Source organism: Hordeum vulgare, chromosome 4H, assembly GCF_904849725.1.
Source record: "Hordeum vulgare subsp. vulgare chromosome 4H, MorexV3_pseudomolecules_assembly, whole genome shotgun sequence".
Lineage (NCBI taxonomy): Eukaryota > Viridiplantae > Streptophyta > Magnoliopsida > Poales > Poaceae > Hordeum > Hordeum vulgare.
The window spans coordinates 3,261,572-3,316,086 of record NC_058521.1 but is presented as its reverse complement, the minus strand read 5'-3'; the positions used below and the strand labels follow the sequence as shown (position 1 = coordinate 3,316,086).

At 44.0% G+C, this 54,515-nt stretch overlaps 2 protein-coding genes and 1 pseudogene across 2 annotated transcripts; all 3 read left to right on the top strand.

Moving 5' to 3' along the window:
• The first annotated feature begins 4,058 nt into the window (after positions 1 to 4,058).
• Positions 4,059 to 6,729, top strand: LOC123450958 (histidine-containing phosphotransfer protein 2-like). Its single transcript, XM_045127973.1, has 6 exons — positions 4,059 to 4,204; positions 4,303 to 4,439; positions 4,537 to 4,605; positions 5,553 to 5,624; positions 6,002 to 6,074; positions 6,468 to 6,729. The coding sequence occupies exons 1-6, from the start codon at positions 4,145 to 4,147 to the stop codon at positions 6,504 to 6,506; spliced, it is 450 nt and encodes a 149-aa protein (XP_044983908.1). The 5' UTR covers positions 4,059 to 4,144; the 3' UTR covers positions 6,507 to 6,729.
• A 12,478-nt stretch (positions 6,730 to 19,207) lies between these two features.
• On the top strand, positions 19,208 to 41,920 carry LOC123448305 (annotated as a pseudogene).
• Positions 41,921 to 47,420: 5,500 nt separating this feature from the next.
• On the top strand, positions 47,421 to 47,916 carry LOC123448304 (histidine-containing phosphotransfer protein 2-like). The gene is made up of 3 exons (XM_045125149.1): positions 47,421 to 47,480; positions 47,604 to 47,740; positions 47,838 to 47,916. The coding sequence occupies exons 1-3, from the start codon at positions 47,421 to 47,423 to the stop codon at positions 47,914 to 47,916; spliced, it is 276 nt and encodes a 91-aa protein (XP_044981084.1).
• The last annotated feature ends 6,599 nt before the right edge of the window (positions 47,917 to 54,515 follow it).

Below are 54,515 nucleotides of genomic sequence, written 5' to 3'. Positions count from 1 at the left end.
AGATACCAACCACCTTGTAACATGGCTGATTTGTGAATCCTTGTGACTTGATAAACATTATGCGCTTTAGGCATGTCGTAATCATTATTCTATTCTTCTCTTGATGCAGCTGGAGGAATAGATCGCGGCCTATGGTCCTAAATAGTAGTAGTCAAAGCAAAAAAAAACATAGCCCCAATGTGATCCCTCCCATGATGGGGTGTATCTATCTCCGAAGATGCAAACAATGTTCAACCTGTGTCTGGCTTTGAGGCGGTTATAAAATAATATGGGTTATATTGCGTAGGAACTACAGTCTAGCAACTTTTTGAAAAGTTCGTTGTCATGTTTCTATGTCTCTGCCAAGTCTATATCAGGTTGAGCCCGTTGGGCTTTCCCGCCTCATGCAATTTGTAAACTCTTTACCTGGTTGGTTGGTTAATGGTGTCTTCGGTTTGTCATACACGTCTCTTTACCTTTTTTGAAATGTTGGTGCCTCTCTGTGAGCAAGGGGAAAGGTTGTTTGGTTCTCTGAAACTACACCTGAGTGAGTGCCAATCCATGTTGGCCAGCATAATAGGAGTGTCGCTGGTTGGTCTCCGCTACGACCAGAACCTCTGGAAAACCATCACCGGAGAATGAACCAGCTATGTGGGCGGAGAAGAGGACGAGATTTTTCTGGGAGGGGGAGAGAAGGATGAAGGGTGTGTGAAATGTTGCCGTGGTAGAACATCGAGGGGGTCATGAATCCAATGACCTAGTGGTTGGCGCGGCAGAGTGCTGTGAAGCATAGGAGAACTTGGGTTTCTTAAGTGTTGTCCGCTACGGACGCCGTTACCTACACCGAGCATGCCTGTGTAAAGATCGTCACTTCCATAAAAATCTTTGCATTATATAATTTTATTAGCGCACCATGGGATATTAAAGATCCATGAACTGATCCATTCACAAATTCGATTTAACATTCTGGGTAGCACTAGATGATACTTAATCTAGTGATAAATCAACATAGTACTATATTAGAACATATATACACGTACCAACTTGTGGTTGAATGGTTAGGAGGACAGTGCTATCCTAGCCCATCGGTGTTTGAATCCTATATTTGACACTGATGCTCGCATTTTTTAGAACTTATTTCAGGCCTTCCAACATTGTGTGTTCCGTGGAGGAGACGTTTCTGTCGACTAGGAACGCATCCGTGGCGATGTCAATCTCAGGATGATGTGTCGGCTTAGTCTTTTGAAGGTGCTCACAGGTTTAGGGTATACGTGTGTGCATTTATAAGGATGAGTGTGTGCGCGTATGTTTGAGATTCTTTGTCTATACTGTGTTAAAAATAACAAGTATCCAAAATTTGTGTCAAATTTGTATTTATATCTGCAGCCCTATAAGAAAACACAAGGAATATTGTATAACAAACTACTAATTTAAAATACAACTCAAATTCGTTTTTTCCGGCACATTAGCTAATGATGTAAATTTACCACAAGGAAAGGGGAGCAAATAAAACAATGTTACTTTCAATTCAAGAATATATCAAGATATAAATACGCGCTTGGAAATAATGGTACGACAGAGCGAGTTAACAAGTGCTTGGAACTCTACTTTGGTTGCTTTGCTCACAATTATCCTCAAATCTACACCCTTAGAAGCCATCTATGGACAAAACCCTCTCTTCTTTGGACTTAACAACGTCTCTAACAAGGCGGTGACAGATCTAACGGCTTGAATCAGGGAGATGGCTACAATGGTGGCTCTCCTGCCACAATATCTTAACCAAAGCTCAACAACACATGAAGGACAAGGCTGACCGTCGTCTCTTGGATAGAGTAGAGACTGGGTTTATTTGAAGTTGCAGTTGTATGCCCAGTCATCCATCGCGGCACGCGCTAACCATAAATTAGCTTTTCACAAATTTTGTTCCTTTTAGGTATTGCAGTGCATGGCTGTGGTGGCATATAAATGGACTTGCCAGAGTAAGATCATATCCACCTGTCAAACATGTCTCTGCAACTGCAAGCTAGTATGCCGCCATACACCACCGTGCAGGCTGAGCTGCCGATTCTCGATGTCGTACACCTTCAATTCCAGGTATCAACAGCCATCCCTGATCGACACACTTTGGAGAGGGGTCATCAGTAAGTTGAGCAAGCCCTTATCCACTGGAGGCATCATCGATATCCTAGGAAGACGGGATTCCTCTCAAGGCATGGTACCATTGAGCATTGGCTTGGGGTCACACCAAATCTGAACGGTGAAGGAATGTCACACGACGTACTTTGTTATGCATTTCAAGAGAAACCTAAGGCTGGCCGAGTCGGCCCAAGCGACAAGCAAAGCCCAACTCATGTGTTGGCTCTAATTTCCTAGGATACCTAATTCATGCCGCTACGCAATCCTGTTGATTGCTGATGATGTTGCATGAGCCACCAGTATGAGTACTTTTCCCCGCCCTTCCATATAGTTTCCGTGACCGATTGGGAGGGAACCCTAGCCGACAGAACTGGTTGGAAAAGCTCAGTTATAGTCCGCGGCGACGGGACCTGCCCTCTCGCTCTCCCGTTGGTGGTCAGTGCAGGACGACTCTTTGCGGTAGAGAGACTGAGTTCATTTGGGGTTCAGTGGTGAGGCGGCACGCGTACGTGGTGGTGGGACGATGGTGGTGTGGTTGCCTCTGTGCGACGGGAGGCTACGTGATTTACGTGGGTCAGACGGTAGCGAGTGACACCTGGTGTCAGGTCGCGTGTGATGGTGGTAGTGACTGCTCGACGGCGGCTACGACAGAGCTACGCCATCTAAAATTCGGGGTTTCTCGACCAAGTCAGGACCACGTCTCTTTACTGACGGTTGGCGCATGCTATTCAACGGTTGCCATCTCATGTGGACCATTGAATTGTAAAAGTCCTCTGAATATTAGTGTAACTACTGGTAACTGAATGCATTAGAAGCATTCATGCATCATGTCAAATTCAATTAATTATGAATTGAGGAAAATTCAAGGTTCAAAAGTTTAAGTAAAGAGAAAGACCTTCGGAAATCTTATTCAATGTTTCCAAGATGGCCTTAAGCAACATTTACAACCAGAATTAAGAAACATTTTAAAATAATGTTTTGGGACTTTGAATTTCAATCGTATGTTTCATTTTGACCATGGACATGGCATCGTGTGAGCTCGCCTGGATTGTGCGACAGGGATGCCGTGGTGGCAGCTCAGGATAGTACTCCGCACGGTTGCTCTTTGGCGACCATCATTCCATCGGTGATGGCTCTCCTCCCGGATTGTGTAGGTAACGCGAGGTGTTGTGGTGGGTAGCTCGGACTTTCCCGCTCTCTCGGAGGGGCGGTGTCCTGATCCAGATCTGGAGATCTTACATGTGTGCTAGGTCTTAGAGTGGGGTGCATAGTCGCGTGAGTCCTGCGTTCTCACTCTTGAAGCGTTGTCGTGGAACTTAAGCGTGCTAGGTCTTAGCGTGGGGTGTGTTTAGGTCTTCCGGTGATCTTTGCTGGTAGCATAGTTGCTTGAGTTCTGTGTGTGTCAGTTATCTTAGGATCGGCTTTGTAAGAGAACTACATCATCATTTTATATCATTCAACCGTGTAGTCTTTTGAATGTTGCTTCATATATAAAACGGAGCGAAACTCGAAACACGTGGCTACAGATCACGAGGTTTTTAAAGAGATGCCGCCATGCCCGGTCAGTGGAGCACCGAACGAGTGGCCTGGTGGCACCTTCTTTCGGCAAGGCAGCAGACAGGAACTTGAACCCAACAATACCCACGCAGGGGCCAGGCACACGAGAACCAGACATCAGTTCACACACAAACGAACGACATGGCGCAGGCTCGGGACAGCAGAAGGATCCAAAGAAGATGAACTACTCCACCTCCACATCAATCATCTGGATGCAGCTGGAGTTCTCAACCTGTAGCTGCATGCGTTCATGCGCTGCACGCACGCATGCCGTCTCCAAGGCTCCAAGCTCGTTAATGGCCAAGAGGGTAGAGGTAACGTAGCACTCGCCGCCAAACTCTTCTGCGGGAGAGTCTCGTGCGTCCAGCCACATAAAGGTTTCCATCCCCTGCCTTGCGACTCCGCCACCACCACCACATATTCCGATCAGCAAGTGATCCGCCCCAAGATCCACTCCCGCACATCCTCAACAATGGCAGATGCAGCGCTCAGGGACCGTCTGAACACCCTTGTCACATCGATGTTCGCCACGGTGAGTCCATCCACTCGTCGTCCCTCCCATCTAGACGCCGGCCGGCCGTGTGGTTGTTCCGGCGGCTGGCTAGATGTGATGCGATGTGATTCATCTAGGGCATGCTGGACGAAAATTTCCACCAACTCAAGTCGATGGAGGAGGATGGCACCGCAGCCCCGGGCTACGTCGCCGACATCATCAACCTCTTCATCAGCAACACCAAAAGGATCCTCAACGACATCGCCGCCCTGCTGTCCGCCCCCAAGCCATCCTCTTTCCCTCTCCTCTTGTTATCTCGCCTCGCTCGGGTACTCATCGATCTTGTCTCTGCTCTGCTTTGAGGTCCGCAGGAACCAGCCCGTGGTTGACTTCGACATGGTGGACGTCCTAGTGCGTCAGCTCAAGGGGTGCAGCTACAGGTATAATTGATGATGATAAACCCTTTCTGTCCATTTTTAGCTGTATGATTGTTTCTTTGTTGCTTTCATATCGTGTGACGATTGAGATGCGTATGGTCACTTGAATTGACGAATTTAGTTTGCTTCGTGTAATGGAAGTACCGGTATATATTCATGCCAACGGAAAAGCCGTTACGGCTTGGCAGGAGGTATACTTTGTCGTGTTGTAAAGATTTCTGGTATTAATCATCTGCTATTATGTAACGCCGATGGTAGTTTTTCTCGTTTCTCCAGGTTTTTGATCGGGTGTGTCGGCGCCGTGTCGTTTGCGGCTCTTGTATCCACTGACGTATATGAGTTGAGATTAATCGTGTTACGCACGTGTCGTTATTCCTGGCAATGTCAATGCAATATCTCTGCGAGGAGAACACTTTGTCGGCTTGCGTGCATTTCTAGTACCGATGAATCTATTATTTAGCTAACGGGTTATTCTAGGCAGGCAATAAAAAACGTGGTTCTGCAAACATTTCTGTTATCAATGATATGCTATATTCTACATAACACCTATGGTCATTTTTCTGCTTTGTCCATTGTATTGATGTTGTTCTATTCCAATATGTTGGCATGTGGCTCGTGTCGATCGCGCTGTCATATGGCAATAGTTAGAAGAGCCGAATTTACTTGTGTTTGCTATAATGGAATTGTCAATATTCGTGCCAACGTTATGGCTCGGCAACTGAAACTTTATCGTGTTGTAAATATCTCTAGTATACTACTGATCTACCATCACATTTAAGGCTAATGCTATTTATTTTTCAGGTTTAGTAACGATGATAGGAAATTGCTCCTTGAGAAAATATTATTATAAAATCCCTAGTACAGTTATGGGGATCAACATGCAGCACTAGCGTTTGATAGGCTTGAGAAAATCCCGGTGTCCTGATCTTGCTCTTCTTGGTATGTATCAGTGTTGGTGCTAAGAAAGTGAATCACTCCTGCATGCAATTCCGTCGGTTCTATGAGGCAAGAAGCAAAGAAAGGTCAGTACTTAGTACCTTATTATATATGTTGCACAATGATTATTATCTGCACCCTATATTGTTTACATTCTATTGTAAACCTGCCGACTGATTTCCTTTTCTGTTGGCACTATATTTAGCTCATAGCACTAACCTCCTCGTTCACTTCATTTGCAACCATGTGGTGGTATTACTCGGTTTATTATATGAATACACCTCTTCAATTATTCTTCTGTGACTTGTTAGTTCTAGACTTATGTTTATAGCATGACTAAGTCTGATATGGCTAGAGTTCATTTTTCCAAGCAAAGGGTTATGCTTTCCGAACCACTGCCAGTTCAGTCCACTTGATTACTGTGTCCAGAATTTGACTGTGTGGTATGATTGCATTCTTACAGGTGCCTCATGGCGTTGAACCTTGCTTGGAATGAGTTCTCTGATGTGCGCAGCAAGTTCGAGACTATGATGCAGGTATCCACTTATGTGCATATGTTGGCTGATGACTTCCAACTTCTTACTAGTATCATAATCTAACGATCGGACATGCATGGATCATTTAAGATAGTAAAAAAGAACTTGATCTCATTCTTGTTGTTGTTGATATTTGTCTAGATAGATTGTTTGGTTTCTGAGGTATCTAAAATATGTCTGTCTTTATTTTTGTCATCACGATTCAATAGTTATATGGGGTACTTCTAAGCAGTATAATTTCTTTGCTTTTAAGCGTAAATTAAGCTTAGGAAAATACCGGAATAAGATACCGACCACCTTGTAACATGGAAGATTTGTGAAACCTTTTGACTTGACCACCAATATGCTCTTTACACATGTTGTAATAATTAATCTGTTGCTATTTGGATGAAGCTGGAGGAGCAGATCGCCGCTTATGGTCCAAAGTGGTAGCAATGGAAGGAAAAATAGCATGGCTACATATGATTCCTTACATGATGGGGTCTATGTATCTCTGCAGATGTAGACAATGTTCAATATGTGTCTGGCTTTTGTGCGCGATTATGAAAGAACATGAGGAATCTTGCGTAGGAATTCCATCCTCGCAAGTCTTCAAACAAAACTTGTTCTCATGTGTCAACATCTCTGCCAATTCAATACCAGGTTGTGTCCGCTAGGATGACATCCCGTAATTTTTTTACACTCTTTACCTTGTTGGTTGTTTACTCGTAACTTGGTTTTGTTGCATGTTGTTGGCTTTCCCGACTCTTTACCATCTTTCGGAATGCCGATGTCTCTCCTTGAGCATGAAAAAATGTTTGTTGGTTATAGGAAACTACAGTAAAGTTTGTGCTTGCTTGATCTTTAATGCCTTGTGCTGGCTGGTAGGTTGTGAGTGTTGCTTGCCGACCTCCATCACTACTAGAACCTCTGGAAAACCGTTGCCGGAGAATGAACCAGCTTTGCGGGCGAAGGATCGGAGGAGATATTTCTAGGAGAGCGGGGAGGTGGGGGAGGGTAAAGGATGTGTGAAACGGTGTTGTGATAGAACATCAGGGGGTCACAAATCAGGTGATCTAGTGGTTGGCGTGGCAGAGTGGCGTTATATGCCGGAGAATATGCGTGTCTTCAAGGACTTTGTCGGTAGTGTAATCATCCAAAGATGGGTCACCTACACCAAGCATGCCTGCCCCAAGACCATCAATACCATGCATAAAACTACGAATGCAAAATACAACTCTAAATTTGTTTTTTCCACCACATCCGACCAATAGCTTAAATATCATAGTTTTAAATAGTCGGCTATAGCCCCATTATAGCCTTGCTATGGCCTTCTCAGCAGTGTGCCGCTAAATGATCTCATGTACAAATGACCCGCTATAGCCTGCTATAGCCCTCTATAGCTGATCTGTAGGTCCGTCGCTATTAGGCATAGTCCACTACTAAGAACACTGAAATATATAAGGAAAGGAGAGGCAATAAAACCATGTTATTTTCAGTTCAAGAAATTGGTCGTGTTTCTTATGATTGGGACAATCAACCATGCAATGCATGACAGACAAAGCGAAGGGTAAACATTAGGCACTAAACAATGGATGGCTATGGGATCAGGAAACCACCATTTCCATCAAGGACTGACTCAACCAACAAAAATCGAGTACTATGGCTATATCATTTAGTTTAGCATTAAAAATATTTTTCATGAGCTTGGTTGTTCGAAAAAATAATACAAAGTCCATGTTGGCTATGTCATACAAAGTCTTTATTTTGCCAGGAAGAAATTAACTCGAGCACATATGTCAAACAAAACCTCTAAACTCAAGTGGTACATATGTATTTCTCGCACATAACAAAGAACGGTAGAAAATTATACCATGTCAACTCAGCACTTCCTTTCTAAATAAGGTTCAGAACAATTAGGTTGCCCCATAGTATGCTCCAAGTCTCTGTCTTTGTGTTGGCATGCATGCTTTTCCTATACAAGATCTATTGCTGGAGCATCATATGCGCTAGTCCTTGTTTCCCCCTTAAGGAGAAGTCAGAAATTGTACGGTGTCACTCCCAGGAGGGGCGACTCGGGTGGAACCCTAGAGCAGCCGCCACCCCCTTCGCCCATGGTCCCCTCAGCGTCACCGAAGGACGCCTCCGGTCAAAGTCCGTGAGGGTTATTGTGGTGTCGAGCCCTCATCCCTCATGCGATTGGTGCCGACGGCAGCAGGAGGGGGGGGGGGGGGTTACCTCCATGCGTGGCACATCTTAGGGCATAGCTTCGCGATGGCGCAGATTGCTCGGCGGATATGGACATTGGGGCGGTGGCCCGAACTTCTTCGAGGACTTCGTCTGTCGCTATGGCTGCAAGGGCGACACAACACCTGGTTCGGGGTACTCGGTGCGTCTCAGCTCCTCATCTCTGCGTGGTGCGGGTGACGGCGGTGCCCGCTGAGATCGCCAACCTGCTATTGGGAGAAGGCGGGTGATGGCGTGGGGCCCTGCCAATTTGCGTGAGCCGTCCTCCTCGATCTGGCCGTCGACGTGTTCTGGCACTACAAGGAATATGCTAGTACACGACGCTATTTTTTCGTCGCTGCATCGTCACAGTTTTTCATTTACGACGATCGCACGACGAAAAACCAAGCGTCGGAAACGGAGCGTCAGAAATGAACAGCAACGACGTATTGATCGTCGTAACTTTACGACGATTCCTGGATTGTCGTAACCTTTACGACGATCCTAAATCATCGCTGACAATCAAACCCAGTCCTACGTGGCAAAATTACGACGAAATCAAAACGTCATGGCTGAAATCAGCCCAACCCATTTCAAATGATCACATGTGCTCGTTTTTTTTTGGGTTTTTCTTATTAGGCTTCTTTTGGGCCTTGGCCTATTTTCAGCCACTTTAGTTTTTTTTTCGAATTTTTTTTATCATTCTAATTTGGGCTTCTTTTGGGCCTTGGCCTTTTCATGCCCAAATACATTTGATCCATTTGCAGTTTTGGGCTTTTCATGCTAAAATACATTTGATCCATTTTCAGTTTTGGCCTTTTTTCATTTTTGAATTCAGCAACTTTTTTTCTTTTATGTCCAAATAAATCTAAGCCCATACACATAAATCTGAGCCCATGAACTTTGAAGCCAATACAAAGATTCTAAAACATCTCAGCCCACATCACAAAATCAGCCCACATCACAAAGTATGAAGCACAACCAAAATCTCATATTATATAGCCCACATCACAAAGTATGTAGCACAACCAAAAATTTCAGCCCACATCAAAAATACCATAGCACATACAGATCCTAAATCTGAGTCCATACAGATCCTAAATCTGTAGCACAAGAACTGCTACCAAAATCTGAGCACAACCAAAATAAATTTCAGCCCACACCATAGTTATCAAGTGCACAAGAACTGCTATGAAAATCTAGTTCTAAAACCAAAATAAATTTCAGCCCACAACCAAGCAACGCCATCAGCTGAGCATACTTCGCATCATTTTCTTCCGCCTTCTTGAGCAGTAGCTCATAGGACTTGTCACGTTCAGCTTGTGCAGCTTCAGCTTCTGCTGCCTTCCTCTTCATAGCATCCATCTCTTCACGCATAACTTCACTTCTTTGACGCGACATCTCGAGCTTCTCTTGTAGATCCAGCACAAGAGCATTGACAACAGCATTTGACTTGCTGGACTTGCCAGTAGAGTTTGGTTGCAGACCAACATTCTTCAAGAATTTGCTTGATGGGCGATGCTTGGTCAGAACTTCCGCAACAACTAAAACAGAAGACTTCCGCTCTTCGCCTTCTTGTACAGGAGCAGTCATCTTCTCTTCCATCTCAGACTGAAAGATAATGAATGCATTGAGAAACAGTTTAAATCCATGAGAAAGAAAGCAAAATAAGCGCCCAATAATGAGGAAAACAGACATAATGAAACCAGATTTCTGTTTCATGTTAATAGAACCTGTAGAGTTTGGCAATACCATCTTCCAATAAGATAGGAATAAGTTTCTGGTTTCATGTTAATAGAACCAGGGAGAGGAAACTACTTATCCAGAAATTACATACAGAAACTAATGAAACCAGAAACTACATAAAACCAGAAACTAATGAAATAATGAAACTACATACAGAAACTACTTATACAGAAATTAATGAAAAATAATAAAGAATACGGAAACTACTTATACAGAAACTACATACAGAAACTACTTCTACAGAAATTAATACAGAAACTACTTATACAGAAACTACATACAGAAACTACCATTTTACTGGTTGTTATTTTAGACTCAGCAAACTACATGTATAAGCATGTATCAGCACACAGCAGGATAATAATACAAAGTCAAACAGGCATTTTACTGGTTGTTACAATAAAATGCTGGACACAAAAGGAGCTGATGCAAATACTACTTATAGTGGCTCATCCAGAAACAAATCCATGTTTTTCACTCCTAGAGCATACAACGGTATAGCACATGACGCCAGAAACAAATCCAAGGAAGATTACTTACTATAGCAACTTGAACATCCTCTGAGAATCCATGTTTGGTGCTGTTGTGTGTCGCCTTGAAAATGTCCAATGCAGATAACACTTCACCCTTTCTTTGCTCTTGCTGAAATGTTTTTCAACAACAACCCAACCATTAGCTTTTGCAACAAATTGATGCTTATGTCTAAAGGAAAACAACTAAAGGAACAACAGTGTTGGATCTTACAGTTGCATGCACATGAGCAACATAGCATCTTGAACCAGTTTTCTGCGCAAACTTGACTTTTGTTCGATTAACCTTGTTATTGGCACATGTCTCCTACATATGTGCACATCAGATCACCACTTCCATACAATAAAGCAAATCATACAGTTTGCATGGGCAAGGTAAAGCAACAGTCACACATTTACATACCTTGTGTCTTGGAGTTGACCACAGCTCGACCAGCCTTTGCCATTCAGTATCCGTTATGTCAGAAACACGGGACTTGATGCTAACCTTGCTTGCTTCGACATTGTCAAAGTACTGCTTCTTGACATAATGGCGTCTGTTCCTCAACGAATTCTTTAAGATATCAATGCATGCATACCCAATGACACTTGATTCCGTGTCCATCTCAAAATTTGCCTACAAAGGCAGCAAACAAGATGAGTACCAAGATTAACCATCATATGAGATGTATAATAACAGGGAATAAAGACCACATTCAGCAACAAGATAGTTAGCTTACAGATACTTTTCCTATATAATTCTGCACAAGACTTGGGTTCTTTTTATACTCCTTGAAGTGAGGAAGCAGCGGCATATGAGCTCTCGCAATGAGGCCACCCTCAGATGCTAGCTTTGCAGCCTGCACGGGCTTCTCCGGACGCCTCATCCCTTCAGCGATTTCAATTCTCACCTTTGCTCCCATTAAACGTGTCAACTTTTCTAGCCCTTTGCCATTCCTAGAACTCTTGACCACATCAACAGCGCCTGAAAAGGATACATCAAACATTAGTCAAGACTAGTAGTCACCCATACATGCATTGCTTACATTTAGAAAATGAACTAGTAAGAAAAGAAAACTAGATGAACATGCCTTCATCACCCATTGGCTGCTCGGGTTCTGTAGAAAGGACTGTCAAGTTCAACTCATGGCCATGATTGCTGACCACAGAAGGTGCAACAGGGCTGAGGTCCATGTACATCCTGCTTCCTTCTTCCATGGAGGCCAACTCATCATCAGTTCGCAGTGGTCCTTGACCCTTGTGCAGCAGGCTCTTGTCAACATCCTCCCTTACTTTCTGCCTAGTGAGTCTAGCCACAACTGTTTCATCATCAGGTGTCAGAAGCCTCTTTGATCCTTCTGTGAGTCTAGCCGCATCTGGTTCATCATCAAGTGTCAGAAGCCTCTTTGATCCTTCTGGAGATAGAGCTAACACCCTTCCTGGAGCCATTAGAGTAGATGTTTCTGAAACTTTCCTCCTGTTTCTGTTAGCACACTTCTTCTTCCTAGAAACCTGCAGGGTGTCGTATAGAAGGCAAGGACGACATAATTAGATCACAAGAAAATTCTACAATATACGAAAAAAGAAAGCACACAACATACAACTCCCACCCCAAACAAGATAGAGTTTGCACCTTTCCTTTCTTCTTCACTAATTTGTCATCAACTTCCTCTCCATCAATAACTTCATCATCTTTAGGGTTGTAGTCTGAGCTTCCATCTTGTGTTATGGCAGATGCCGATTCATTACAAGTAGCTGCACTACCGTCTTCACGTGCATTTGACTTCCTACTCATTGATACTATCGCACCAAGACCTAGCAATTGAAACATGCGGTTGTTCCTCATCATAGTTCTAGCCCTAATCTTCTCGATCTCAGTCAGGGGTTCTTCTTTACATGAATAATAAAACATAGCCATTAGATGAATGGTTGAAATGCATAGGGAAGCAAGACAACTCAAACAACTAAGGTATCCTATAAGATCTTAGTTTTTTTAATCCTAGTACATTAATGGCACAAGCAAAACATAAACCAATTGTTTGGACTAAAACAATATATTTCAATTACCAGATTACAAGCATGAGCTAGGCACATTTCTATAGTTAGCACATAGACACACCCAGGTGCCACATAATATATTTTGTGTGAAACTTACAAACAAACAGTATTGCACCCAATGTCCCATGCATCCTGGTAGCTTAACATGGCTGATAAAACAAGCGGTACAATAAGTAGCAAGTTGTATACCAGGCGACGGCTGCTTCGTCCTTGTCATGGCTGATCTCGAGGGGCTGTAGGCTGATCTCAAGGGGCTGTATATGTGCTGATTGTGTTGATGGTATCAAGTTGTCCTAATAGCTTGCAAAACAGAATGAACACGAATGAGATACAATGGGGATAAAGTAGAATGATCCTCCAATGAACTAATATTTTATCAAGCAATTTGAGGAACAAAACCACCATAAACAGGGCCAAGAACTCAATAGATTCAATTAATATCTAAGAACAAGCACTTGTATAACAAGCTTATACAACAGGGCCAATCAAGCTTGATGTAATAACAGGATAGTGATGCCGTACAAAATATAGATTAAAGTAAAAGATGAGTTACTAACAATAGACTATTTACATTAATAGTTAATAACAAACCAACAACCATATACACTTTCTTTAGATTAACTAAAACTACCAGCCTACCAGCCACATGACCACTTGCTTCAGATCCACAATTGTGTTCAGATCGACAAGAATTAGTAGATGCACAAATCAAAACCTTCAACAAACAAATTACTCCCAGGATTTTATTTACAAGGTGATGCTACATGTCTGCTTAAATACTGATGATGGTACTGTCCACATTTTGTTCAGCTAGACTGACTAGATACTTTTGTTGCAAATGCTAGTTTCATTTGTCTTGCTGCTTGAACATGAACCAGGCCCTGTTTGAAACTGATGTGTGCACTTTTACATGTATTCACAATCTAATATTGGCTCTAATATTCAAAACCAGGCCCTTTCTGAATCATCATCTAATAAGTGTGCAAGTTAGTGGTTTTGTGACAAGGTTTATATCAAATTTTACTGTGGTCCAATTTAGTGTACTGAACAAATAGATAACATAACAGGCTTTGTTTGCATTCGTAGGCTGACGGAGGTCATTGTACTTAGCTCTGATGATGAGGCTGCTGTCAAGATGATAACAAGAGGTCCCAACAAAACAGGGAATGCTTATTTTGATAAGCATTGCGTGTATGCTAACAAAGTCGCCTTTAAGCCCTCACAGGTTGAAAAATTAAAGCGCCGAATTCGTGTTCGAAAGCCAACCATACCTTATTACATATGCAGCATTCAAGAAGCTCATGTGATACCCAAAAAGGCAAAAATGGTAAGAAGTTGCCCATCTTTTTATAAGTTGTTCATGTTGCCCATGTTTTTTACAAGTTGTCCATGTTGAACATGTTTTTTTATGTGTAGTACTTCAACAAGACTTACACCACTCAACACATCAAAAAGCGTCTTGCCTTGGAAGAAGAACATTCCCTCGAGGTCTATTACAAGGCGAAGTACATTGCTCAAGTTAGGCTGATCTTCGACAAGGCAAAGAAGAAGGGTGCTACCATAACAACCAACTGGAAGGATGTTGTGGACAAGACCAAGATGAAGAGGGGAGATATCTTCGTGTTTTGGTTGCGCCGTCACTTTGGTGGACTCAAATTAATAGTTACTAAACTAGTGTAGGACTATCTAGGTGTTATGGCTATGTAAACTGATGGTACCCTGGTTATGTAGGTGTTATGGCTATGTAAACTGATGGCACTTGTTATGTTATGGTACCCAATTTGATCAGAATCAAGTTTGACAAGTACCCTGTTCTTAAATCAGTTTCTGGTTATTTTGTGCTGCTGCTGTTTCAGTTTCTGGTTATTTTGTGCTGCTGCTATTCTAGTAATTAAATCAGTTTCTGGCAGTTGCACTTGCTGGTAAATGCATGAATATTTTGTGCTGCTGCTGTTATTTTGTGCTACTGCTGTTATTTTGTGCTCGTGCTGCTGCTGTTATTTTGTGCTGGTGCTGGTGCTGTTATTTTGTGCTGCTGCTATTATTTTGTGGTGCTGCTGCTGTTATTTTGGCTATTCTGGTTATTAAATCAGTACCCTTTTATTTCTCTAAATGCATGAATACTTTGTGAAAATATTCTGGTTATTAAATCAGTACACTGTTATCCTGTTATTAAATCAGTTTTTGGCAGTTGCACTTGTTGCTGCTATTAAATTCTTTCTGCCCACCTCAGAAGGTTCCTGGGAACTAGAGCAAGATTTAGAGACCATCAACACCGAGCAAACAATAATTTTAGCATGTCAGATTTGTCTGATTCAGCATATAGGCACATTACATGACGAAACAAAAGCGAAACAGACAGACTACAATCTCTCTAGAGAATTCAATATATGCATAATACTGGCAAGAGAGTCACTACATGTCTAAGGAACTGAACTGATTGTGGCAAAAGATGCATGAGCGGAACTGCTACTCGTCATCGTCCATATCATTCTCGTCGTCGCTACAATATTGGAGGATTGTATCGTCATTCCAAATCTCTTCATCATCCTCGCTTTCATGACCATCCACTACCTCCTTCCTCCTTTTCTTCATTCTTTCTACCACTGCAGCCTCAACAAACACGCCTTCCCTGTCCCTTCGCAATCTGGTTTGCACATTGGCTTCTTGAGCTTGCACTGGAACTTCTGGGGTGTCATCATCTTGGTATGATAGCCCGATACCACCGGGACCATCTCCTATTTCATTTTCAGTCACACTCCACAAATGCCTATGCTGGAACTTTTGCACAACTCGCCAATTTCCATGCAAACGAGTGTCTGGCACATAGAATACCATTGTTGCTTGTGTTGTTAGAATAAAAGGATCATTCTTGTACCAACACTTACCAGTGTTAATGCTTATGAAGTGTCCATCATCATTGAATCCTGTGTAGGTTTTCTTGCAACTAAGATCAAACCAGTCACAACGGAATAAGACGACCGAACGACGGACACCTCTGATAGTGTTGTACTGCAGCTTTATGATGCTTTTGAGCTGACCATAGAAGTCGATGTCAGCGCCTTCATGTTCTCCCTCGGTAAAAATTCCACTATTCTGTGACTTTCGATCTTTCTCGCGGTCAACAGTGTGGTACCGGACACCATCAACAATACACGCAGAATACAATCTCACTCGCTTATCCGGTTCACATGCCAAGGCAAAGAGATCATCACTAACATTGTTCTTCTCATGTAATTTTCCAACCTGCACAAATAAAACCAGGGTGAATAACACACATGGAAAATTACGTGTCAATTGATCAAATGCTAAATATCTCACATGAGTCTTAAACCATTGAGAAAATCCCTTCGCAAGCCATTTATCAACATTGATGATACCTGGCTGGTTCAGCTCTTCCTTGCACAAGCTGTAATGCCAACAAAATAATAAATTAAAGCATCAGGCCTAAATAATAAATTAAAGCATCAGGCCAACAAAATGATACAATTAAGTGCACAAGAGATGCCATACTCGATATAGGGTTGAACCTCAGGGCAACTTCTGAGGACATACCAAACCATCTTGTCATAGTCATCACCATCAGGCACGTAATCTGAAGCTCCAAGAAAGCTCACACCATGCTTGAAAACCGAGAGATCACCACCTTGCGAATCATCCCGCTCTCTGTTTCTACCCGGTCGATTAAATCTCGTTTCCACATCGTCAAAGTACCTTGAGCAAAATGTCAAGCACTCATCGACAATATATGCTTCGGCAATGGATCCCTCCGGTCTGGCCGTGTTTCGCACATACCGCTTCAGTGTAAGCAGCCTTCTTTCGATCGGGTACATCCAGCCGTATTGTACAGGTCCTCTAAGCATTGCCTCTTCAGGTAAATGGATGGCCAAATGAACCACAACAGTGAAGAAAGATGGAGGGAAAATCTTCTCTAGCTTGCAAAGGATAATTGGGATTTCTTTTTCAAGTCTTTTCAGAACATCTAGCTTCAGTGTTTTGCAGCACAACTCTTTAAAGAAATTCCCTAGCTCAGCAACCGCTTCATATATTTCCTTATCCATCAAACCTCGGAGTCCCGCCGATAAAATCCTTTGGAGCAGGATGTGACAATCATGTGTTTTCAGGCCTTGAAGCTTGCATCCATCAGGAGAAACAAATTTTGCTAGGTTCGCGGCGTACCCATCTGGAAATCTCACATTCATTATATATTCATAGAATGCAAGCTTTTCTTCTTTAGTCATCGTATACCATGCTTCTGGCATTTCGAATGACTCTCCGCCTTCAGAAGGCTGTAGGTGCAAATCTTCTCTTATGCCCATGTCTTCCAAATCTAGCCTGGAGTTAACCGTGTCCTTTGTCTTTCCTTCAATATTCAGAAATGTCCCTAGCATATTCTCACATATGTTTTTCTCGATGTGCATAACATCGAGATTATGCCTGAGCTTCAGGTGTTTCTAGTACGGGAGGTCCCACAGAATAGACCTCCGGTCCCAACATTGACCCTGCTGACGCTTTCTTTTCTTTCCATGCTTTCCTGGTCTCACATCTTTGACCTTGTCAAGTTGCTGCTCAAACTCTTCTTGAGTGAATTGTGCTGGCTTGTCGCGAGTTTCAGTCTCGCCGTTAAAATCCTTGTTTTTCCGCCAAGGATGGCTGCGACTAAGAAAACGGCGGTGCCCAGTAAAGCATATCTTGCTCCTTATTCTCTTTGAGCAAGGGTCCTTGTCACAATGAACGCATGCTTGATACCCCCCTGTGGTCCTCCCCGATAAAGTGTGCAGTGCCGGGTAATCATGGATGCACCATAAGATCGCAGCACGTAGATTGAACTTTTCGGGACTTCCGGCATCATATGTAAGTACACCCTTCCATAGCAGGAGCAGTTCATCTACGAGGGGCTCCATAAAGACATCAAAATCCTTGCCGGGAGAATTTGGACCCGGAATCAGCAACACCATCATGACGTTGGACTGATCCATACATGCCCATGGCGGAAGGTTGTATGGAATCACAAATACAGGCCACATACTATAGAATGTGCTCATCTTTCCAAATGGATTAAAACCATCACCGCCAATGCCGAGTCTAAAGTTCCTTGGATCAGCGGCAAATTCTTTATCTAATTTGTCCAACTCTTTCCATGCCTCCCCGTCAGCTGCATGGCTGAGTTCACCCTCCACGGCTTTCCGATTTAGCTTGTGCCATTGTACCTCCTCCGATTGTTTCTTCGAAATAAACATCCTCTACAACCTTGGAATCAAAGGAAAGTGCCTCAATACCTTCACCGGTATCCGCTTCTTCCCATCAGCATTTTTCCACCTGGAGGCATTACATTTTGGACACTCGTCGTAGTCGGCAAACTGCTTCCGAAACAAGACACAGTTATTCGGGCAGACATGGATTGAAACATAGCCAAGTCCCAATGTGCTGATTATACTCAATGCTTCATCATAAGATTTGGGAATTTCGCTATCTGGATATTGCAAGGTCATGACACGGAGAAATCCGTTGAACTAAACATTGGTCATCCGGTAGAAAGACTTGGCGTGAAGTAACTTCACGGTGAAGGAAAATTTGGACAATTTACCACCATCACTAGCTGGGCGCTTCGCCTCCTCTAACAGCTCGGCAAAGATTGTCTTCTGTCGATCACCTTGCGGTTCTGAATTGTAGAAATCCTTTAACAACTCAGGAATTCTGTCATCTTCATTTCCACCCTCCTCAAAACCGGCACCCGCTGGCCGATCATCTTGTACAAAATCATTGCCTTCATCAACATGGTGTGGGTCTGCATCAGGTTCAGGTTCAGGTTCAGCATGTAAAGGTTCTCCATGATAGACCCACCGATCATATGTGCTTGCCATCCCATAAATCAACAGATGAGCCTCTACAGTTCCTAGAGGTTGTTGTGCACGGTTGAGACAGCTCCGACATGGGCAAAGAACATGAGCATCCTCGGCAGCACTTCTACGAACAAATTGCATAAATTCTTCGACTCCTTTTGTATGTTCAGCGGAAAGCCTTCTAACTCCTTTAATCCAGCTCCTGTCCATCTGCCAAAGACCAAGAAATGTTGCAACTTAGCATCAATCAAAGCTCAGAGACCAACAGTAGCTAGCAAAAAGCAAACCAAACCTAGATAAATCATCAGTGCATGCATTTCCCCTACACAGCCTATACCAATAATATTAAACATCCTGCATGCATGCATTTCCCCTACACAACCTAATAAAGTGATATATCATATACTCCAGCATCCTCCATGCATTTACCCTACACAACCTATACCAATAATATTAAACATTCATCCATAAAATGATTAGAAGTAGATCCCCTATAATATACCAGCTCCCTCCAGCATGCATTTCCCCTATACCAATAATATTTTTGCATCATCATGCAAAAAAGATAGATTTCCCCTATAATATACCATCTCCCTCCAGCCTATACCAATAATATACCAATAATATTTCCCCTATACCAATAATACTGGCAGGAGAAGCTAAATCAGCGAAAATAATATGGACCGGAGGGACTATGAATTTACTGGCAACAGAACCAACTTAAACCTGATTGCAAAAAACAGAGCGAAGCCCTGGAATAGCAAGAGCAGAAATGGGGCTAAATCTGCTGACATTTCATAATGCTTTCTTTCACTTGATTATATGATACAAGATGAAAGCAACTAAAGTACAAGCAACTACAAAGCCCTGATATAGAAGCTTCCTGGAGCTGGAATATCCATCTACAAATACGTGGAGGCTCTGATCAAAATCCAAAGAGGCCCTGTCCATCTACAAATCCAAAGCTGCAGGGGAATAATCACCTTGTGTAGGGGAAGAAGCTCCCTCCAGCTCCCAGCTCCCTCCAGGGGAGTAATCCAGCCGCTCCCTCCAGCTCCCAGCTCCCTCCAGGGGAGTAATCCAGCCGCTCCCAGCTGCCTCCCAGCTCCCAGCTCCCTCCAGCCGCTCCCTCCAGGGCTACAGCCGTCGAACACCACACCAACTCCCCTCGCAGCTCCCTCCAGGGCTACAGCCGTCGAACACCACACCAACTCCCCTCGCAGCTCCCTCCGCCGCTCCCTCCGCCCCACACCAGCTCCCTCTGCAGCTCCCTCCGCCGCTGCCCGCACCCTCGCCGCTGCCCGCCCCCGCACCAGCTCCCTCCGCCGCTGCCCGCCCCCGCACCAGCCACCGCCGCCGGTCACCTCCGGATTAGCCTCCGCCGCCGGTCACCTCCGCATCAGCTCCCGCCGCCGGTCACCAGATCCGCCGCGCAGTGGGAAAACTGAAAACTGCAGTGGGTTAGATTAGGGAAGGGCAGGAAAGAGCAGTTGTATCTATATAAAGTTACTATGTATACAGTTAGTTCTATCAACTAACACAAGTAGAGTCGCTAGTGCAGTGGTGCGGACCTACCAATATGTGCACCATGTGGACAGACCACAAACAAGCCCATTAGCAAGCCCAATATAAAAGTAAGATGGAAACAAAATAGCCAACAGAAAAGTAATATGAAAAAAAATTCAATACATTTTATGATGTTTTTATAATCGTCGTAAAAATTATGTTACATCGTGTTACGATGTTTTTATAATTGTCGTAAAAGTTATGACGATCTCATCTTATGCGGTTACGACGTTTTTGACTCACATCGTCGTAATTTATGTGTAGATTTGATCCCTTCAAACGGTTTACGATGATCTCGGATGAAATCGTCGTAGATTTATGACGAATTCATCAACGACGTTTTAAAAAACGTCAAGTATGAGCATATTTCTTGTAGTGTGGAACTACTGTCGGAGGTCTTCACGGATTGGCGCAATGCCCCTGGATATCCGGACCGATAGAACTCAGTGGTGCGCGCCCATATTAGCCTACACGGTTTCATGAGGGCGCGACCCTAAGCTCCGTAGTTTGTTGACATTATGTTACCCATGGTGTAGACAATGGTGGAGAAGGTCATGGTGCCTAAGATTGGAGGTTCAGTAATGGAGGAGCCGAACTTCAAGGGATGGAGGCTTTGTCTCATAGGCCGGTGCTCGTATTTGGCTGGTGGGATTTTCCCATCCACTGTGGACACGGTACCCGTAAGTTTGGTGTTTGATAACTTTCATGAGCATTGGGGGCAAGTGGGGGTAGCAACACTGAAGGATTTATTTTTGGTGGTGCTCCTTGATAAGGACATAAACATCATTGTTACACCCACAACCCCAGTTGCTATACATACTGTACCAGTTACTAGAGCTCGTGCACGCCAATTGAATTACTAGGTACTTCCGTTTCTTGGGAATACTTCTAATGTTCATGAACATATGATGCTGTCTAAGTTAGATACTTTTGTTGCGGTCATGGATGAAGGACCTAGCATGGACAAGAAGGGTATCCGTTGGAGCCGGATCAAGCATGGAGAAGAAGGTGCACGCACGGGAGAGAACAATGGAGCTTTCACTGGTGATTTTCGCACTTTAAAGCCACCATAAGGACAGCATGAAGGCTTTGGATGAAATATTCAAGACGTCACTTTATAAATTTCGTCCATAGGCTATTATAGGTGTTGCGCCACCTTATTTTTGGGCCACGCACATGTAATTTCGAAATACCATAATATAGGCTATTTTTAGAGTCTGTATGTGTGGGGAAACCGAGTTTAGGGCTGTTTTCGGACCCCTCCTCCAAGGGTCACGAAATTGCCTCTCCATTCCCTCATATATACAGCCCTTAGGACACCGTTTAGACTTGGATTTTGTTTAGATTATAAGTTCGCCATAGCTGCAACTTCGCATTCTTCATTTGTGTTCTACGACAAGACAAATGCGCCATAGAACCCCACCTTCATCAATAAAGCTTTCCTCTTATATTCGCAATATCTTGATTGCATCTTAGTTTCTTGCTTGTTCTTCGTATGCGTGCAGGAAACAGACCTTCGTGGTCAGGTTGATCGTGCTCTGGCGTGGTCAATAACCTCTCGGAGTTGGTTTGGTGATTGCTAAGGCGCGACGTCCTCACACGTTCGTAGTCGGATCATCAAAGTCGACTCTACAAAAATGATACCCACGATCTCATCGAAAGACAGGGAAACTTCACCTCTATCAAGTGGTATCAGATTTCCAGGTTGCTCGGTGAGATTTTACCAGTTTTTCGTAGTTAGGTTGCATCTATTCTTCATACCTATTGTCCACGAAAAAGCCATAAAAAATTAGGGTTAGATCATCATATCCGAACCAATGTGAGCCTTTGCATAGTCTTTTCAGTAGTTTGCTTAGTTGAATTTGCGGTTATATCGTCGTGTCGAGTTGCTGGTCTTAGTGTCTAGTCCTTTAGAGTTTCGAGTTCTGTTCACAGGTTGTCACGCCGCCGCCGCACCGTCTTTCATCGTAGCCATATATCACCTCCACGCTACCATCATCGCTGCTGCCATATACCACCTCCACGCTACCATCATCGCTGGTGCCATATACCACCACCACGCCACCATTATCCTTGCTGCCATATACCACCACCATATGCCCACCACAATCCTAGTCTGCATCCTTTTCGTCTTAGGTTAATTTCGAGATCTGTTTGATTTCAGTTTCGCGTTTCCTTACCTGAGTAGGTTTCAGAAGAAAAAAAAAGAGTGGCACGCTTTCCAGAGCACTTTTTAGGCCAAAATTTCGAGGGGTGAATTTTTTCCCCTATCGTTTTGTTAGGATTTTTAGAGACTTTTGAGACACTCACCATCATAGTGATTTTTTTCGCAATTTTTGGTCGTCGCAACCCCGAATTGCTCCAGAAATTTTTTAAAAAATGTCAATTTTTTCGTGCCTATCCTGTTTTTTGTGCTTGGGAAGAGTTTCGAGACACTCGCCATTATAGTGATTTTCTGAAGAAAAAAAAGCGCATAGGAAAAAACAGAGCGCAAAAAAAAGAGGAAAAAAATCAGAGTGGCTCTTCCCTTGATTAGTACGTGTCGTTGTGGCTTTGTTGGTGTTCTAGGCTCGCGTCGGTCTAGCCTAGGACCAGCACGGTACCGTCGTTGAACGTTTTTTCAATTTTGCATCTCTGAACTGATTATTGCTGACCCTTCTTGCTACCATATTATAAGCCTTCCTAGCTTCACATACATCTACATCGTGTGTTTGACACCACCTGGCAATCGCTCTATCCAACCTTTGAGAGTTTGACTACACCGGTTGCCGATCGCCACCTCCTACTGGGTAAGAATTGCTAAGAAATTAAGATTTGCTTGACGGATTTGTGACACACCACCACCACCACCACCACCACCACCACTTCCTAGTAGTCTGTAGGTTCATATTCTTCTGTGTTCCTATTGCTGCTAACTGCTACTTCTCAAACAACAGCGCAAAAATTGACACGTTGACGGAGACTTGCTTGCGTTGGTTTTTTCCTTGAAGAGGAAAGGGTGATGCAGCACAGGAGCAGTAAGTATTTCCCTCAGTTTGAGAACCAAGGTATCAATCCAGTAGGAGAATCTCGTCAAGTCAAGAGTACCTGCACAAACACAAACGAGCTTGCATCCAACGCTATAAAGGGGTTGTCAATCCCTTCAAGATTGATTGCAAAGTGAGATCTGAAGGCAGAAAATGCAACAAAGTAAAAGAGTAAGGATGAAAATATGGTGTGAAGTAGACCCGGGGGCCATAGTGTTCACTAGAGGCTTCTCTCAAAATAGCAAATATTACGGTGGGTGAACAAATTACTGTCGAGCAATTGATAGAACCGCGCAAAGTCATGATGATATCTAAGGCAATGATCATACATATAGGCATCACGTCCGCGACAAGTAGATCGATACTTTCTGCATCCACTACTATTACTCCACACATCGATCACTATCCAGCATGCATCTAGTGTATTGAGTTCATGACGAACAGAGTAACGCCTTAAGCAAGATGAGATGATGTAGAGGGATAAACTCAAACCAATGATGAAAACCCCATCTTTTTACCCTTGATGGCAACAACACGATGCGTGCCTCGCTACCCCTTCTGTCACTGGGTGAGGTCACCGCACGGTATGAACCCAAAACCAAGCACTTCTCCCATTGCAAGAATCATAGATCAAGTTGGCCGAACAAAACCCACAACTCGAAGAGAATTACAAGGATATGAAATCATGCATATAAGAGATCATAAGAAACTCAAATAAGATTCATAGATAATCTGATCATAAATCCACAATTCATCGGATCTCGACAAACACACTGCAAGGAAGATTACATCGGATAGATCTCCATGAAGATCATGGAGAACTTTGTATTGAAGATCCAAGAGAGAGAAGAAGCCATCTAGCTACTAGCTATGGACCCGTAGGTCTATGGTGAACTACTCACGAATCATCGGAGAGGTCATGGTGTTGATGAAGAAGCCCTCCGTATCCGAATCCCCCCTCCGGCAGGGCACCATAACGTGCCCCAGATGGGATCTTGCGGAGACAGAAGCTTGCGGTGGTGGAAAAGTACTTTCGATGATCTCCTGATTTTTTTCTAGGATTTTAGGGAATATATAGGTGAAAGACCTAGGGCAGAGGAGGCCCAGGGAGCCCACAAGCCTGGGAGGCGCGGGCCCCCTGGCTACGGCTAGGGGACTTGTGGGGTCCCTGGTGACCCTCTGCCTTGGTTCTCAAGTCCCTCGATCGTCTTCTGTTTCGGAAAAAATCTTTTTGAAAGTTTCGTTCCGTTTGGACTCTGTTTTAAATCCTCCTCTGAAAAGGGTCAAAAACACGGAAAAAACAGGAACTGGCACTTGGCACTGAGTTAATAAGTTAGTCCCAAAAAAGATATAAAAGGCATACAAAACATCCAAAGTTTTACAAGATAATAACATGAAACCATCAAAAATTATAGATACATTGGAGACGTATCACTAACCATGCCAGGATCACACGACGAGGAGATCGACTGGGAGAACCTGACCAACCGGGAGCTCCATGATAAATTTCAGCAAATGATGTCTGACCAGGTACATGATTTTGTGACCATCTTTGGAGAGGCCATGGACAAGCTCAAAGGTATGGAGAAGAAATTCGACACCAAGATGAACGCCAAGTTCAATGAGGTGCTGGCCCGATTACCACCACCAGTTGCAGCTGTTGTCCCTCTTCAACCACCACAACAACGACTACGAGCGCGATGCGTGCCTGTCAGCCAAGTGCAGAATTTTGGTGTTGTTGCTCCTCCTGCTGCGGCTGGTCCTGTTGCTGGTACCACCGAGGTTTCTGCGGCTGAGAAGATTGAGGAGTATGATGATGATTATGATGGTGATTACGATGATGAGGGAGAGGTTACTCCAGTTTAGCACCAGGAACAACAACCACCACGACAAGCCGCCGGACGTCCACATGGATACAATCGCAACGGTAGGGAAGCACCACACCCTCAGGTACGGAATCATGACCATCTCCCTAAACTTAAATTGAATATTCCTACTTTTGATGGTCGCTATGTTCCTGATATATATCTTACTTGAGAGTTAGAAACAGAGCAACGTTTTACATGCTTGCAATTTCCCGAAGATAGATGTGTTGCTACTGCTGTTTGTTCTTTCACTAGTTTTGCTTGTGTTTGGTGGTCTAAATATTGTAGAATAAATCATGCTAATATTCCAACTACTTGTCCTTCTTTGAAAACTGCTATGCGTACTCGTTGGGTTCCACCATATTATCAACGTGAATTACTTCAAAACTTGGAGCGTTTAAGACAAGGGAAAACGTATGTAGAAGAATATTATGATGAATTACAAACTGACATGATTAGATGTGGTATTGTTGAGGACAATGAAGCTATGCTTGCACGTTTTATGAGTGCATTAAATAGAGATATTCAGACTATTCTAGAATATAAGGATTATAACAATATCACTCGTTTATTCCATCTTGCTTGCAAAGATGAATGTGAAGTACAGGATCGACAGGCATTGACGAGAAATAATTTTTTTGCAAGTCGCACTTCCTCATGGACGCGACGAACCACATCTACTTCCACACGTCCTCCTGCATCAGCACCGCCTCCTTCAGCCGCCAATTCAACCAGAGATACCAGGAATCAAGTCCCTGCACCACACTTCTCCAAGAGCACATCTTCCTGGCCCGCACAGAGCTCTTCTTCATCCATGTCATCCACAGGTCAAACACATAAAGTTATTTGTCGTCGTTGCATGGGTGGAGGTCATTATGCGAGAGAGTGCCCATCCAAGCGCATGATGATTATTACCGAGGATGGTGGATATGACTCCGCCAGTGATTATGACGAGGAGACCCTAGCTCTTATTGCAAGTGAAGAACGGGGTGTTGGTGATACTAAACAAGAGACACAATACATGGCTGCTGACTACGCTGACAGATATGAAAGCTTAGTTGCTCAACGTGTTTTAAGTGTGTAGGTAACACAGGCTGAGCAAAATCATAGGCACAACTTGTTCCATACTAAGGGAGTGGTAAAGTAATGTTCTGTTCGCGTAATCATCGATGGAGGGAGTTGCAACAACTTAGCTAGCATGGGATGGTGGAGAAGCTGTCTCTCACCACCAGACCACATCATCATCCTTATTATATCTAGTGGTTCAACAACAGTGGCAAGGTTAAGGTAACACGTACTGTTCGTGTGCATTTTAGCATTGCTACATATTCTGATTTTGTTGATTGTGATGTGGTACCCATGCAAGCTTGCTCCGTTTTACTTGGTAGACCATGGCAATTTGATAAAAATTCTGTACACCATGGTAGAACAAATCAGTATACTCTTGTTCATAAGGATCAAAATATTACTTTGCTTCCTATGTCTCCTGAACATATTATGAAAGATGACATTGCTAGAGCTAGTAAAGCAAAACAAGACCTACATAAGAGTGAAAATCAGATTGTAGCAAAGGAATTTGAGCAATACTATAAGCCTACTAAATCATCATCTAGTGTTGCCTCTGAAATAAAACTGAAGAGTGGTTGTTTACTCGCCACTAAATCTGATATTACTGATTTGAATATTACTACATCTGTTTGCTATGCTTTCGTATGCAAAGAGGTATTGTTTTCACTCGAGGACATGCCATCCTCTTTGCCTCCTGCTGTCATTAACATTTTGCAGGAGTTCGCTCACGTCTTTCTACAAGACGTGCCACTAGGATTACCACCTATTAGAGGGATTGAGCATCAGATTGACTTAATTCCCGGTGCATCGCTATCCAACTGTGCACCATACCGTACCAATCCAGAGGAGATGAAGGAGATTATGCGTCAAGTACAAGAGCTGCTCGACAAAGGTTATATACGTGAATCTCTTAGTCCTTGTGTTGTTCCTATTATTCTAGTGCCGAAAAAGGATGATACATCGCGTATGTGTGTTAATTGTAGAGGCATTAATAATATTAGTATTCGTTATCATCATCCTATTCCTAGGCTAGATGCTATGCTTGATGAATTAAGTGGCTCTATAATTTTCTCCAAAGTTGATTTGCGTAGTGGATACCATCAAATTCACATGAAATTAGGAGATGAGTGGAAAACGACATTTAAAACTAAGTTTGTCTTATATGAGTGGTTAGTTATGCCTTTTGGATTGACTAATGCTCCTAGCACTTTCATGAGATTAATGAATGAGGTTTTACGTGCTTTCATTGGACGGTTTGTGGTAGTCTACTTTGATGATATACTGATTTATAGTAGATCTTTGGAGGAACACTTGGATCATTTGCGTGTTTTTTTACTGCTCTACGTGATGCATGTTTGTTTGGTAACCTTGGGAAGTGCACCTTTTGCACAAACCGAGTATCTTTTCTTGGCTATGTTGTTACTCCACAGGGAATTGAAGTTGATAAAGCCAAGATTGAAGCTATTGAGAGTTGGCCATAACCCAAAATGGTCACACAAGTGAGGAGTTTCCTTGGACTCGCCGGGTTTTATAGGCATTTTGTGAGAGATTTCAGCACCATTGCTGCACCTCTCAATGAGCTTACAAAGTAGGATGCGCCTTATTCCTGGGGTACCGCATAGGAAGAAGCCTTCACGGTTTTGAAAGATAAGTTAATACATGCTGCTTTACACCAACTTCCTGATTTTAATAAGACTTTCAAGCTTGAATGTGATGCTAGTGGAATTGGATTAGGAGGTGTGTTATTACAAGATGGTAAACCTGTTGCATACTTTTCAGAAAAATTAAGTGGGCCTAGTCTGAATTATTCTACTTATGATAAGGAATTATATGCTCTTGTCCGGACTTTGGAAACATGTCCACATTATTTATGGCCCAAAGAATTTGTCATACATTCTGATCATGAATCTTTGAAACATATTAAAAGTCAAGCAAAACTGAACCGTAGACATGCTAAATGGGTTGAATTCATTGAGACTTTCTCGTACGTCATTAAACACAAGAAGAGTAAAGAAAATGTTATTGCTGATGCTTTGTCTCGTCATTATACTATGCTTTCACAACTTGACTTTAAAATATTTGGTTTGGAGACCATCAAAGATCAATATATGCATGATGCTGATTTCAAAGATGTGTTGGAAAATTGTAAAGAAGGGGGAACATAGAACAACTTCATCATTAATAATGGATTTATGCACTGGTGGAAAAAAGGCCTTTGGTCGCGGTTCGCAACTGCCATTAGTCGCGGTTGCGCAACCGCGACCAACTAAGCGCGACTAAAGCCCCCCACCTTTAGTCGCGGTTGCTTAAGAACCGCGACTAAAGGCCCGTCCACGTGGGCGCCAGGCGGCCGTCGGGGCGGAGGACCTTTAGTCGCGGTTCTTCTGTCCAACCGCGACTAAAGGCCGCCACAGGTTTAGGGTTTTAGCGCGCGCGCCCCCCCCCCTAAACCTGTTTTCTGTTTAATTTGTATTGTTTTATTTCTTTTGTGCTTTATTTTAATTTTGAAGGAATTTCATATATTCTACGGTACTACATACATGCATATGAATGTACAATTTCAAACAAATTTGAAATTAGAACCAAAAAGAATTCAAGAGGAATATACAATATATATTCAATATCATCGGATGACCATATACAATTTTGAACAAGTTTCCATACATAATTTAATGCATATAAAGTTCTACGTCCTCGTAATGGTGTTCTCCTTTAGGATGGAGGACTTCCCTGCTGAACCATCCAGCTAGTTCCTCTTGAAGTGGTCGGAAGCGAGCTTCTGGACTAAGCATCATCCGGAGGTTATTCCTCTTAGCATTGGTATCACTCGGAACCCGCTCAGAGGTGTATCTCCGGATCATCTCACAGACATAGTATCCACATAGATTGGTCCCCGCTGGCTGAATATCCCCAGCATTCTTCGGCTTTGACCTTTTGAATTCTAGCTCTTTTTTGAATTCACCGACCTTTGTATCTACGAACCGTCTCCAAACCCTACGAGGCAAAGAAAATTAAATGAACAAGAGAGTTATTAGTTACTTGATATTAGGAAATGAACGAAATAGGCCGATCGATATAGAGCGCAAATGAATGAAAATAATTACTTCTGCAGCATTCTTCTCATGCCGCCCCAAAGCTTTGGATCCATATTCAGAGAGTCGTGGACGAGACATTCTGAGGTGTTAACTTTAATTACTAGCAGAATCCAGTGGAACCTGCGGACACGATACATGCACAGTACGTCATGCATAACTCATCGATTAGCCGGCCACATACCATGCATGGAGTAAACAAAAGAGAATGTGCTCAAGACAGAAACACTCACCCAAAATGGTAAGGAAATAGAATATCACTTTTGAGTTCCTGCTTTGTAAGAAACTGCCACAGGTCTGCCTCCATGTCGGCGGGGTGATGCTCCAACACATGTCCATTAACGATGTGTGGGTCAATGAACCCAACATCATGGATGTTCCTTACTCTGCATTCCTTAATCTTCATTCTGCATGTATAATAGCGGACACAACAATATAATTAGGACATATATATAGTGCAGGCAATATGAACGAGATGGGGTAGAAATAAATCACTTACAGAACGTAGCAACTGATGATAGATTTGTCGAGATCGCGCAGATTGAAAAGCTGGAACAATTCACTCAGTTCAATTTGTACATAGTAATGTTTGAAGTGATGCTCATGTCTAACTTCCGCATAAATATAATCTTTGGCGCTTTTATTTTTTATGTAACCCTTGTACCATTTCAGCAGACCTTTCATTTGTGGAGGTAGATCCTTTTCCTGCGCAGGCTCGACGAGAGGCCCATTCTTGACATATGTAATTACTACCTCCTTCACTGGCGCCTCATCAAGGCCTAACAGTTCACGAAGAGTAATACCTAAGTTGGCCGCTTGTTCTCTGGCACTCGTTGCAGTCAATCCCTGTGCTGCCGCAGCTTGTATGATCTCGGGGGCATCCGGACCGGCGGCTTCCACTATAAGCGGGGCAATCGATTGTTTACTTTGTTCCCCGAGCTGGGCAACTTGTTTCCCGCTTTTTTTACTTTCGGCCTTCTCCCGCTCTTTGTTCTCCTTGAACATGAGTGCCTGCCTGCGAAGTTCACGTGCATAGTCGTCAGGCAGATTCTTCGCGGCTTGGGACGGTGTGCTCAAAAATGACTTAGCCCACTTCTTTTGCTCATCAGAAAATACTGGCTTGGGCTCGGGCTCTCTTTTCTTCTTGCAGTCCGCCTTCCATTTCTCCAAATCAGCAGCCGCGGCCGCGTCGACTTCCTCGGCACTACGTTCCCAAGGCCTTGTGGGGAGAGGCTTCAGTGATGGCTCCGGTACCTTTGTGGTCTTAGGTACATAAGGGTCCGGGTTAATAATCCAGGACTGCTTCTGCTTCTGCTTCTTTGCCGGAGGTGGATTGGGGGGCGGCGTCTGATCACCCGCCGGACGAGGACTGGGGGGCGGCGTCTGATCACCCGCCGGACGTTGTGGACTGGGGGGCGTCGGCTGACGTGACGGAGGTGTAGGTGAACCGCCACCACCACCACCACCACCACCACCGCCACCGCCACCACCACCACCGTAGGGGGGTGGACTTGTTGTCCTTGGCGCCTCGCCTGGAAACTTGATAAACTTCTTTTGCCATAGAATGAAATGGCGCTTGACATCTCCAAGTCTTTTCTCCCCTTCAGGTGTAGCAATGTCAATCTCCAGGTCCTCAAACCCTTGGACTATGTCCTCCACCGTGACACGAGCATAGCCATCTTGAATGGGGTTGTTGTGGTGGAGTGCTCCAGGTAAACATGGTAAAGCACTGCCGATGGCTACCTTCATGGACATGTTCCCGATAGGATAATACAGATGACATTCTTTCATCTCCTTTATATCGTCCACGGGGTAGCGAGGAGGCTCCGGTGCAGTAATTTCGACCACCAGAGGCTCCGGTGCAGTAATTTCGACCACCAGAGGCTCCGGTGCATTAATTTCGATCGTCGGTGCATCTGCACCAGCCGGTGGGGCCTCCGTGGAAGCCACGCTGCTTCTCCGCTGCTGGCTTCCGAGATCCGCTGGATGATCTTCATGCTGCACCCGAGCTGCATCTCTTTCGGCTACTAGTACACTCATGGTTTTCTTCATCACATCCATTTCCGATGCCAACCGCGCCACAACATCTGCTTCCCGATCCATCTTTCTCTTACGGCTTCTGTAACCGTACGGGTCATCGTTCTGGGGGAACCCTATTTTCCACGGAATGTGCCCCATGCCTCGTACACGTCCTCCGTGTTCAGGATTCCCGAGGGCTTTTGTCAGCGCGTCGTTCTCTCTCTTGAACTTGATCTTCCCCTCTTGAGCATCCCTCATTGCGTCAATAAGGGCTTGGGTGGGTTTAATTAATTTGCCCCGGTAAACACACTCCCCTGTCTCCGGGTTCAGCGTTCCCCCATGCCCGTACCACCAGCTTTTGGCCCTTGGGTCCCATCCCTCCGTACCTGGACGGATTCCTCGCGCCCTCAGCTCATTCTCCATCTTCTCCAACCTAGGCAACAAAATGCGATACCCTCCTGGCCCCATAATATGATTGTACTCCTTCTTAGCCGCATTTTCCTTATTTTTTTTCGATATTTGAATGAACTGCTCCGATTTCTTTTGCTTCACAAATTCTGGCCAATCATGTTTCAGTTTCTCATATTGTCCTTTGAAATCCGGAGTCTTGTTCTGCTTGACAAAGTCATGGGCTAGATTTTGCTTGAATTTCCGGAATGCGTCGGCCATCTTATGAAGAGCGAACTGTTTGACTAGCCTCCTCCTCTCCTTGTTTTCCTCAATCTTGTTACCCTCCTCATCGAATTTGTTGTATTCCGGAGGTAGAACGAAATGTTCCATAAGCTTCTTGAAGCAATCTTTTTTTGTTCTCTTATCGACAAAAGTGAAACCTGCAGCAATTCGTGCCTTCTTTGGCTCATTCCACTCCTGGACGGTGATCGAGACGTTGTCTCTAACAACGGCTCCGCATTGGCTGACAAACTTGGTGGCGTTCTTGCGGGGCTCCAGCGGCCTGCCGGTTGCACTGTCGACAACCTCGATGGTGCATGTTTCTCCTTGTTTCATCGTCTTGGTTGCGCCACGCTTTGACGACGTACTCGATTGTTTCGACGATCCGGCCGAGGGCTAAAATAAGAAAGAGAGTCGCGCGCGTTAGTACACACATATTTATTCAAATCAGTTAGTTTGTATCACCAGAGGCTCAATGTATATATATACCTCGGCGCCGGAGGTGGTTGCTACTTCCATTTGAAGATCGTCGTTTATCGACGTTTGTTCGGCATCATCTTGCTGACGGCGCCCTTCATCTTCACCGTCAAGGTTCAGATAAGAAGAGATATCATCTTCTTCTTCTCCGGTCGGCACATATAGAATATCGCCGTTTATGATGCCGAACATATGTGCTTCACCGTCCGGATCATAGTTGTCCATAATCGGGTCAGCTCTATCGTCCGCCATTATGTCAGTCCTGAAAACATGTAGTAAAAACAAATTAATTAAGTGAAGAAGGGGGGCGGTGGCGAAAGGGCGGTGGCAAAAGGAGGGGGCGAGGAAGGGGTGGGAGAGGGTGTCGCGGTAGAGCGCGAGACGGGGCGGCAAAACATAAATTGGTTCAATGTTTTCTCAACATCATTGTCATGGCCAACATGTACAGCTGATCTACAACATCATTGTCATTCATTAAATGTTTTCTCAACCAACTGCCGAAAGTCTCCATGTGGGCCTTCCTAATCCAGGATTCAGGCTTCCCCGGGTTGTCAGAGCGTAAAATATTCTTGTGTTTCTCAAAGTACGGAGACACCAAGCTGGAATTGGTCAGTACAGTGTGGTGTGCTTCAGTCAGAGAATGGCCGTCCATACATATCGTTGATTTCCTTCCGATCGTGCCTTTTCCACTTAGTCTCCCCTCGTGCCGCGATCGAGGAAGACCAATCGGCTTAAGGTCAGGAACAAAGTCAACACAAAACTCAATTACCTCCTCATTTCCATAGCCCTTGGCGATGCTTCCTTCTGGCCTAGCACGGTTACGAACATATTTCTTTAATACTCCCATGAACCTCTCGAAGGGGAACATATTGTGTAGAAATACAGGACCGAGAACGAAAATCTCTTCGACTAGGTGAACCAGGAGGTGCGTCATAATATTGAAGAAGGATGGCGGGAACACCAACTCGAAACTGACAAGACATTGGATCACATCGTTCTGTAACCGTGGTAGAACTTCTGGATTGATTACCTTCTGAGAGATTGCATTGAGGAATGCACATAGCTTCACAATGGCTACTCGAACATTTTCCGGCAGGAGCCCCCTCGAAGCAATCGGAAGCAATTGCGTCATAATCACGTGGCAGTCGTGAGACTTCAGGTTTTGGAACTTTTTCTCCGCCATGTTTATTATTCCCTTTATATTGGACGAGAATCCAGACGGGACCTTCATACTGCTCAGGCATTCAAAAAAGATGACCTTCTCTTCTTTGGTCAGAGCGTAGCTGGCACGACCTTGAAACCATTCCGGATGCCGGTCATCAGGGTCTTTCAAACGTTGCTGGTCCTGCCGTGCTTCCTTTGTATCATTTGTCTTCCCATACACGCCCAAGAAGCTTAGGAGGTTCACGCAAATATTCTTCGTAACGTGCATCACGTCGATTGCAGAGCGGACATCTAGGACTTTCCAATATTCTAGCTCCCAGAATATAGATTTCTTCTTCCACATGGCTGCGTGCCCGTCAGCTCCCTTCGGAACTGATTGTCCGCCAGGACCCTTTCCAAAGATGACTTTCAAATCCTTGACCATATCAAATACCTCAGCACCAGTGCGTTCCGCAGGCTTCGGCCGGTGATCTGCCTTGCCGTTGTAATGCTTGCCTTTCTTTCTTACTGGATGAATTTTCGAAAGAAATCGACGATGCCCAAGGTACACGTTCTTCTTACAATTTGGCAAATGTACACTTTCAGTCTCATGTAAGCAGTGCGTGCATGCATTGTATCCCTTATTTGACAGTCCCGAAAGGTTACTAAGAGCAGGCCAATCGTTGATGGTTACGAAAAGCAACGCTCGTAGGTCAAATTCCTCTTGTTTGTGCTCATCCCACACACGGACACCACCCCACAGCTGTAAAAGTTCATCAACTAATGGCCTTAGGTACACATCGATGTCGTTGCCGGGTTGCTTCGGACCTTGGATGAGCACTGGCATCATAATGAACTTCCGCTTCATGCACAACCAAGGAGGAAGGTTGTAGATGCATAGAGTCACGGGCCAGGTGCTATGGCTGGAGCTCTGCTCGCCAAAAGGATTCATGCCATCCGTACTTAGAGCAAATCTTATGTTCCTTGCGTCAGCTGCAAAATCTTTGAACCATCTGTCGATCTTTCTCCATTGCGTTCCATCTGCGGTGTGTCTCAACTCCCCGTCCGACTTACGGTCCTCTTTGTGCCATCGCAACAACTTGCCATGCTCTTTGTTCCTGAACAGACGTTTCAACCGTGGTATTATAGGAGCATACCACATCACCTTGGCGGGAACCCTCTTCCTGGGTTTCTGGCCCTCAACATCGTCACCAGGGTCATCGCCTCTGATCTTATAACGCAATGCAGTGCATACCGGGCATTCATTCAAATTCTCGTATTCACCGCGGTAGAGGATGCAGTCGTTGATGCATGCATGTATCTTCAGAACCTCTAAACCTAGAGGGCAGACAACCTTCTTTGCTTCGTACGTACTGGTGGGCAACTCGTTATCCTTTGGAAACATATTCTTCAACATTTTCAGCAAGTTTTCAAATGCCGAGTCAGCTACACCTGCCTCTGCCTTCCATTTCAGCAAATCCAGTGTGCAGCCCAGCTTTTTCAGACCATCATCGCATCCGGGGTACAGCGCCTTTCTGTGATCCTCTAACATGCGATCCAAATTCTCCCTCTCCTTTTCAGTTTCGCAGCGTCTCCGTGCATCAGCAATGGTCCGACCAAGATCATCAACGGGATCATCACGTGCCTCTTCTTCACCTTCCCCTTCACCTTCAGCATCCTCCATGAAAGTATCACCGAAATGAGCAAGATAGCTTTCATCGATGAAATCATCCCCTTCTTCATCTTCTTCCATTATAACCCCTCTTTCTCCATGCTTGGTCCAACAATTATAGCTTGGCATGAAACCGTGCCGAAGCAGATGCATGTGAACATCTCTTGAGGAAGAGTAACCCTTCTGATTCTTACAGTTAACACATGGACAGATAACAAAACCCCCCCGCTTGTTCGCATTAGCCACTACGAGGAAATCTTTCAAACCCGTAGTGAACTCGCCGGAGAGTCGGTTAACGTACATCCATTGCCGATTCATCTGCATTATTATAATATAAAATATATAATTAACCATAATGCATTTGTTAAACTAACTAGCTACAAACAATATAAATTAAACAATGAACTACACACATGCATATTTTATCAATGACACATCAAAGGTTCATCAAGTTGCTAACCGCGATCGAGGAGTGTGGCTCCAACACTTCATGTCATGTTTGTTTCATGCTCTTGGGGCATTTCATCAAACACCTTATGTGCATAAGAGGAACCAAAAGCAAACCTAAACCCTAAGTGTGAAGAGAATGGCTCTAAATGGCTAAGTGTTGGCTGCTGGATGGGTATATATAGGGGAGGGGCTTTAGTTGCGGTTGGCCTGGCAAACCGTGACTAAAGGTGCCCGAAGGCCTTTAGTCGCGGTTGTCCTGGCCAACCGCGACTAAAGCCCCTCACGTGCACCAGCTGGCCACCGAGCGCCCTGGGCCCAGGCCTTTGGTCGCGGTTCACCTCCAGAACCGCGACTAAAGGTCCCATTAGTCGCGGTTCCTACAGCTTCGCGACTTATGGGGCTGGACGGAAGCCTGTTTTTCCACCAGTGATGTTTCGTGCTAACAGGCTATGCATTCCAGCTAGCTCCGTTTGTCTTTTGTTGTTACAGGAGGCGCATGGAGGAGGATTGATGGGACATTTTGGTGTAAAAAAGACGTAGGATGTACTTGCTACACATTTCTTTTGGCCAAGGATGCGACGGGATGTTGAGCGTTTTGTTGCTCGCTGCACGACATGTCAAAAAAGCTAAGTCACGACTCAATCCCCATGGTTTATATATGACTTTGCCTGTACCTAGAGTTCCTTGGGAGGATATATCTATGGACTTTGTTTTAGGTTTACCTCGAACAAAGAAGGGGAGGGATAGCATATTTGTTATCGTGGATAGATTTTTTTTAAATGGCACTTTATACCCTGTCATAAAAGTGATGATGCCGCTAATGTGGCTGATTTGTTCTTTCGTGAAATTATTCGCTTGCATGGTGTGCCAAATACGATTGTTTCAGATCGTGATGCTAAGTTTCTTAGCCACTTTTGGCGATGTTTATGGGCTAATTTGGGGACAAAATTGTTTGTTAGTACTATATGTCATCCCCGAACTGATGGACAATCTGAAGTAGTCAATAGATCTTTGTCTACTATGCTTAGGGCTGTTTTGAAGAACAATCTAAAACTGTGGGAAGAATGCTTGCCTCATATTGAATTTACTTATAATCGTTCGCTGCATTCTACTACAAAGATGTGTCCTTTTGAAGTTGTGTATGGTTTCCTACCTCGTGCACCTATTGATTTGTTACCTCTTCCATCTTCGGAGAAGGTTAATTTTGATGCTAAAGAACGTGCTGATTTGATATTAAAGATGCATGAGTTAACTGAGGAAAACATTGAGCGCATGAATGCTAAATATAAACTTGCTGAAGATAAGGGTAGAAAACATATTGTCTTTGCACCTGGAGATCTTGTTTGGTTGCATTTGCGTAAGGATAGGTTTCCTGATTTGCGCAAGTCAAAGCTAATGCCGCGTGCTGATGGTCCTTTCAAAGTCTTAGAGAAAATAGATGATAACGCATATAGACTTGAGCTGCCCGCAGATTTTGGGGTTAGTCCCACTTTTAACATTGCAGATTTGAAGCCATATTTGGGTGAGGAAGATGAGCTTCTGTCGAGGGCGACTTCAGTTCAAGAAGAGGAGGATGATGAGGACATCAACACCATTGTTACACCCACAGCCCCAGGTGCTATACATACTGGACCAGTTACTAGAGCTCGTTCACGCCAATTGAATTACCAGGTACATTCGTCTCTTGGGAATACTTCTAATGTTCATGAACATATAATGTTGCCTAAGTTAGATACTTTTGTTGTGCTCATGAATGAAGGATCTAGCATGGACAAGAAGGATATCCGTTGGAGCGGGATCAAGCATGGAGAAGAAGGTGCACGCACGGGAGAGAACAATAGTGCTTCCATTGGTGATTTTCACACTTTAAAGCCAGCATAAGGAGAGCATGAAGGCTTTGGACGAAATATTCAAGACGTCACTTTATAAATTTCGTCCATAAGCTATTATAGGTGTTGCGCCACCTTATTTTTGGGCCAGGCCCATGTAATTTCGAAATACCATAATATAGGCTAGTTTTAGAGTCCGTATGTGTGGGGAAACCGAGTTTAGGGCTGTTTTCGGACCCCTCCTCCAAGGGTCATGAAATTGCATCTCTATTTCCTCATATATACAGCCCTTAGGGCACCGTTTATACTTGGATTTTGTTTAGATTACAAGTTTGCCATAGCTACGACTTCGCGTTCTTCGTTTGTGTTCTACGACCAAACAAAGGCGTCACAGAACCCCACCTTCATCAATAAAGCTTTCCTCTTATATTCGCAATATCTTGATTGCATCTTAGTTTCTTGCTTGTTCTTCGTTTGCGTGCAGGAAATAGACCTTCGTGGTCAAGTTGATCGTGCTCCGGCGTGGTCAATAACCTCTCGGAGTTGGTTTAGTGATTGCTAAGGCGCTACGTCCTCACACGTTCGTAGTCGGATCATCAAAGTCGACTCTACCAAAACGATACCCACGATCTCATCGAAAGACAGGGACAACTTCGCCTCTATCACTCCTCTAGTGCTGACTCGTCACTTTCAGGGTGAAAACCTAAGGCTTGGCCTTCACCGGTTGTGTCTTGCAATGGCCTTACTAAAGGCATTGTTCTGAGAGCTCTCACTTCTCTAGGAGGAAAACTTAAGATCTTTGATCGGGCGACAACAACGCTTATGCACTGTTATTTTCTTGCAGGCGTCACTTTTGATGACTTTTTTGTATTCGGGGTGTTGTCTTTAGTGGTGGTTACCGTGCTGCAGCATCGTCCCTGAAAATATACCAGTAGCGTGAGAGTTAGGCGTTTTGGCTCCGAGGCTCATCCGCACCCATGCTAAATAAACAGTCAAAACAAATACTAGATATATTTAAAAAATTCCAAATTTTTTTGTCATCATAGAGAATTTGATGTGTGATGCCCGCTCCAAATTTCAAATTTCTTGGACATCCGAGTAACTCTCGGCAAAAAAGACAAATTTGGAGTCTTTTAAAAAGTATACTCTTCATGTATTATTCGGAACCCAATTGTCTTTTTTCATGAGAGCTACTGAAATGTCCAAATGGTCTAAAATTTGAAACGTGCCTCACACATCAAATTATCCATCTTACACATTTTTTTTGGATATTTGTAAATTTTTGTGAAATTTTTTATGATTTTTTATGACCGAGTGCAGATGAGCCCGAGCTCATAATTGGATATTCAGTTATTAGAGAGACATTGCACACTGATCAATTTAACGAGACCATTGTCTATATGCTATGCCATGCTATTAACGACGGTATAACGTGCTATTTTTTTTAGTGGCTGTTGCTGAGAGTAGTTGATAACTGTGGTGAGGCCTTTGTTCTTTTTTTTTCTTTTCATTGTCAGCCTATGTGCATCCTGGATATGTTTTGTGACATTTTGTTGGTGTAGTGTTAGGTGTAACCGGTATCTCCGCCATGTTAACATATTCTCGTTGTAAAAAAGAAAAATTCAACGATGTGTATATCGACCTCACTAGCTATAGGTAGCTAACCTAAACCGACTCAAACTAGAGTAACTAAGCCTAGTAAGACTTGGGAATCAATGTTTGGTTGGATGGTTAGGAGGGCGGTGATATCTTCAGCCCATCAGGGTTTAAATCCTAAACTTGATACTAGTGTTTGCATTTTTCTGAATTTATTTTAGAACTTTCGACGATGTATATTCGGCGGGGGAGACGTTCTGTCGACTATGTAGACGTTGTGTCGACCTCGTCAATTTTAAAATGATGTGTTGGATCAATCTCTCGAAATTGCTTGTAGGCTTCATAGAGTTCAGTGTATTTGTGTTTATGTGAGCGTCTGCACCGGTATTCTGTTAAATATTAAATCTATTAAGACACTCAGACTACTACTACTCTTGGACTTACTTTTTAGTTTTTACAAGAAATCGTGCATACACTACTACCTGATGGCAACTGCCTCTTTCTACCGTATAAGACATAAACTAATAATTAGTTAACGACAATCTCAGCCAGCCACTACTATCAAACAAAACTAGTTGTTGATCGTTGATGGTTTTCCATACGACAATCTCAGCCAGCCACCATTCTTGTTGGTAAACCCACATCTTCAGGTTTTTAGAGAGATTCCGGCCGTCAATAGTCAGTGGAGGACCCATCGAACAAGTGGTCACAGCCTTGAGCGGGCGCCCATCTGGCCGCATACGGCGTCTTCAACCTTTAGCTCGTAAATGGCTTCTGGGTTCTGGCCGAGCCACTGAAGTTAGCGGGGGCACGTCTCCGTGGGGAGAGCCTCGTGCATCCCGGTTTATAAGGACCTCCATCCCCAAGCCCCCTCCACTCTCCCTCGAGCACTCCGCCGCCGCTACCACAGCTTCCGATCTCAGCACCCGCTCCTTTCTCCGGATCCCTCGCCATGTCGGCCGCCGCGCTCAGGGCCCAGTTAAACGCCCTGGTTACGTCCATGTTCGCCACGGTGAGCCCCCCTCCCCCCCACCCCTCCCTCTCTGACCCCGTTGGTTGCTGGTTTGCTGGCTTGCCTTCTCGTGATGTGATGTGATCCATGTAGGGTACGGTGGACGAATATTTCCAGTACCTGCAGTCGATGGACGAGGATGGCAGCTCAGGCCCGGGTTTGGTCGCCGAGGTCATCAACCAATTCATTGGCAACGCCAACGGGATCCTCAACGACATCGCCGGCCTTCTGTCAGCCCCCAACCCCTCCTCTCTCCATCAGCTTTTCTCATCTCATCTTGGTCCTGATTTCGTCCGCTCTGCTTCGCGATTCGCAGGAACCAGCCCGTGCTAGACTTCGATAAGGTGGACGACCTGGTGCATCAGCTCAAGGGCTGCAGCTGCAGGTGATGATGATAAGCCTTTTTCTTTCTCCCGCCCATTTATAACTGTATGTTTGTTCTTCGCTGCATCCATGTCGGTGTGATTTAGATGTTGTTTGTCATGGGCATGCAGTTTATGTCGTTGTTTCCATTGTTGTGTTATGTTGTCATAGGTATAAGTGTCCAGTTTACTTGTGTTTCATGTAACAGAAAAGTAAAGGTATTCATGCCAACGGCAATATTATGGCTACCACGCCGCGTTGTCAACATTTCTGGTATTAATTTGGTATATATATGTGTGTAACCCCGATGGTAGTTTTTTTGGTGTCTCCACGTTTATGATCGGATGTGTCGGCGCGGTGTCGTTTGCGGCTGTCGGATACACATAAGTATAAGTTCTGAGTTCTGTTGTTACACATGGAATTATCATTATCCATGCCAATGGTCATGATATAGCTCTTCAAGGAATACTTTGTCGTCTTGAGGACAAATCTATTATTATTTAGCTAATGGCAATATACATCTTGAGTACATCTACAATTGCATTTAAAGCTACCGCTATTATTTTTATGGTTGATCAAACAATTTATTGTGTTTACAACCCCTAGATAAAATGGCTCCTTGAGAACATCATTATGACAGCAGCAACGTTTAATATGTTTGAGAAACTTATAGTGTCCTGATCTTGCTCTTTTTGGCCTGTATCAGTGTCGGTGCTAAGAAAGTGAACCTCTCCTGCATGCACTTCAATCAGTACATCGAGGCAAGAAGCAAAGAAGGGTCAGTATATTTAGCACCTTATTATATATGTTGCACAATAATTATTCTCCACACTCTCTATTGTTCACATTCTATATGTAAACCTGCCGGCTAATTTCCTATTTTATACCACTATACTATGTTCATACCAATCTAATATTCTTAAGGACTGGCGTTCACTTTATGTGCAACCATGTGATGGTAGAACTTGGTTCATTACTGAATATGCCTCTTTGATTATTGTATTGTAACTTGCTAGTTCTAGACTTACGTTTATAGCATGACTAAGTCTGAGATGGCTAGATCTAATTATTTTTCATGCAGAGGCTTACGATTTCCATAAATCCATTCGCGTAACTATTCACTACATAATTTGACAATGTGGTATGTTTGCATTACTGCAGGTGCCTCATGGCGCTTGCTCTTCTTAGGAATGAGTTTTGCGATGTGTGCAACAAGTTCCAGACAATGATGCAGGTAGCCCCTTATGTACCTATGTTGGCTTTTGACTTCCAAATTCTGACTAGTGTTATAATCTACGGACCGGTCATGGATTGTTTAAGAAAGCTTGATCTCATTATTTTTGCTATTGATATTTATTTAGATATATTCTTTGTTTTATTAGGTATCTGAAATGTTTCTGTCTTATTTTTTGTCATGACATTTCAGTCGCTATATTGGGTAGTTTTAAGCTGTATAGGTTCTTTGTTTCTCAAGGTGGCCAATGACCGGAATAAGATACCAACCACCTTGTAACATGGCTGATTTGTGAATCCTTGTGACTTGATAAACATTATGCGCTTTAGGCATGTCGTAATCATTATTCTATTCTTCTCTTGATGCAGCTGGAGCAACAGATCGCGGCCTATGGTCCTAAATAGTAGCGGTCAAAGCAAAAAAAAAGCCCCAATGTGATCCCTCCCATGATGGGGTGTATCTATCTCCAAAGATGCAAACAATGTTCAACATGTGTCTAGCTTTGAGGCGGTTATAAAATAATATGGGTTATCTTGCGTAGGAACTATAGTCTAGCAAGTTTTCGAAAAGTTCGTTGTCATGTGTCTATGTCTCTGCCAAGTCTATATCAGGTTGACCCTGTTGGGCTTTCCCGCCTCATGCAATTTGTAAACTCTTTACCTGGTTGGTTGGTTAATGGTGTCTTCGGTTTGTCATACACGTCTCTTTACCTTTTTTGAAATGTTGGTGCCTCTCTGTGAGCAAGGGGAAAGGTTGTTTGGTTCTCTGAAACTACACCTGAGTGAGTGCCAATCCATGTTGGCCAGTATAATAGGAGTTTCGCTGGTTGGTCTCCACTACGACCAGAATCTCTGGAAAACCATCACCGGAGAATGAACCAGCTATGTGGGCGGAGAAGAGGATGAGATTTTTCTGGGAGGGGGAGAGAAGGATGAATGGTGTGTGAAATGTAGCCGTGGTAGAACATCGAGGGGGTGATGAATCCAATGACCTAGTGGTTGGCGCGGCAAAGTGCTGTGAAGCATAGGAGAACCTGGGTTTCTTAAGTATTGTCCGCTACGGACGCCGTTACCTACACCAAGCATGCCCGTGTAAAGGTCGTCACTTCCATAAAAACTTTTGCATTACATATTTTTATTAGCGCACAATGGGATATCAAAGATCAATGAATTGATCCATTCACAAATTTGATTTAACATTCTGGTTAGCACTAGACAATACTTAGTCTAGTGATAAATCAACATATTAGAACATATATACACGTACCAACTTGTGGTTGAATGGTTAGGAGGACAGTGCTATCCTAGCCCATCCTAGCCCATCAGGGTTCGAATCCTATATTTGACACTGATGCTAGCATTTTTTAGAACTTATTTCATGCCTATCAACATTGTGTGTTCATTGTGTGTTCAGTGGAGGAGGCGTTTCTGCCGACTAGGAACGCATCCGTGGCGAGTCAATCTCCAGATGATGTGTCGGCTTAGTCTTTTGAAGGTGCTCATAGGCGTAGGGTATACGTGTGTGCATTCATAAGGATGAGTGTGTGCGTGTATGTTTGAGCGTCTTCGTCTGTACTGTGTTAAAAATAACAAGTATACAAAATTTGTGCCAAATTTGTATTTATATCTGCAGCCCTATAAGAAAACACAAGGAATAGTGTATAACAAACTACTAATTTAAAATACAACTCAAATTCGTTTTTTCCAGCACATTAGCTAATGATGTAAATTTTCAACAAGGAAAGGCGAGCAAATAAAACAATGTTACTTTCAATTCAAGAATATATCGAGATATAAATACGCGCTTGGAAATAATGGTACGACAGAGCGAGTTAACAAGTGCTTGGAACTCTACTTTGGTTTCTTTCCTCACAATTATCCGAAGAAATGGGCTGATTGACTAGCCTTGATGGAATTCTGGTACAAGACCTCATACCAGTCCACCTTCAAATCTACACCCTTAGAAGCCATCTACGGGCAAAACACTCTCTTCTTTGGACTTAACAACGTCTCTAACAAGGCGGTGACAGATCTATCGGCTTGAACCAGGGAGATGGCTACAATGGTGGCTCTCCTACCACAATATCTGAACCAGGCTCAACAACACATGAAGGACAAGGCTGATTGTCGTCTCTTTGGTAGAGTATTTGTTGTTCGAGACTGGGTTTATTTGAAGTTGCATTTGTATGCTTAGTCATCCATAGCGGCACGCGCTAACCGCAAATTAACTTTTCACAATTTTTGTCTCTTTCAGGTTTTGTAGTGCATGGCTGTGGTGCCATATAAATAGACTTGCCTGAGCAAGATCATATCCACCTGTCAAACATGTCTGTGCAACTGCAAGCTAGTATGCCGCCGTACACCACCGTGCAGGCTAAGCTGCTGATTCTCGATGTCGTATACCTTCAATTCCAGGTATCAGCAGCCATCCCTAATTGACACGCTATGGAGAGGGGCCATCAGTAAGTTGAGCAAGCCCTCATCCACTGGAGGCATCACCGACATCCTGGGGAGACGGGATTCCTCTCAAGGCATGGTACCATCGAGCATTGGCTTGGGGTCAAGCCAAATCTAAATGGCGAGGGAATGTCACATGAGTACTTTGTTATACATTTCAAGAGAAGCCTAAGGCTGGCCTAGTCGGCCCAAGCGACAAGCAAAGCCCAACTCATCTGTTGGCTCTAATTTCCTAGGATACCCAATTCATGCCGCTACCTAATCCTGTTGATTGTTGATGATGTTGCATGAGCCACCAGTATACATGATCATATGAGTACTTTTCCCAGCCCTCCCATCCCATGAACGATGGGGGGGGGGGGGATCCTAGCCGACAGGAATTGATGGGAAAAGCTCAGTTGTAGTCGGTGGCGACGGGACCTCCCATCCCGCTCACCCGTTGGTGGCCAGTACGTGCAGGACGACTCTTTCAGGTAGCGAGACTGAGTTCATGTGGGGTTCAGCGGTGAGGCGGCGTGCACGCGTGGTGGTGGCACGATGGTGGCGTGGTTGCGTTCATGCAACAGGAGGCTACATGATTTACTTTGGCGGTAGTGAGTGACACCTGGTGTTAGGTCGTGTGTGGTGGTGGTATTGACTTCTCGGCGGCGGCTATGGCAGAGCTATGCCATCCAAAATTCGGGGTTTCTCGACCAAGTGAGGACCATGTCTCTTTACTGACGGTTGCCACGTGCTCTTCAACGATTTCCATCTCATGTGGACCATTCAATTGTAAAAGTCCTCTGAATATTAGTGTAATTACTGGTAACTAAATGCGAACCATTCATGCATAATTCAATTAATTATGAATTGAGGAAAATTCAAGGCTAAAAAATTTGAAGTAAAGGGAAAGAACTTTGGAAATCTTATTCAATGTTTCCAAGATGGCCTTAAGCAAATGTTTGAGAATTTTGGCAAGAGCTATGTTTACAACCAGAATTAAGGAACATTTTTAAATATTTTTTTGGCACTCTGAATTTAAATCATATGTTTTTAAAGAGATGCTGTCATGGCCGGTCAGTGGAGCACAGAACGAGTGGCCAAGCCCGTGACCCACAGCCCAAGTACTGGCCTAGTGGCACCTTCTTTCGGCAAGGCAGCAGACAGGATCTTGAACCCAACAATACCCACGCAGGGGCGAGGCACACGAGAACCAGACATCAGTTCACACACAAACAAACGAACGACATGGGACAGCAAAGCCCAACTCATGTGTTGGCTCTAATTTCCTAAGATACCTAATTCATGCCGCTACGCAATCCTGTTGATTGCTGATGATGTTGCATGAGCCACCAGTATACATGTTCATATGAGTACTTTTCCCCGCCCTTCCATGTAGTTCCCATGACCAATTGGGAGGGAACCCTAGCCAACAGAAACTGGTGGGAAAAGCTCAGTTGTAGTCCGCGGCGACGGGACCTCCCCTCTCACTCGCCCGTTGGTGGTCAGTGCAGGACAACTCTTTCCGGTAGCGAGACTGAGTTCATTTGGGGTTCAGTGGTGAGGCGACGTGCGCGCGTGGTGGTGGGACGATGTTGGTGTGGTTGCGTCTGTGAGACGGGAGGCTACGTGATTTACGCGGGCTTGACGATAGCGAGTGACAGCTGGTGCCAGGTCGCATGTGATGGTTGTAGTGACTGCTCGGTGGCGGCTACGACAGAGCTACGCCATCGAAAATTCGGGATTTATTGACCAAGTCAGGACCACGTCTCTTTACTATCGGTTGGCACATGCTCTTCAACGGTTGCCATCTCATGTGGACCATGGAATTGTAAAAGTCCTCTGAATATTAGTGTAATTACTAGTAACTGAATGCATTAGAAGCATTCATGCATCATGTCAAATTCAATTAATTATGAATTGAGGAAAATTCAAGGCTCAAAAGTTTAAGTAAAGGGAAAGGCCTTTGGAAATATTATTCAGTGTTTCCAAGATGGCCTTAAGCAAATGTTTGAGAATTTTGGCAAGAGCTATGTTTACAACTAGAATTAAGAAACATTTTTAAATAATGTTTTGAGACTCTGAATTTCAATCATATGTTTCATTTGGACCACAGCGATGGCATCTTGTGAGCTCGCCTAGCCAAGGGCTTGGAGCCGGCTCGCCATCGGCCATCAACAGTCTCGGAGTAGTGTCTTTCTCAATCCATCAGGTATTGGCTGGGTACACAGATGTGGGTGCCTCCTACAGTAGAGGCGTCTATCTAGACTCCGGGACTAATGTACTGCAAGGAGTAGATGGTGTACCATCGCTCTTCCTACCGTCGTTGAGTATGTTGTGATATGAACGATGTACCCTATCGAGCGACAGGGATGCCGTGGTGGCAGCTCGGGATAGTAGTCCACACGGTTGCTCTTTGGCGGGCATCATTCCATCGGTGATGGCTCTCCTCCTGTATTGTGTAGGTAAAGAGAGGTGTTGTGGTGGGTAGCTCGGACTTTCCCCCTCTCTCGGAGGGGCGGTGTCGTGATTCGGATCTGGGGATCTTACATCAACGCGTTCCTCCTAGCGACTTTGTTGTGACACAGATGAGTTGCTAAGCGAAAGCTCCGTGCCTTGGCACCGATGACGTGGGTCCCGCGCTCTTCTTGAAGACGTCATCGTGGTTCTTATCTCCGTGTTACTGCTCCAGGTGAATACCTTTCTTTGGCGTGGACTCGGCAGTGGTGACACTATGTGGCGTTCTCTTGAAGCGTTGTCGTGAAATTTAAGCGTGCTAGGTCTTAGTGTGGGGTGTGTTTAGGTCTTCCGGTGATCTTTGCTGGTAGCATAGTTGCGTGAGTCCTGTGTGTGCCAGTTATCTTAGGATCGGCTTTGTAAAAGAACTACATCATCATTTTATATCATTCAACCGTGTAGTCTTTTGAATGTTGCTTCATATATAAAACGGGGCGAAACTCGAAACACGTGGCTACAGATCACGAGGTTTTTAAAGAGATGCCGCCATGGCCGGTCAGTGGAGCACCGAACGAGTGGCCTGGTGGCACCTTCTTTCGGCAAGGCAGCAAACAGGATCTTGAACCCAACAATACCCACGCAGGGGCGAGGCACACGAGAACCAGACATCAGTTCACACACAAAAGAACGACATGGGACAGCAGAAGGATCCAAAGAAGATGAACTACTCCACCTCCACATCAATCATCTGGATGCAGCTGTCCTCCTCAACCTGTAGCTGCATGCGTTCATGCACTGCACGCATGCACGCCGTCTCGTTCATCTGGATCGTTAATGGCCAAGAGAGGGTAGAGGTAACGTAGCACTCGCCGCCAAACTCTTCTGCGGGAGAGTCTCGTGCGTCCAGCCACATAAAGGTTTCCATCCCCTGCCTTGCAACTCCGCCACTACCACCACATCTTCCGATCAGCAGGTGATCCGCCCTCAGATCCACTCCCGCACATCCTCAACAATGGCAGATGCAGCGCTCAGGGACCGGCTGAACACCCTTGTCACATCGATGTTCGCCACGGTGAGTTCATCCACTCGCCATTTAGACCCCGGCCGGCCGTGTGGTTGTTCCGGCGGCTGGCTAACGAATCTATCTTTGCCTTCTCGTCATGTGATGTGATGTGATGCGATGTGATTCATCTAGGACATGCTGGACGAGAATTTCCACCAACTGAAGTCGATGGAGGAGGATGGCACCGCAGCCCCAGGCTACGTCGCCGACATCATCAACCTCTTCATCAGCAACACCAAAAGGATCCTCAACGACATCGCCGCCCTGCTGTCCGCCCCCAAGCCCTCCTCTTTTCGTCTCCTCTTGTTATCTCGCCACGCTCGGGTACTTACCGATCTTGTCTCTGCTCTGCTTTGAGGTCCGCAGGAACCAGCCTGTGGTCGACTTCGACATGGTGGACGTCCTAGTGCGTCAGCTCAAGGGGTGCAGCTACAGGTATAATTGATGATGATAAAACCCTTTCTGTCCATTTTTAGATGTATGATTGTTTCTTTGTTGCTTTCATATCGTGTGACGATTGAGATGCGTATGGTCATAGTTAAGTTGAATTGACGAATTTAGTTTGCTTCGTGTAACGGAAGTACCGGTATATATTCATTCCAACGAAAAAGCCGTTACGGCTTGGCGGGAGGTATACTTTGTCGTGTTGTAAAGATTTCTGGTATTAATCATCTGCTATTATGTAACGCCGATGGTAGTTTTTCTCGTTTCTCTAGGTTTTTGATCGGGTGTGTCGGCGCCGTGTCGTTTGCGGTTACGCACGTGTCGTTATTACTGGCAATGTCAATGCAATAGCTCTGCGAGGAGAACACTTTGTCGGCTTGCGTGCATTTCTAGTACCGATTATCTATTATTTAGCTAATGGAGTATTCTAGGCAGGCAATAAAAAACGTGGTTCTGCAAACATTTCTGTTATCAATGATATGCTATATTCTACATAACACCTATGGTCATTTTTCTGCTTTGTCCATTGTATTGATGTTGTTCTATTCCAATATGTTGGCTAAGGGGTGTGTGTTGGGACAAACCCACCGACGCAAACGACGTCAAATAGAGGTAGACGAAGGAAACACCAGTGGACACAAGATTTTCCGGCAGGCGCACGAACGCCGCCGTGGACGCACGAACACCCCAATCCTTTTTTACAACTGAGGAGTACAATGGCTTTTATAGGCCGGGAACACACACCCACTAGAGCACGTACTCCATCCTTGCGCTACCCACGCCACGATGCCAACTAACTCCGACTCAGTCTTCCTATACACACGTACGCAGCTCACCTGCATGCACTAACAGCCTCAATGTACATCCGGCTTTGTAGCTAGCCAAGACGTAGCACCCACGGACTCTCCCTGGTGATCCGGTCATCCGATCGTGAGCCCGGATTTCTCGTCCGCACGACCTCGACGTCAGGTTGCTTCGCTGCGCCTGCTGCATACTACGTCGCCATCCGACTACAAGCCACGAGCACACACACTACACATGTACGCACACCTACGGCGTTGCGTCCCGCACGTCCCGCGCGCACTCGACGCGCCCGACGAGCCCGACTGCACCAGATGCCGTGGCTTATTCCAACAGTGTGTACGTCATGGGCATGTGGCTCGTGTCGATCGCGCTGTCATATGGCAATAGTTAGAAGAGCCAAATTTACTTGTGTTTGCTATAATGGAATTGTCAATATTCGTGCCAACGTTATGGCTCGGCAAATGAAAAATTATCGTGTTGTAAATATCTCTAGTATAATACTGATCTACCATCACATTCAAGGCTAATGCTATTTATTTTTCGGGTTTAGTAACGATCATAGGAAATGGCTCCTTCAGAAAATATTATTATAAAATCCCTAGTATAGTTATGGGGATCAACATGCAGCACTAGCGTTTGATAGGCTTGAGAAAATCCCGGTGTCCTGATCTTGCTCTTCTTGGTATAGAATTTGACGATATCCGATGTGGGTTTTCTTGTGGCTACAGAATTTGTTAGCAATATGTTGAACTGACCTATTCTTCTTTTATATGGGTACAGAATTTGTTAGCAATATGTTGAACTGACCTATTCTTCTTTTATACCGAAACATTCCTACAATGCTGAATACTAAAATTGAGATGCCTATGATGGCACTGAGGTCCTATTCTTATCATTCTAACAGAACAGCACAATTATCCTATTATAAAACACACCATGATGAAATTATGCTTTATGCTTCTTTAGTTAATGAAATTATGCTCTATGCTTCTTTAGGTTAATATATTGTTGAAGGACTCAACGTCTCTGAAGAGTTGATAAATGTTGACTGAGATAAACATTTATGTGCTCTTCCTGTTGATCACCTTCTTGCGACGCATTTATGTGCTCTTCCTGTTGCGACGCATTTATGTGCTCTTCCTGTTGATCACCGTCGCCCAAGGTACGACTAAGGTACTCGCCTGCACCGTTAGTGAGCCAGTAACTACTCGTTGAACACACATGGACATATGAAGTATTGTAAAGATGGGGGGATTACCGTCTGATTCCAATTCGTGACCAGCCTTACTTGCTGAGCGAGGGGCTTGTGATGAAGCGGCGGGTTCTCGGACTGCCAACGCATGAGTGGTCGACATCAGGTTGGGGGCAGCTAAGGTAGATGCATCTGGTCACGGCATTGCTATGGATTCAATGCAAGGGGTGTTGCGCATAGCCGCGAGTTTTGCGTTTCTGTGAGCTCTCATATTTTGCTTCTCTTCGGGTGACATGTTCTGCACATGTGCTCTTCGACGGGAGTTTGTCTCTTGCTTATCGACGTCGGTCATATTTTGGTAGGCTGCCCTTCTAAGGGCGCAGCTCTGTTCCTTCTCCTCTGATCTCATATGTTGCCTGGCTTCTCTTTGACGAAAATTCCTCTCCTCATCTGTCTTCGTTTTCCTAGCTGCTCTGTGACGTGCATTGATTTTCTCCTTCTGTTCAGGTGTTAACCTATTTCGCCGTGCTATTTATTGGTCTCGCCTTTTCTGTTTTTTGTCCGATGCAATGACTGCGCTTGAAGCTAGTTGTTGGGGACTAGTCTGTGAGGTGTTGAGCCTCGGTACTATATATGAAACAATATCATGCTCATCGCTGCTGGGTATTCCTCCAAGTGATGCACGATGATCATTGCAGGCCTCTTCACGGGAATGATTTCCTGAAGAACCATTTTATGGAGCACTTTGGTTATGGATTGGATAAATGCTAACGGAAAATATGTTAGTGGTCAAGGGCGATACCACTTGGGGTTTCGACATGCTGCACTGGCCGAAAGGCCGTGAGATTGCCGGCAATGGGAACCATCATACGGAGTTGAGTGGACAGATTGTCATCATTGTCGGAAGACGAAACACTGTTGTTAGTAGTGTCTGTTTGGTCACGTATGAAAAAACCAGACAGTGGCCGGTGGCGAATGGTGGGTTGTCTCCTTGGTGTCCTCTCATATTCAACAACTGATAAGAATTAATGTAGGATAAGTTGTGAAAGTTTAATGTATACCTTATATGCAGACATGTGATTGGCATCGGCATACCTCTTTTTCCTTTATCGTACACATTCCCGCTTTCCTGTGACATCTCTGGCTTCTATATGTTATTCAGTAAAATGGCGTTATTTTGAAAAAAGAAATGATAAAACATGATGAATGATGAATGCACTATTTTGCAATAAGAAAACTGCATTCTCCTATATTTTGTAAACCTTGTTTTAGTTGAGCTGAGTTAAGAAGCATCATTGGGACCCCAAAATCTCTGGTTGTCACATATGGTGGTCAAATTGGCTCTATCCTTGCTTAATTAGCTTTCATCTAGAAATATCCATTTCTAGCCTAGGTCGAAGATTGATGTTCGATTATGTATTATGGCAGTGACATCGATTTGCATATGGCTGCTCTTGCATTGGAGCTGTGTTCCACAATAATGGTTGACAGAAGTTCCATTTCTCCTAAATTCATTTAAAAGTCTATAAGCACCTAAAAATGGTTACCTTAAAAATCCTAGGATAAGTATTAGTTTTGTTAGGGAAATTGTTAAGATTGTTGCCTTTTTTATACGAAAGAGAATTGGTGCCATGGCATGGATTACTATTTTCCTTATTCCGGCTGCATATTATTCTTTCTTAAGAATAAGGGTGTACTTCTTAAGGGCATATAACATTCCTGATTTTTTACCATTACATTGAAAAAATGACCTGTTTTTCTGCATATTAATCTTTGAGCTTCTCTTAAATTTGAAGTGTTGGAGTTAAATAAAGTGGTAAAAAGTTCACCGTAGGAAGGAAATCATTGCATTATGGTGCGATACACACAGATAATCTTTGAGCTTTACTCCACATAAATGCACACCATCACCAAGCATACGATATGCACAAATATTCTTTGAGCTTTAGTCCCCACTTCCATAGTTACAAGGTTGCAATGCAGAAAACCTTGTGAGAGTCCGTACAGTTGTTCCAGTATTTAAGAAAATGCATCTTTTATAGCAGATAGAAGATACATTCAAGTATAATGCACCTGTTGTATGATTGTTCTACGGTGAGGCCGCACCTCTTCTGTTATCTTACGTGAGATGTACTTGATGATGTGACAACTCTTAGTTTTTCGAGTATAGCGTTTGTTGTTGTTTCATATTACTGGTTGTTTCTTTTGGTAATTCTTTGAATTTTTTCCTATATTGGTTCTCCCTTAATATAGCAAGCTTCCCTTGAGTATGTACATGTTGTTATATTGGTCTGCACAACAATGAAAATTAACAGTGTTTCCACGCGTGTGAATTGAAGCCACTGACATGTCCGTTTTGCGGTTGGTATGTTTTTTCAGGCCTCGTAAACAAGAAGATTTTGATAGTGCAAAGCAAACTGCTCATAAGGAGAAGACTCTTGTCCCCTTGACAACCGGCACACGCTTTTTTGACCGGTAAGTTTGACTGTCACTTAAAGACTTGGCATGCTCCACATTGAAGGCTTATTTTTTGTTCTGAAGAATTTTTTTAGTATATTGTGGTGCTCATTTTTGAAATCCTCAAATTGGTCTGGAATCACATTTTTTATATACATGAAGACGGATGTTGTTTTTGTGGGCCTTGGATGACATAGCCTGACAACTCATGATTAAAACATCTAAATTCTTCCAAGCAGATCACCTCACATTCATATTATCATATTTAACCGATCTGTTCCTTAGGAATGGAAGATGACCTTATTTTCCTATCGTCCTCTCTCCTATGCCACCCCATGCCCTACTCAATCATGAGTCAACTCATCCTATAATGGCTAGCCAAATTAGGATATAACCCGAGTATATACTCTAATTAATTTGATCTGGAAGACATTTCTACCATTTTCTGACTATTCAATGGCAATACTTGTTCTTACTACCTGCAGTAATCAAACATTGGGTGCACTTATACAAGTCAAAGCATGCTAGCTCTGTACACAATAATTAAGGAGTAGTATTTACATGCTTTAGAATGTTGTATCTAACCATTGAAAAGTGAATGTGGGACCAAATTGATGAAAACGCCGTGTAGCCGCAGGAAACACAAAAGATATGTAAGCGTATGTTTTTTTATCCTACCAGGGGCTTCTGTAAACAGTAATTCCTTATGTCTCATGCAAACATGCACGAAGCATATAGCATTTTAAAAGTTCTTGCCCAAATATACCGGCACAAGTAGAGTCTTGTTGTGCTCAGTCCTATTCTTCTTACACCCCCGTATTAAGGAGACCTCTTTTGTATTATCCACCTTATATTCCTTAACATTAAAATATTGTATAACTGAAACTCAGACTACCAGGAAGAAAGCAACTAATTTTTTTTTACACCCCCGTATTAAGGATTTTATTTTTTTGAAGATTTTATCATTTTTATATTTTCTGTAAAACTAAAAAAGACAGTCCACGCGGGGTGTTAAAACGGTGGTACCAGCCACAACTAGCAGTAGCGCTGCATACGAGAAAGCGCTACTTATAAGTGGGGCACTAGAAGCAGCGCTGCTGCAAAACAAAGCGGTACCGCTAAAAACTTAGCAATAGCGTTGAATTTTGGACAACGCTGCTACTACAGCTACCATCGGTGGCATCATATGGTCCCACATAATAGTAGCGCGTTTTTGGTAAGCAGCGCTACTGCTAAGGTGTTAGTAGTAGCGCTTAACTGGATCAGCGCTACTGCTAATTAGCAGCAGCGTTTTCTTTTTTCCAGCGCTACTACTGAGGTCCTGCCTATAAACTTTTTCCTAGTAGTGATGGGCGGCAAGGTGAATATGTTGGGAATTACTTAAACACGCAGCGGGCATTCTAAGTGGAAGATTGGGCATGCAGCCATCATTACTTGAGATTCATCACCATCATATATAAGTTTGCTGCTCTTACCACTTTACGTCCATTAGCATATTACACTTTGACGCTCTTACCGATTTACCTCCATTACCATGTAGTACCTTGCTGTTATTATAGCTAGTACTACAATATTACGTTAGTACTAAGCCATGACCAATTTTGGCTTTGGAAGCCACATGCCACATATTCTCCATTACCATATAGAACACCTTGATACACTTACCGATTTACCTCCGTTAGCATATAGTAACCTACCACTATTACATCTAGCACTAAACTAGTGGGACAGTACTAAGCTAGTGCTACATCACCAATTTTTCCCTAGTTTTTTGATATCTTAAACTTTTTTTTCAACGTCGTATGCAAAAGTTATGGCCGTTTTACATTTTTCCCTTTTTTGAAAAATGGTCAAAATTCATATTTCAAAATTTGTATACCAACTAGGCACTAAAACCTAACTACATCTCAAAGGATTTCATTTTTTGAAGATTTTATCATTTTTTTTTATTTTCTGTAAAACTAAAAAAGGCGGTCCACAGGGGTGGTGTTAAAACGGTGGCACCAGCCGCAACTAGCAGTAGCGCTGCATACCAGAAAGCGCTACTTCTAAGTGGGGCACTAGAAGCAGCGGTGCTGCAAAACAAAGCGCTACCGCTAAAAATTAGCAGTAGCGCTGGATTTTGGGCAACACTGCTACTACAACTA

What these genes read in the sequence shown, in the direction of transcription:
- LOC123448304 (XM_045125149.1), top strand. Translation starts at nt 47,421, where the DNA reads ATGGCAGATGCAGCGCTCAGGGACCGGCTGAACACCCTTGTCACATCG. An exon ending in TCACATCGATGTTCGCCACG is followed by an intron (nt 47,481 to 47,603) that starts GTGAGTTCATCC and finishes TGATTCATCTAG; the next exon opens with GACATGCTGGACGAGAATTT. An exon ending in AACGACATCGCCGCCCTGCT is followed by an intron (nt 47,741 to 47,837) that starts GTCCGCCCCCAA and finishes TGAGGTCCGCAG; the next exon opens with GAACCAGCCTGTGGTCGACT.
- LOC123450958 (XM_045127973.1), top strand. Translation starts at nt 4,145, where the DNA reads ATGGCAGATGCAGCGCTCAGGGACCGTCTGAACACCCTTGTCACATCG. An exon ending in TCACATCGATGTTCGCCACG is followed by an intron (nt 4,205 to 4,302) that starts GTGAGTCCATCC and finishes TGATTCATCTAG; the next exon opens with GGCATGCTGGACGAAAATTT. An exon ending in AACGACATCGCCGCCCTGCT is followed by an intron (nt 4,440 to 4,536) that starts GTCCGCCCCCAA and finishes TGAGGTCCGCAG; the next exon opens with GAACCAGCCCGTGGTTGACT.